This window comes from Mesoplodon mirus, assembly GCF_964341445.2.
Source record: "Mesoplodon mirus genome assembly, chromosome: 5".
NCBI lineage: Eukaryota > Metazoa > Chordata > Mammalia > Artiodactyla > Ziphiidae > Mesoplodon > Mesoplodon mirus.
Window position 1 is genome coordinate 31,712,942 of NC_138980.1, and position 61,847 is coordinate 31,774,788.

The 61,847-nt window shown below is 53.3% G+C and overlaps 3 protein-coding genes across 11 annotated transcripts; 1 reads left to right on the forward strand and 2 right to left on the reverse strand.

Moving 5' to 3' along the window:
• Positions 1-24,256: 24,256 nt before the first annotated feature.
• On the reverse strand, positions 24,257-35,304 carry TSPAN17 (tetraspanin 17). 7 transcript variants are annotated; one of them, XR_014294209.1, is made up of 9 exons: positions 35,091-35,302; positions 30,872-30,922; positions 30,635-30,781; positions 29,683-29,853; positions 27,665-27,790; positions 27,058-27,101; positions 26,471-26,587; positions 26,321-26,382; positions 24,257-25,832 (listed from the first exon to the last, which is right to left on the reverse strand). XR_014294209.1 is itself a non-coding variant. In XM_082622715.1 (9 exons), the coding sequence occupies exons 1-9, from the start codon at positions 35,175-35,177 to the stop codon at positions 25,796-25,798; spliced, it is 846 nt and encodes a 281-aa protein (XP_082478841.1). In that variant the 5' UTR covers positions 35,178-35,302; the 3' UTR covers positions 24,257-25,795. The 7 variants fall into 7 exon arrangements, 6 of the variants coding, with proteins under 6 accessions (XP_082478841.1, XP_082478843.1, XP_082478840.1 ...); XM_082622715.1 differs by having other exon boundaries at positions 27,058-27,105; XM_082622717.1 differs by lacking the exon at positions 35,091-35,302 and adding an exon at positions 32,936-32,983 and having other exon boundaries at positions 27,058-27,105.
• Positions 35,305-37,503: 2,199 nt separating this feature from the next.
• On the reverse strand, positions 37,504-40,437 carry EIF4E1B (eukaryotic translation initiation factor 4E family member 1B; the record flags this gene model as incomplete). The annotated part of the gene is made up of 7 exons (XM_082623214.1): positions 37,504-37,618; positions 37,980-38,119; positions 38,252-38,365; positions 39,098-39,161; positions 39,776-39,871; positions 40,174-40,343; positions 40,420-40,437. 7 exons carry the CDS (start codon positions 40,435-40,437, stop codon positions 37,504-37,506), a joined length of 717 nt encoding a protein of 238 aa, XP_082479340.1.
• Positions 40,438-52,742: 12,305 nt separating this feature from the next.
• SNCB (synuclein beta) lies at positions 52,743-60,433 on the forward strand (the record flags this gene model as incomplete). Of its 3 annotated transcripts, XM_082622726.1 has the most annotated exons (5): positions 52,743-52,863; positions 55,699-55,740; positions 55,951-56,069; positions 59,955-60,044; positions 60,401-60,433. In XM_082622726.1, 5 exons carry the CDS (start codon positions 52,743-52,745, stop codon positions 60,431-60,433), a joined length of 405 nt encoding a protein of 134 aa, XP_082478852.1. The 3 variants fall into 3 exon arrangements, with proteins under 3 accessions (XP_082478852.1, XP_082478854.1, XP_082478853.1); XM_082622728.1 differs by lacking the exon at positions 59,955-60,044; XM_082622727.1 differs by lacking the exon at positions 55,699-55,740.
• Positions 60,434-61,847: the final 1,414 nt, after the last annotated feature.

Genomic DNA, 61,847 nt, shown 5'->3' on the forward strand with positions numbered 1-61,847 from the left:
CCTCAGTTTTCTCAGCTGTGAAATAAGCCTAATAATCATATGAACTGACGATTTCATCCAATAATGTCAGAAAAGGATTAGTCAGGCTTAGGCACTGAGCTAGTGCTCAGATATAAAATATTATTATTATTACTACATGTGGCTGCTCCTTCAGTCCTCACAGCAATCTCTGTGTGTTACTGACCTCGCTCTCCAGATGGAGAAACTTATAGAGGTGCAGTGATTTGGCCCAGGACACAGGTGGAATTTAAAGCTGGTTTGAATCATACCTGTTGTCAAGGTGGAGGTGGTGTCACCAATGGTGGGGCAGGCCCCCAGTGAAAGGATGGCAGCCACAATGGGGGCAGCATTCGGGGAAGGGGGTCTTTAAATGAGGGGAGTGTGGGAGCCCCTCCATCTGAGGTCCTGCCTATGTTCTCTGGAAGCAAGGTGCTGCCTGCAGCGTGGGTTCACTTGTGTGTGCAAAGTGTGTCTCCTCTCAGCACACATGTGTCCTGCTCTGTGCTTTTCTCATGAAAAACATCAGTGATGTGGATGGGGCGTCAGGTTGAGAAATCTGTTTGAGAACCCACTCGTAGGCTGGGGGACAGGACAGGGTCCCCACAGGGCCTGATGGTTGTAGGGATTGGCAGGAGAAGCCCTGAGCTGACCGGGCACGCTGGTCCCATCTGGCGGGTACAGCTGGGGCAGGGCGGGGGGCCAGGTCCAGGCTGCCAGAAGGACAAGAAGGCTGGGGCAGGGAAACAGGGGGACCGAGAGGGACCCATCGTGAGATGGGAGGTGATGGGGCTGCAGATGGTACCTTTTATTCTTTCCATGTTTTTTTCCTCCACTTAAGAAAAAGCTGTGATGAGGCAGCCTATGGAACTGCAAGATTGATTGTGTCGTTCTGGCCTTTGAGGGAAGAAGGGGGAAAAAAATCAAATTATCGGACAGGGTCCTTTTAAGGAGCTGCTGTTTTAATTTATTTTTTTATACTTTGTCAATAGCTGTTGTTTTTTCTTAAACAAGTGCTGCACTTTATAAATGGATTTTTCTTGGACAAAACAAACGCAGTCATTTCATACTTCCTTCTAAAACTTGCTGAAAATGTGGTGAGTGACTATGATGGACACAGGGCCATACCACCACTTGGAAGCGTGACAGGTGGCTTTAGAGAGACACGCAGACCCAGGTGGGGCGGGAAGGGAATTGGACACAGCAGCAGACCTGTGGCACAGAAGACCACCTCCCAGCCACACGGCCAATTTCCCACGCCTGTTGAGGCTCCATGTCCCCCAGCTGGGGAGAACATTTTTAAAAACAGAGATTGCCTCCCACCTTGAAGAGTCTGATTCAGTAGGTCTGGAGTGGTCCCCAGATTGTGTTCTTTTTAAGCTCAGGGGATTGGACAATAAATCTCAACTCCTCAGCTTGGCCTTGCAGCCACCCCTGGGAGACCTCCCTGCCCTCATCCCCACCCCATCCCAAGAGGCCTGGGCTCCTCTGGATGCCCCCAGCCTCTGTCCCCCTGCTTCCTTCGCCTGCAGTTCAGACTTAGCTTTTCAAATGGCATTCAACCTCCTAACCCTGGGCAGGGGTCTCCCACTTGTTCACTCATTCATTCAGCTGCTCATTAAAAATGTGTTTATTCAGCTTCTCTATAGGCCAGCCACTGGACTGGGTATTACAGTGAGTAATATACAGAGATACAGGGAGAATAGAGAGTCCTTGCCCTCCAGAAATGCACAGTACAGAGGAGGGGGAGAGAGGGAGCTGGCGCTGAGCAGGGGTCTCAAACCCAGACGTCCCCTGGAGTGGGGCAGGCCCCTAGGGGAGCAGAGACAGGGCTGTGGTTAAGGCCCATGCAGGCCCTTTCCAAACTCCACTGCAGCCCGACTTGGCCTTGCGGAAAGCAGCTCAGTGTTGACCAGTTTTGCAGGAGAAGCTAAATCCAGGTATGTATATGAAATCTCCTGGTTTTTAAAAGTTGCTTGGTTTTCTTTAAATCCATCCTCCCTGGGAGCCACACAAAACTGGCCTGCTTGCCCGGTGGCTGCCTGGCAGCTGGGTCTCTGCATCTCCAACCCTCTTGGATCCTGACTTGGCAGGGCCTGGGGGGATGGAGTGAGGGTGGCGGAGGTACAATGTCCTCCTTCAAAGGCCACCCTGGGTGGGTGATGCTTGACCAGAGAGTCTGCCCCGGAACCGAGCTCACGCCCCTGGGCTCAGCCCTGGGACGTACCCACCCTGGTCCCTGGCCCTGAGCTGGCCCCCTCCCACCAAGACAGGTCTCTTTTCTCCAACGTAGCATCTCCCAGGAAGCGGTGCTTCACCCCGGTCACTCTGCGGACTTAAATAATAAATTGCAGAAGAGAGAGGGGAATTAAGCAATGCAGTGTGGGAGGTGGAGACTGGAGGCTGAGGCTGAGATGGAAAATCTGAAGAGGAATCAGAAGTGAAAAGGCGTGGATGGGTGGGCTCCAGCCCTCCAGCGGGGGCTGCAGGGGCGCCAGGGATGGGTCTCCTTGCTGCCCTGTCCTCGGGGCTTAGGCCTCGAGCAGAGCTGCATCGCAACCTCCATCTCGTCGAAACCAGGAATCCAATTTGGTCCTGCAGCAACTTAAAGCAAGATGAAGCCCACTGTCAGGCCCCTCACCCCTCAGCACGAGCCTGGCTCACTCAGGCTTGGCACCCAGGACCCCTCAGATGCCTCCCCCCTGGGAGTCCATCCTGACCAGTTGGAGTGAGGGTTCTGCCCAGCCCGGGCCGGGGGTAGGGGTGGGGGAGCCTTGTTCCTGGCACCCTTGCCCTCCCTTCCTCTCTGCATTTCCTTACTCTGAGGACCCCAGGGAGGCCTGGCAGGCCCAAGGCTAACATGCATGCCACAAGCAGCAGGCACAGAGGCGTGTGTGGTGGTTAGAAAGACCCCAGGCTGGGGAGAGCCCTGGAGTGAGATGGGAGGGGTGGGGAAAGCTAGCCTGGGCCTGTGTGGAGTTGGGGGATCCCATGGCAGCGGGACCATGCCTCACTTCTGAGGTGAGGCCTGGGGAACATGGAGGCCCACAGAGACCTCCACCAACCCACTCGGCCCCCAGCCAGCAAGACAAGAAACTCCTTTTGGAGGGGTCGGTACAGACAGGCTTGGAGCAGAACAGAGGGTCCCCATGTGCCCCTGGAGGCAGAATGTTTCTCTTGGAATGAGAAGTTCACCAGGGTGGCCCTGAAACATGATGGGGGGACCTCAGTGGCCAGGAAGGGACATGTGGCAGGGGATGGACCCAGGACCTGGCCGGACTGGGGACCACACGGGCAGCCAGTGTGGAGGAGGGGAGAGCTCTGGGAATGTGGACGCAGCATGGATATGGTGAGCTCAGCCCCCATTCAAGGTCTCCACCCTTCGTGGGCCCTGCTCCCACCTTAGGTTCGACTCCAACCCTAGTGAGAAGCGGGAACTTGCAAGTGACCTAGGAGACCGAGAATTGACCAAGAACACCTTGAAATGACTACATTTATCCTGAGTTTACTGTAGTGGGGTTAAGATAAGATTAAGTTTTACATGAACACACTACTATATTTAAAACAGATAAAACAACAAGAACCTACTGTATAGCACAGGGAACTCTGCTCAATATTCTGTAATAACCTAAATGGGAAAAGAATCTGAAAAAGAATAGATACATGTATATGTATAACTGAATCACTTTGCTGTACACTTGAAACTAACACGATATTGTTAATCAATTATGCTCCAATATAAAATAAAAATGGGGCTTCCCTGGTGGCGCAGTGGTTGAGAGTCCGCCTGCTGATGCAGGGGACACGGGTTCGTGCCCCGGTCTGGGAGAATCCCACATGCCGCGGAGCGGCTGGGCCCGTGAGCCATGGCCGCTGAGCCTGCGCTTCCGGAGCCTGTGCTCCACAACGGGATAGGCCACAACAGTGAGAGGCCCGCGTACGGCAAAAAAAAAATAAAAAAATAAAAAAATAAAATAAAATAAATAAATAAAAATAAAAATAAAAATGGGAAAAAAAAGGTTAAGCTCAGTTTTTAAAAACCTGAGACTATTTTTACACACCTGGGTTTCTAACCTGGAGACTCTGCCCAGTGCTCGGCTCAGAGTTCTCAAGAGGCATTTGGGGTCCGGGCAGGCCCTCTACTGAGTGTCTGCGCTGTGCCGGTTTCCATCCTGGGACGGGGGATGCAGCAGTGAACACAGCTGAGGCGAGGTCCCAGCCCACGGGCACTGATGTTGGAGGAGGAGACGGGCGATACAAAAGTGGAAGTGATGTGATGGTGGTGAGTGCTTGAGAGAACAATAGCACAGAACCCTGTGATGGAGCCTCAGGGCTGCAGTGGAGGACATCCAGGAGGACCTCTCTGAGGAGGGGACACTGGGCTGAGTCTCAAATGAGGAGAAGGAGCTGAAGGCGAAGGTCGATGGAGAAGGCTTTCCAGGGGAAGGGACGGCAGGTGCAAGGGGCCAGAGATGGGATGGCTCACAGGAGCACGGCGGGCGGGGCCAGGGGGCTGCAGCATGGTGTGCGCAGCGATGGGCCCAGGAAGGCACGGGGTAGGGGGTGTCTGCCCTTCATTCTATATGATGGGAAGTCAGGGGCCAGAGGAGGTAAAGCAGGGAAGAGACCTGATCTGATTTACTACTTTTAAAGGTTATCTCGGCGACAGGGGACAATCTGCCGTGCCCCCCACCGCCCCACCGTGACCCCCTCGGACGCCACCTGACTCCACGTCCGTGCCAGCCTCGTGGCCTCATGGGCCACCGCGACCCCTAGCCCACTCCACGGGCCTCTGCCTCCACAAAGGCTCTTATGGCTCAACACCACACAGCAAACAGGAACTTAATTTGCTGGGAACCAAACATTTCCAACAACAAGTCTTGGTTTGTTTTCTCTCTTCTCACTTTCCCTCCAAATAACATTTCCTGTGTCCTTTGCCATTCTGAATCCTTCCTTCCCTCCCATGATTTGCCTTTCCTTGTCTTCTCCCCTTTCTCTCCTGAATGCTTCCCCCTCCCCACGTTAAACATTTGAGCCTTTTCCCCAGGAACCGAATGAATACTTCTTCCACATATGTCGTGTGCTAAACACAGACACGTGTAATATCTATGACAATTGTCACAGGACTCTCACTTGCAAGTTGAGGAAACCCAGACCACATTGGTCTAGAATGGAACGGCTTATGTAGCTGGAAAGTCTGTGGGAAGATCTCACTTCAGTCATAGCTGGACCTAGGGGTGCAAACCATGTTTTTAGGACTTTGTTATGGACTGAACGTTTCTGTTCCCCCCCAAGATTCACATGTTGAAGCTGCAAACCCTAATGTGACTGTATTTGAAGATAGGGCCTTTATGGAGGTAATCAAGGTTAAGTGAGGTCATAAAGATGGGGTCCTGATCCCACAAGATTATTATCCTTATAAGAAGAAGCACAAGAGTGCTGGTTGTCCCTCTCTCTCTCTCTCTACTTTGTCAGCACCTTGATCATGGATTCTCAGCCTCCAGCGCTGTGAGAAATAAATGTCTGTTGTTCAAGCCACAGTCTATGGCATTTTGTTATAGCAGCTGAGCTGACTGAGACGGGCTTCATTTCTTTCATCTTTCAGCTCTGCTTTCCTCTGAGTTGGAGTCATTCTCAGACAAACCTACCTCTTCATGGAGGCCCCCCAGCAGCTCCAAGCTGCATATTCACTGCTCACCACCCCAGGAGAGCTAGCTTCTCTTTGGCAATAGTTCCAACAAAGGTGCCAGAATATAGTCCTGTCGGCCAGGCCCAGATCACATACCCATGCCTGAAACTAGAGGCCAGGGTCAGCCCTGCCGGAACTACTGGGAGATGAGGTTTTCCCAAATGAGGGTCACGCAGGGGAAAGGTGTGGGTCAGGTGGGATTGGCAAGCCACCCTGTTTTGGGTGAAGACCTGGAGGCTCAGAGAGCTTAGGGACTTGTCCGGGACCCTGGAGCTGATTTGTGCTCCCAAGCCTGCTGACCCACCCCCATTCCCCTGCCCCTACCCCTCCATAGCCCGCCCCATGCCTACACAAGGATGCTTCCCTCTGTCCTGGCAGCCCCCTCCAGGCCCGTCCTCTCCTCTGACCAGCAGCTCGCCCAGCTCCCCTGTCTGTCTTCTTCCTTCCTCCTCAGCACCAGCTCCTGTTGTGACCCCAGTCCTGAGTTAAGCCGTGGGTTGTGGGTGTGACTATTCAGGCCACTAACCCAAGTGTGCCCAAACCGCAACCTTACATTCCTATTATCTGTATTCTTCTTTATTGCAAACCCCCATTTCCTGCCCAGCAGAAGAAAATAAGTGTTGGTCAGTTCAGCGACTGGTGTTTATACTCAGTTGATTCAGAGTTCCCCCTCCCCGTGTCCTGGTCCCCGGAGTCCAGTGAATGTGGGTGGTATCACAACGTGGGTAGGGAGGTGGCAGATGGGTCATAGGTTGGTGTCTGCCCTGCTGACACCCCCAAGACATACACGGGGACATCTGGTTCTTGGCTGTCATCTCCCTTCAGTGCTCGCAGCCGATGAGGTGTCTGTGTCCCCATTTGGTCCCTGCTTGTAAGGGCCAAGACAGGGCACAGGGGACCTGGGGGCCTCGCTCAGCCAGGTGCCCCCTGCAATCAGATCCTCAGCTCCGCTGGGGGTATAATCCTCCCTAGCTTCCCTGCTTCAGGGATTCCCTCCCCTCCCTCCTCCAGACCTAGAACAGCCCCGGCAAGGCCCAGCTCACTCATTTCATTCCATACGCTCTCTCTCTTTCCCAGCCAGACAGAATTTTTAACCTCATGTATCTGTGGTGACCAAAAACGCGCTGGGCAGGCATTGTTCCAAATTTACTGTTTACGATGGGACCTGGACCTTTGGGAGCTCAAAAGCTAAGATTTAGCTTCTTTTGATTCTCTCTGCTCCTCCGCATAGCCTGCATCCCTCAGGCCGGGTCTGGTTGCTGTGGGTGGTGGGAGTATGATACGGTAAAGAGGGCATTGCAGGCCTCACTGGCCCTCGCTGGGGAAGTTGTCACAGTGTCACCCACCTCAGGCTGGCTGGGGTGAAGCCACAACCCTGGGAGAAACAAGGCCATCTCTGGTGACACTGTGTGCTGAGAGCCACACATGGGGGTGGGGGCAGCTATAGAGGTGGGTCCCTCCCTGTGGGGCAGGCCTATCAAGGCAACCAGACACCCAGTGGGGAGCTCCTGGCAGAGGCCAGAAAATCTGCCCTGCCTGCCACCTAGAGGCCAAGCGGACCAGGAACTTGAGAGACCAGCCGCAGTTGGTGACCAAGGCCCAGGGGCTGATATCGGAGCTGGAGGAGCCCATCTGTTTGGGCTGGGCCCACGTTTCTTGGCTTCTCTGTGTTTATACCTTTGTTAAGTCCCAGAAGTAAGAAAACTGCGCACAGGGGACCCAGGGAAAAGGTTATTCACATGGGAGCCAGGACATAAAAAGGGGCAGCACTTGCCACTGATCCCTGAGGGGTGGTGGCAGGAATCAGAGGGAGAGACCACCAGGGAGAGAGGGAATCCGAAGAAGCAGTGGTCTAGGTTTAATTAATGGAAACAGGAGCCCCTCGTAAGGGCTCCCAACTCAGAGGAACAGCTGCAGACTCCAGACAGCAGGCTCATCTGCTTACTCACATCAGGGAATATAACCTGGCCCCAGCAGTCTCCTGGACTCTGAACCTTTTGAAAGCACTGATGACCTCAGTCAGGTGTCTTTTGGTTCCAAGTGGCCAAAGCCCCACTGTGACTATCAGTCACTAGAGGAAATATGCTGACTCACAACTGAAAGTCAAGAGATGGCTGAGCTGGCCATTGAGAGCCTCTGTGAAAGTTAATTTTATGTCAGCTTGGCTGGGCCATGGGACCAAGGTATTCAGTCAAACATTATTCTGGGTGTTTCTGGATGAGATTCACTTCTGAATTAGTAGACTGAGTAAAGCAGATTGCACTCCCCGGTGTGGGTGAGTCTTGTCTAATCAGTTGATGGTCTGAAAAAACAAAAAGGCTGTCTCTCCTCTGAGGAAGAGAGAATTCTTCCCGTCTGACTGCTTTTGCATTGGGACACCAGGCTTTTCCTGCCTGCAGACTTGAATTGAAACACCAGCCCCTCCTGGGTCTTGAGCTTGCCCAGCCTTCAGACAAGTGGAACTCCACCTGGGTCTCCAGCTTGGCAACTCACCCTGCAGATCTTGGGACTTGTCAGCCTCCATAATCACATGAGCCATTTCCTTATAATAAATATGCAAATTATATCTATTTATATACATCCTGTTTGTTCTGTTCTCTGGAGAACCTTGACTTATACAGCCTTTCTGGAGCCTTTGAGGGAAGGAGGCTCCAAGGTCAGGTCAGGAAGTGGCTTGAACCTGTCTTACGTTGCCAGGGTCTGCTTGAGGTGAAGCCAACCCAGGAGAGAGCTGGGGAATCTCTGGAGGGTCCTGGAGCCCAGATGTGCACCAAGCTCGTGCCACCAGCTTCTGAAGTTGCCTCAAAAGGCAATTCCTCCCACTAGGATGGCTAGAATCCAAAAGTCAGACAATAACAAGCGTGGGCGAGAAATGTGGAGAAATTGGAACCCTCACCCACTGCTGGCGGGAATGTAAAGTGGTGCAGCCTCTTTGGAAAACTGTCTAGCAGCTCCTATACACAGAATGACCACATGACCCAGCAATTCCACTCCTAGGCATGTACCCAAGAGAAATGAAAACATGTGTCCATGCTGAAACATGTACACAACTGTTTATAGCATTATTCATAATAATCCAAAAAAGGTGGGATGAAACGATTCAATGTCCATCAACTGACTAATGGATAAACCAAATGTGGTCAATCTATACGATGAAATATTATTCAGCCATGAAAAGAATGTTCTGACACATGTCACAGCATGAATGAACCATTATGCTAAGTGAATTAAGCCAGACACAAAAGGCTGCATAGTGTGTGATTCCATTCATACAAAATGTCCAGAACGGGAAGATCTACAGAGATGGAAAGTAGATTACTGGTTGCTTAGGGCTGGGGGGACAAGGGGATGATAGCTAAAAGGCTTCTTTTGGAGATGATGAAAATGTTCTCAGTTGATTGTGATGATAGTTGCATGTATCTGTGAATATACTAAAAACCACAGAATGGTATACTTTAAATGGGTGAAGTATGAGGTATGTGAATTATACCTCAAAAAGCTGCATCTTTTTTTTTTTTTTTAAAGCAACTCTCCCTTGTAATCTTTGCAACTGGACTCCATAGAGAGTTCTGGAACCTGAGTCTTTCTCCCAGGATAGAGAGCCTAGTTCTCACCAGGCTGCTGCCCCCATTCCCCTAACTGCCCCTCCCACATCCCTGAGGGCGGGGCCCCAAATGCTGTCCTATGGACAGGGCCTGAGCAGGGAGCCTCAGCCCACACCCATGGGCCTGAGCTAAGGTCTCCTACATTTCCATGGACCCTCGTGTCTCTGTGCTGCCCACAGGGAGCCAGGGCCCCTGGAGCACCCCTCTATGCCTGTGCTGCCCACCCCCTGCCTTGTGTTTTGGTACTGTCCACAGACTCTAGCTTCGCCTTAGCTGTTCTCCTTGGCCCTGCTGGCCAGCTACCCTGCCAGCCACCCAGTGCCCTCTGATTCCCACCCTTACCCACCCTCCAGCCCTTGCCTGTGGCCCCACCAACATGTCCAGCATCAACCCTGATGGCCTTTTGCGTGCCTGCCTGGAATCCAGCCCCTACCTTGTGGGGTCACGCCTGGAGCTCTGGGGTCAGCCTCCTCCCTTCCACCCTGATGCCCGGTCCATCCAGGTCTTTGCTGCTCCCTGCTCTGCCACCCACTTCTAGCCAAGACATGACCCTCCATGCACTTTCACTCGCTGTCACCTAGGAGGTGGGGGCTGCTGGGGGTAGTTGGCTGGAGCCCCACAGTGGGGACACTTTGGGCAGTGATCCATCCGACGTCCTCCACCTGAAAAAGCATGCCCCTCCCCCACCAGTGAGCTCACTGCTCACCTGCCCTCAAGAAACTGGCCCAGGTGCCAGGAGCCTTGCAGCGTGGTTCGTAATTGTGAAAAGCTGGGAGCCACCCAAGTGTTCGTCAAGGGGTTGCTGGGTGGCTAAAAGACAGGCTAGTCATGGAAGGGAGAACCACCTGGCAGTTCCAGGAAGGATCGAGACCCACAGGGGTCTACTCACACGGAGCTTGAAAACATATTGAGTGCAAAACACAAGAAGCTGCATGATGCAGTACGATACCACTTAAGAAAGGAAAACAAATCCACAAAAGAGTACTACCTCTTTTAAGGTATCTTTGTATATTTGTAAACTCAAGAGGAAAAAAATCCTTAGTAGTTGCCTCTGGGGAAGGGGAGGCAGGGGTGGGGTTGGGACTGGTGGTCACAGTGGATTTTACCTGGAATGTTCTAATTTTTTCAAAAGGAGAATTGATCCTTGTATGACATGTGTAATTTATCATAGCTGAAGACAGACAAAGAATTCCAAGAGCTGGGCCACATGCCCCCTGTGCCAGCCTCGCTCCTGGCTCCCTGCCTGCCCCCATCCCTCAGGCTTTCCTGCAGTCCCACCCTCTAGCTGGACCCGGAGCTGGAGGCTGTTACATCTTCCATTTAAAACTCCTCATCCACGCCCGCACTGGGGAGTTTCTTATTCTCTTTCAGATGTAACTGTCTGTCACCAATAATAGTCTTTTTCGATTTCATTTCCTTGCGTTCCTGCCAGCCACTCCGAGAGCCGCCTTCCCATCCCTGCTGCGCACCCCCCAGACCCAAGTCAGGGGGAAAAAAATACATTTTTGCCTTTACTATGATGTATGAGATCCCATAAAATAGTGAAACAGATATGAAAGGTTGAGAGAAGGTAGATAAATGGCTCCTATTATTCTACCAATCAAATGAAATACCTATCCACGTCCTCATTTGAATGATAATAAAACTCCGAGACGTTGCTGGTTCCCCGTCGTCACCGCTGGCAGTGGCTAGAGCCCTGGAGCCACAGGCCAAGGTAACCTTGGGGTGTCCTCTGCAGCCGGAAGGGAACTGCAGCCCCTGTCTCCTCGCCTCTCCCCCAATCCGAGGCTTCCCATGCTCCCACCCCCATCCTCCTTCCCCTGCCCCGCCCCTCCAGCTCACCCACTGCACAGTTTTGCACCTGTCTGCCCGTCCCCCACACTCCCTCTAAGGCCCACAGGGCAGAGCCAGGCCCCAGAACAAAACACTAGCGTCCCCCAGGAATGCCCTCCCTCTCTGCCACAGTCTTCCAACCACCCTCTCAGCTTTCCCACGCAGAACTCCTCTGAGAGCCCCTGACCTCCTGTCTAGGCTGAGCAGCCATGCCGGACACTCCCTTGGCACTCGCCACACGCCTCAGTGACGATGCCTTGTTCTATCTCTAGTCCAGGGCACATCTGTCTCCACTGCTGGACTCAATCCTGGGAGGCAGGGGCCACGTGGGTCTGGCTTTGTAGCACCTTCTTGACCTAGACACGTGCGTGGAGTTTTATTCATTCCACCTGCATTTACCAAACATGCATGGAGCCCTCCCAGGTTCAGATGGGAAGCCCTGCCCAAAGGCGGCCACTCTGTAGGTGGGGACTGGTGAGGCCACCTCCCCTTCTGAGCCCTGACATACCAAACCCTTATGTGCTGAACAGTTCAGTTCCCCCGGCACTTTCAGTGCCTCTTATGAGTCCTTGCCTGACAACCAGGGGACACTGGTGGTTTTTGCCTTTCCTGTGTCTCCCCCACTTTGCAGGGAGCAGCACCTGAGGACTCAGCCCTTCTCCACCACAGGCAGTCCTGGCGGCTGTCAATCAAGAGACCTTGTACCCTGGTGGGTACTGACACAGGCCCGTGAGGCTAGGCAGACCCCTCCCTGTGATTTTGACTCTTCAGCAGAATTTTTCATTCTGATAGCCGCCCCCTGAAGAGATTTTACTTGAAGGTCTCACTACTTAGATCTGCTGCGCTGCCCTGATTTCTGTCCTTTCCTTCCAAATCCCCTTGCTCAAGGTAGCCAAGGTCAGTTTCTGGTCCAAAGACTGACCAAGGTCTGGACAAAGCCCCAAGCTGACCTTCAAGGCACTGGGACTTGCTCCATCATCTCTCCCAACTGTGACATCTAATTGTCTGTCCCCTCTTAGGGCAGGGGCCTGAGTCATCTCCTCACCCTGTCTCCCCAGCACCAGGGACAGCGCCTGCACATAGGAAGTGGGTTGCTGACAATGAATGAAATAGGGGTAGGGGTGCCCTTTTTAGAGATAAGGACGATGAGCCCCAGAGGGAGAGTGACAAGTCAGGACCCAAGTCTGTGTCTTCTCTCCCCAAGCCTGGGGCCCCTCCTCTGCCATTTGCTCCCAAATACATGACACCCTCTCCTGGGTTTCCTTAAGCCAAGGGAAATCCAGAGGAAGAGTCTCCTGAGAGCCAAGCCTGCACTAAGGCTGCAGGTTCACGTGGGAGGGGAATAGCAATCATAGTGTGCAGGGCTCACTGATTACAAGCAACAGAAAGTTCCTGGGTTGCCCTGGGAAGTTGTCAGGCAGCTGACTGAGTCAACAGCAGCTCAGAGCCTGCTCAGGCCACTTATCAGTCCCTGTGTCAGGCCTCCCTCTGCGCGGGACTCAAAGCCCTGGCACAGAGACGGGCAGGTGATCCTCCTTTGGCCAGGGTAAGGCCTTGATGGACAGTCCCCACTAGGCTGCATGTGATGGGGGAGGAGAATCCCCAAGAGAAAAAACTGGAACTTTTACTTCTAGCAAGAGGAGTGGACTCAGGCAGCTCAAGTACCATAAGCGGATAAGCCAAGCCACCGAGACTCTGAATTTCTGGTTCCTGCCTGGCTTGGCCTCCCAAAGGCTGCTTTGGGCCTGGCCCAGTTGCTCAGATTCCCCACAGGGTAAAGATCACAGACTTGGAGAGCGAGGGCTCCTTGGAGGGGACTGAAACTGCACATTTTGTAGCTGGGGAACCCAAGGCCCATGGAGAGACAGTGACAGAGCCAAGATCCCTCCCACCCCAGCATGGGGCCAACACTGACTAGGGACCCTCAGGTCTCCACCAAGGAAGAGGCAGCCTGGCTGGGGCAGGAGCTGTGAGCTGTGTGACCTGTGGCAGGCCACCAAGCTCTAAGCTCCTATGCCCCTGTGTATAAAATGAGGCTGCTTGTCAGGGTTATTGTAAGGATTAGGCAAATATGACATTTATTTGCTCATGTGAAAATACTTGGAATAGAAATAAAAACATATGTCCATGCAAAGATTTGTACGTGAAAGTTCATAGCAGCTTTATTCATAATTGCCAAAAACTGGACACGATCCAGATGCTCCATCAACTGGTGAATGAATAAAGAAACTGTGTGTCCACATGATGGAATACTACTCAGCAGTAAAAGGGACAAACTATGGATACGCACAACGAAGTGGATGCATCTCAAGAGCATTATGCTGAGTGCCAGAGCCAGACTCAAAAGGCTGCCTCTGTGATCTCATACACAGAGGTTCATTCTTCTATAAAGTCACTGCAAACACTTGACTTTGTGAGTCTGAACCATCGCTCCTGGGAGAATACGCACAGGGTTAGGTTCCTGCAAGCCTCTGGTCATATTTGCGTCAGCCAGTCAATACATAACTTTGTTGTGTGTGTGTTTCTGTTTAAAGACACTTTATTTAATACGTATAGTTGAGTCATTAACATTGAACTCACAGCCAGAGGCACTGTAACTCATGTCTCTATGAAGCTTATCTAACACACATATTTTTTCCATCAGGCACATCACAGCCTTCTCACACTGAGGAACGCTGGACAGCACTTCAGCACTACATTTGGGGCCATTTGAAACAGCAAAACTACCACCAAATACAAACAAACAAAAACAAATGCCAAATTGCAAAAATCACAGCACTAAATAGCCTGCAAAGAGGACGCTTGTTTACAGTGGGAACTGAAGCAAAAATCAGAGCCCTGCTTTCTTCAGTCTCAGCTGGGAATGGCGTTATATGAATTAAATTTTTCACCCCTCTGCGTGTGTCTACAAATGACCACGAAAGCACCTCGAGAGTTGATTTGGGGGTTACAAATAAATTTTAGCAAGTAGGTGAGTTCTCAAGTATGTAATCTGCAAATACTGAGGACTGACTGTATAAGAAAAAAATCTAACCTGCAGTGACAGAAAGTAGGTCAGTTGTTGTCTGGCTGGGGGAAGAGCAGAGACTGGCCAGGGGGACCACGGGGCACCTTCTGGGTGATGAAAATGTTCTGTATTTTAATTGTTACGGGGGTTACACAGGGCAATGCATTTGTAAAACTCATTGAAATATACACTAAAAGTGGGTGCATTTTATTGTTTTTAAGTTTTACTTCAATGAAGTTGAGTTTATAAAAACGACTTACCAAAAATGATATCTGATCATTCTTCCATTCTTCTTGGGATCTTGGGGCCAGCCCCCTTGGAAGGGTCAGCACAGAATAAAGGAAGAGGCAGGGATGCTGACTTGGGCTCCATTTGGAAGCTGTTTGCACCACCCCACCCCAAACCTCACCCCTGTGAGACAGCATGTAGGATGCAGATCTTCAGCTTCTCCCACCCAGACATTCTCATTCCCACTATGTCAATCAGAACTCTTTGGTTGCTGGTGACAGAAACCCAACTCAAATTAGCTTAGACAAAAAAACAGAGCCGGGGGCTTCCCTGGTGGCGCAGTGGTTGAGAGTCTGCCTGCCAATGCAGGGGACACGGGTTCGTGCCCCGATCCCAGAGGATCCCACATGCCGCAGAGCGGCTGGGCCCGCGAGCCATGGCCGCGGAGCCTGTGCGTCCGGAGCCTGTGCTCCGCAACGGGAGAGGCCACAGCAGTGAGAGGCCTGCGTACAGCAAAAAAAAAAAAACAGAGCGGGGGTGGGGGGGACGTAGAAAACAAACTTATGGTTACCAAAGGGGAAAGGGAGGAGAGGGATTAACAGATACACACTAATATATATAAAATAGATAAAAAACAAGGACAGCACAGGGAACTATATTCAATATCTTGTAATAACCTATAGGAAAATAATCTGGAAAAGAATGTATGTATCTATATATACACATATATGTGTATATATGTATATATATATATATATAAAACTGAATCACTTTGCTGTACACCTGAAACATTGTAAATCAACTATACTTCAATAAAAATAAAGACTTATACACAAATTTTCATAGCAGCTTTATTTGAAGTAGCCAAAAACTGGAAACAACAGGTGAATAGTATATCCGCACTATGAAATATTACTTAGCAATAAAATGGAATGAACTATTGATACATGTAACAACATGGATAAATCTCAAAATAATTATGCTGCATGAAAGAAGCCAGACATACTGTATGGTTCTATTTATATGAAGTTCTAGAAAATGTAAACTAATCTATAATGAGGAAAAGTAGATCAGTGATTGCTTGAGGGTGAAGAGAAGGACAGGAGAAAAGGATTCCAAATGATCCTGAGAAAACTTTGGGGATGATGATTTGGGGTATTCATTTATTGATTATGATGATGATTTCATGGGTGTATACATGTTAAAATTGGTCAGATTGCACACTCTAAATATGTACTTTATTGAATGTCAATATTACCTCAATAAAACTGTTTTAAAAATTGACAGAAAAAGTGGGGGTGCTATTTGTTCATGTCATTGGAAAGAGCAGGAAAGCTCTGCCATCAGACTTGACTAGATCTAGGGATCAAGTATGGTCACCAGGCCAAGACTGATCTCCCTCTCTTGACTCTCTCTGTGTCAGCTTCACTCTGGGACCATGGGCAGGAAAGTGGTCACCAGTAGACCCAGAACACCAAGGAGAGGGAGCATCTCTGTTATCAGCAAACACTCAGGAACAGATGTCCTTTGCCCAACCCTCCACAGCCAAGGGGATGGAAGATGCTGACTGGTCAGGCCTGGATTCTGTTCCTACTCCCCTTGAAGAACATGGACTGAGGGTGGGGGAGATTTCTCCCCAAAAGATAACTCAGGTGCTGTTTCCAGACGATGGGGGAAGAGACAGGGACCAGGCAGAGACAGTAGGTACCCAACACCCAATTTGCCTTGAGTCAGAGCTACTTTTTCTGGACATAACTAAGTCTTTTCCTGGCATCCCAAGAGCTCTCTCACTCACTTCTGGTCTCAGGGAAATATCATACTTCTATCTTTCTGGCAGCACCATGATGATGGAACTTTTGAGCACCAGTGAATTTTCTCTGACTCTTGCTATTAGAGGATCAGTTCTGCCCCTGTCTCCTTCAAGAAACTTCTTTGAGGACACACTGAATTTTTCTTCAATTTAACAAACATTTATTAAGTATCTGCTTAATTGGAAGCAAGATGAAGGAGATGGTCCCTGCCCTGTCTCTTCCTTTCTATTCTTTTTTTTTAAGATTTTTGATGTGGACCATTTTTAAAGTCTTCATTGAATTTGTTACACTATTGTTTCTGTTTTATGTTTTGGTTTTTCGGCCCCAAGGCATGTGGGATCTTAGCTCCCCAACCAGGGATTGAACCCATACCCCCTGCATTGGAAGGCGAAGTCTTAACCACTGGACCACCAGGGAAGTCCCTCTTGCTTTCTATTCTTTACACTTATTTATTTTCTTGTGTTATTGCATTGGCTAGGACTCCACTACAATGCCAATACTAGGCATCCTTGTCCAATTCCTGCTACTAATGTTTCATCATTAAGTATAACATTTGTCTTATATGTCTGGTAGATGCCCTTTATCAGGTTAAAGAAACTCTCTTTTATTTCTAGTTGCTAAGAAATTGTGATTTTAAAAATAATCATAAATTGATTTAAAATTTATCAAATGTTTTTCTAGATCATATTTTCTGTAATCCAAAAGCTATACTACACTAAGTTCTAGGAGAGGGGAGGCAGGGGCTAAAGGAGCATTTGAGTAGTTCCTTCAAGGATGTGAGAAACTGACCAGCCTCAATGAGGGGAATGGCATTGTGAGCTGTGGGGACAATCTCAGCAAGGATATGGGGGTGTGAACATGCCTTTAGAGAATGAGTACTAGTCTGAGTGGTTCTTTCATGTGAAACCCCCTCTCCTGGTTTGCAAACACCTGCCCACTGTGGGTCCGGGACACGCCTCAACCCCACAGGAACAGTAACTTGGGCATTCTACAGTGAAGTCGGCACTCACGGCAAAAATCAAGAGAACAGTCAAGATTAACCCATGGAAACTGCTTACATTACCCATAAAAAACATACATGGGTTTTATGTCTAAAACTCTGTAAGAATTCTAGAGTGCTCCTGCTTGCCTGCCAGGCTTACTCCAACCTGCTTCTGGGAGTTTATTAAGCTTTATCCTTTAATATTTACACTCATTAATATATTTGTTAGTTGCTGGGAGGATTACCTGAGTTGTACCTCAAGTCAGCCAGAAGTTAGATGATGCAGGATGTCATTGTGCCGTACACGTAGCAGAGACTGTATACCTTGTCCCAGAATGGCCAGCGAGGCTTCTGTGCCTCCTCTAAGTCAGGCTGAGGCTGGCCCTGACACCACTGAAAGTCTGCCCCTCCCCAGTCTGCAGGCACATGACCAGAGAGTGACAGGGGTCTTCCCAAGCCTGACTTCCCTGGCCATGCTGACCCCAGGGCAGACCTTTCTCTCCACCTTTGCATGTGGCCAACACCACCAGGAAAGGGGACCCATTCACCATGACCCCACACACCTGGCAACTGGGCTTCTGGCCTTGACCATGATCATCCTTACTTTATTGCCACCGATTTCTCAGCTCATCTCCTCCTCGCCGGACTTGCTCCAGTCACACTGGTTCCATCTTCTTTCTCAAACACCCAAAGCTCATTTCTGCCTCAGGACCTTTGCACTGCCTGTTCCCTTTGCCTAGAGTGCTTTTCTTTTTTTTTTTTTTTTTTGCTTAAATGCACCTCACTTTTATTTTTTTTATTTTACTTATATTTTATAAATTTATTTTTATTTATTTTATTTTTGGCTGCGTTGGGTCTTCATTGCTGTGCTCAGGCTTTCTCTAGTTGCGGCGAGTGGGGGCTACTCTTGGTTGAGGTGTGTAGGCTTCTCATTGTGGTGGCTTTTCTTGTCACAGAGCACGGGCTCTAGGCTCTCGGGCTTCAGTAGTTGTGGTTCGCAGGTTCTAGAGCGCAGGCTCAGTAGTTGTGGCACACGGGCTTAGTTGCTCTGCGGCATATGGGATCTTTCCGGACCAGGGCTCAAACCCGTGTCCCCTGCACCGGCAGGCGGATTCTTAACCACTGCACCACCAGGGAAGCCCTGGAGTGCTTTTCTTTGTCACCATTCAGGTTTCAGTTCACATGTTGCCTCCCCAGCCCTCTTCCTAAAGTAGCACTCCATCCTGCATCCCTGTCATGTAACCCTGTTTATTTTCTTCTGAGCAGTTATCACCATTTATTACCATATTATTTTCCTAGTTACTGTCCATCTCCCTGCCCATAAAGAAGATTCTGACTGTTCTGGTCACTTTGCAGCTACCCAGTGCCTGGCACACCGTAACCACTTAATAAATATTTGTTGACTGACTGTACGATAGAATCTATGGCTGGCCAATTCGGTTTTGGAGTGTCTTGGTCCCTCCTCCACACATGACTAACTGGGGACCCTGCCTTACCTTGGGCCTCAGCACTCATAGCTTTCCTGGGATGCCCTCCCAGAACTCCAATCCCACCTCCAAGACTGGCCCCTGCCTCCACCCCAGCAGGCAGCTGAATTCCAGAGCCCCTCTGCCCACCTGTGTGCTCATCCTGCCCCAGGGTCAGGTTGAGGGTCGGATGGCAGCCTGGAGGGGTGGGCAAGGCAGCTGCAGACTTCCCAGCGGACTTGAAGGCCTTGCATCTCCATCTCCTGCCTGCCTCTCCACCATGTGCGGGCCTCCGGGTAAGTGTCTCTCAGCGGCAACTCCCTCCCCAATCATCCCCGTTAGCCGCTGTCCACACTGGGCTGGAGGGAGATCAATTACCAGTGCTGGCCACTGAACCGTGCTAATGAGGATATACGCACACCCGGCTGGTGGTGGGCATGGGTGGGAGGGGCAGGGGAGGCAGAGGGGCGGAGAGGGGGCAAGGGAGGCTACTTACTAAGTGCTTGGTGGGGCAGGTCCCCTCTAGGGTCCCTGGAAGATGCTCCCTTGGGGCAGAGACCCCAGGAACCATGGTTTAGCTCAAGCTGTGTGTGGGAGCAGAAGAAACAGCCTGGCTGGGGATTCGGGACTCAGGGAGTAGGAGTGACACTGATGAGAAGAGGTGCATTCTCAGGTTTGGGCTGTTCGGGTGTCCCTGCTGCCCAGCCCTCTGAGCCTTTGCTTGGACTCTCCCCTCTACCAAGAATGCCCTCCCTGTGTCTACCCCATACCCAAGGGCCAGTTCAGATGTCAGCACCAGCAACGCTCCTGGACCACCTCTACCCTTACCCCCGACAGAAAAACCACTCCAGCCTCTTGGCTCCCAGCCCCTTTGGACCTCACTCTGTATAATTCTGACTCTACCAGATTGTACTGATCTGTTTGAAGACACTCAACCACTCTCATAAGAGCAATGCAAAGGAAAACCATGAGAAGAGATGGTTTTCTTCTATCAGATTGGCAAAGATAGAAAAGGTGGATAAAGGCAGTGCTAGCCCTCGCTGCCAGAGCAGGAGGGGCAGGTGCCACCTTAGTAACCGAGTGTGACCTCTTCAGAGGGTAATTTGACAATAGCTATGTAAATTCAAAATGTACCTGCCCTTTGACCGAGCCATTCACTTCCAAGCATTCATCATCTGAGATACAAGTGCCCAAAGATAAAAGTACCAGAGTGCTCACTGCCTGGAAGTGTCCTCCATGTCCATCAGGAGGGTGGTGAGAGTCACTCAGGCCACATCACACAATGGGCATCCCCAGCCTCCTGCCCGTGGAGTGAGATAAGCAGAGCATCCATCTCCAAGCTATTGCGGGGAGTCAGTCAGTTAATAGAAATAAAGTGCTTAGAGGAGCGTCCAGCACAGAGTAAGTATAAGTTCTTGCTATTATTATGGGTTTGCTGTTGTTGAAAAGCATTGGGTGGATCTGTACATATGGATACGTAATTATCTCCCAGAAATGCTGGTCAGTGAAATATGCAGACAGAGGCCACCAGTGGTGCAGGATGTGGATTGGGTTCTGGCTGGCTTTGTTTCTTGAGGAGATCTGCTTTTGAATGCATAGACCATCTCCAGGGAAGTGGACAGGGCTGACAGCAATGGCTGCCTCCGGGGAGGGGCAGGAGACCAGGAGACAGGGGCGAGAGGAAGATTTGCACAGAGACTTCCACGCAGTTTGCAGTTTTTAACCACATGCCTGCACCATCTATTCAAACAAATAAATCACTCATAAAGACTGGTGATTCACCTGTCTGTGTCTCCCACCAGACCATGAACCCCCTGAAGGCAGACACTGTGTTGGAGCCACTGCAGAATTCCCAGCCTGGCACACAAAGGTACCTGGCAAATGTTGGCTGATGGGTGAGCTGGCTGGAATTCCATGTGGCCCCCCTGCTGGGACTCCCCCCCAAGGCATGATTCCCAGGAGATGCCCACAGATTAGGGATGGGGCATGCTGGAGCAGCCTGGGGAGCATCTGGCCTCAGTGGGAGGCAGACCTGGAAAGCTACTTCCCAGAGGATCATTCCTGGAAGCAGGACCCAGGTGTCCAGGTGCATCCAGGCCTCCAGGAGCCTAAGACAACAGCCTCGATCAAGGGCAGGACCCACTCTCAGGCCACAGCGCAGGCCCCTCTATATGCAGGAGGCTGATGTCCCCATCTATCTGCGTGGCTGCACGAGGGACCAGGGAGGCATTACCGTGGCAACAGCCTTCACAGTGCCAAGGGGTTAATTGTGTGGTTTTCACACTTTTGATGGGCTGAGCTCCAGGCCCCAGATCTGTGGTAATGCAGCCTATCAGGCCAGTGCCTGAGCTGAGGAGCAGAAATGATGCCCCTAGGCACAGGAAGGGACCTGCTGGGGCCACCTCTGCCATCAGCCCCGACTTGGGGCCACCCTCCCTTGTAGCCCTCGTCCTGTGCAGTGAACAGTGGCTGCTCTCCTGGAACCCCAGGAGAGGAGGCCCAGCTGTGTCTCTCACCAGAGCCTTGTGGCGGAAAGAGCCCCAACGTGGGAAGAGCTTGACTGTCCACTATCCATGGACAGTCAAGGAAAGGGATGGAGAGGCAGAACATGGCTTATCCCTGCAGGGAACACCCCCGAAGTGGAAAAATGAAGCAGCTTTACATGCACAAATGCGACTCTGTCTTCAAAACACATCACAGGTGTGTGTGTGGGGAGCGGTGGGGGGAAAGCTTGCCCAGCAAGATGCGGACAGTTTCCCGCCACTTAACACACATACACATGATGCTGAACACAGTCTCTGAGTGCATAATATGAGGAGGAAGTTTTTAAAATGTAAGTGGTCCAGAGGGATCTATAGCTCACAGCTTCAACGTCACTGGGAGAGGAGAGGGGAATAGAATAGGGCAGTAAGGGGACCTTAGAGTCATCCTTTTTTAAAGTAGATTGGGTTCCTATTTTTACCTGTGCCACCAAAATGATTTAAACTTAATATAAAAAGTCATTGCTCGGGCTTTTCTGGTGGCGCAGTGGTTGAGAGTCCGCCTGCCGATGCGGGGGACATGGGTTCGTGCCCCGGTCCGGGAAGATCTCACATGCCGCGGAGCAGCTGGGCCCGTGAGCCACGGCCGCTGAGCCTGTGCGTCCGGAGCCTGTGCTCCGCAACGGGAGAGGTCACAACAGTGAGAGGCCTGCGTATCACAAAAAATAATAATAATAATAAAAATAAAGAAGTCATTGCCCCATCTTGCTGTCTCATCAAGGCTCCCTCTGACCACCCTATTTAGTGCCGAGGCCTGATCTAGCCCCTACACTCCCAAGGCCCCTTGCTCACTCATATTTCCACAGCAGTGAGGCTTGCTGTGCCTGGTCTTCTCCCTTCCTGGGGGGAGGGGGCGGTGGGGGGCGGCTATACCAGCTTGTGTGTGAGGCCAATCTGGCCCACTGCCTGTTTTTACACAGCTCCAGAGCTATATATAAAAGAATGGTTTTATGTTTTTTAATTGTTGAAAATCAAAAGAGGGATAGTATTTTGTGACACATGAAAACTATATGAAATTCAAATTTCAGTGTCCAGATAATGTTATTTGAACATGGCCAAGCCCATTCGTTTGTCTTGTCAAGAGCTGCTTTCTGCTATAAAGGCAGAGTTGAGTGGTTGTATGACCTGAAAGCCTAAAATATTTATTTGGCCCTTTGCAGACAAAGGTTGCCAACCCTGATCTGGACTGTGAGCACCACAAGGATGGGGGGTCTCGTTTTGTTCCCTTATGTATCCCGAGTGCCCACCACAGCGTCTGGCACACAGTTAGGTGCTCAGTAAATCTGGCTGAATGAGCGAATGGATTTGTATGTGTTGGAGCATGTCGCTTCAACCTCCTAGAGAAAGTGACCCCCTTCCCAGCTCTGTCTGGCAGACATCACCGCCTTCAGGGATGGGAAGGTGGGCTCAGGTCTCCCCGAGCACTGCACTGGGAGAGGCATCTGTGGGGCAGGCAGTGTCATTTGCTCTAAGTCCTCGGAGAATAAAGCAGAGGGTGGCAAGGTCTGGATTTGGTACCAACAGGGTGGGCCCCCAGGTCTCTGGAAGGTGGCATGTCTTTGCTTAGCCACGCGGACCTCCCTCCAACGACCCACAGCCCCTCTCTGCCCACAGCTGACTCTGCTGCCTGCGTGGGCTGCGCTTTGGTGCCCTCTGGTGGCCGCCGGGAGTCTCTCTTTCCAAGGCATGCGCCAGCCACCCTCTGGAAGTGAACCCCGGCCCCGGACTCCACAGCCCATCTGACCTCCTCGTCCAGAGATCCAAGGGCTCAACGGTCCGGCTCAATCTGTTCCTTCCAGTTCTTCCCCCGCCCTCCCCCCACGCACAAGGTAGCCTGATATCAGAAGATGCCCTCCTGCCAAGATGATAGGGGAGCTGCTGGCAGCCTCTCCTCTGGTTAGACTAGGTAGGCCCATGGCTCCTGAGGGTCTCCCAGGCTGCAGGACAATGCCCACCCGTCACCTCCAGTGTCCCTGATGGTGGGTGGGAGGGTGATCTTGGTCCCCATGTCCCAGGGATCCTAGTGTGATGGACAGTAGGTAGCTTATAAGCTTCCTTGTGTTTTCTACACATCCAGAGAGGTCCCATCTGGGTAAGGGCTCCTCAGTCCAAGGGAAAGAACTGCTCCAAGTTCTACCTTGGGGACAGGGGATTTGTCTGTCACCAGCATGAAACGCCACGTGCAGTGATCATCATGTGCTCGTCGCCACATACACGTTGTACCACTACCTACCAGGAAACCGTGGGCTCCGGGAGCGAAAGGGCAAGTCTGAGCTGCCTCAGCAACCCCAGCCTCCAGCCAGGGCCTACCTGAGTGGATGGATGGATGGATGCCCCGTAGCAGAACTGAGCTTTGGAGAACTCTGGGTCCACAGCCAAGGTCATGACCACTCCTTCCAGTGATTCCCATGCATCCCATCAGTCCTATTTCCAAATATATCCTGGTTCCACCACTTCCCCCTGTCCATGCCCTCTGTCCCTCACTCACTCCCACCTCTCCAGCACCCCAGCCTCCCTTATGCCAAGCCCACCCAGCTTCAGGGCCTCTAGGGCAGCTGGTACCAAAACCTGAAACACTGTTCCCCTGGAGCTTCCCTGATATGGGACTCCTTCCACCACCCCAGCAAGGGGTCCCTTCTCCCAGGCATTCCAGCCATCACTGTCTAGCCCATCACTCTTATTTTCTTCATAGCTTATAGTACTAACAAAAATGCTGATTTGCCTACTTGTGTCTCCCCCACGAGAATGCAGCACGAGGGCTGGGACTTTGCCCTTCTCTCTCCTCTACATCCCCAGCACCCGTGTGGAAGCTCAACTCATGCTTGGGGAACGATCCCTTGCTGTCCCTTACTGGTTCACACTTCAAGTGTGCAGGTGTCACCCGAATGCGTCAGAAAGGCAGGATGGGTCTGGTGCAGAACTCCGGCGAGAAGGCTCAGATCTGGGTGCCTCCTCCAGCTGTGTGGTGGGCAACTTGCTCCCCTCTCTGAGCCGTTTCTTCATCAGGAAAAGAGTCTCCACCTCACAAGGGGGTTGTGAGGTTTGAGGGGGAAAATGAAAAGTAAAAGCTTGTGAAATTAAAAAATGCAAGACGTGCACAATATCGTGAGCTGCATTTATTGTAGTGCACTGGTACCTGTCAGGGACCCCAGGGCACTGTCCAGCCTGTGTCTGGGAGCTACAATGCTGGGTGCATACCCCACACCCTCCCCTCCTGGCAGCAGCTCCCAGCACCCCTGAATGGCACAGCAGTCAGGACCCCAATGGGTGATTATCCCAGAGGGAACTGTAGTGACACAGGGGCCAAAGCTGGCTCCCTCCTCTTTTGTTGGGCTTGCAGCATTTTTTTTTCATTAGTTGTCAACACCTTAAAAATAGGGATATTTCACATAAAAGCCTGGATTTCTGGCTTCTCCAGATTTCTGACATTAGACCTGCATTCCCACTTTATAGCAATTAGCTACAACTAAATGACAGCCACCAACTTCAGATGGGGACCTGTGCTTTGCCAGTCCCCACCACTCTATTGTACCTCAAGGTCAGCTGCCATTATCAACTTGATGGTCCAAATATTTTTCGTCATAGAGCAATGTCTGTGTAGTCTTCAGGAACAGTAGGAAAGTCAGTTGCACTGCAAAGACCTCACAAGTCAAAGGCCTCCTTCATTCATTTATACAACCGTAAGAGCATCTGAGTAGGAGATCTGTGAACCAGCCCAAATCCCTCCTTTTATCCACAAAGGGCACCCTAGGGATGGGTACGGCATTCACTCCACACACACCCCTTCATGCAGCTAAGAGGCAGACTTCCCAAGTCTGAGCCGGTTGCTCCTTTCGAAGTTCTCAAATTCCTTGAACCCAAAGCACTGGTAAGCTGGGTGGACACACCAGGCACTTGGCTGTACCAGAGTGAGGTTGTGGATGAAGCAGCCAGACCTAGGCAAAGCTTGCTGGTGCGCCCTCTGGTGGCCATGAGGCAGCTCTGCAGGCCTCCATGAAGATTTTCGATTTGATTCCAAGTGAGCCCCTGCGTCAACCACCATGGGTCCCAAAGCAGGCTCCCCTCAACCCCATGTGTGCCAAGTTTTCAACTTCCAACTACTTCCTTCCCCAAACCTTCCTTATCTCCATTCCACCCCTCAGCCACTCTCCTGGGCACCCATCTCAGTCACCAGTGTGGCTGGACTCCTCCTAGGCTGTGTGGCCTCTTCAGGGCAGGGTCCAGCCTCCCCATTCTTCACATCCTGGTGCCTCGCCCCAGGCTTAGCCCACAGCAGCCTCGTGGTGTTTGCAGGGAAAAACCCTACAGCAGTGGGGAGGCCAACCCCTGCCTACGGGGTGAGCAGCACAGGCCAGGTGGGTCCCTCAGAGAACAGGAAGCACATGTCCCAGGAGACGATGTCCCAAGAGCTGCTGTGGCCAGATGGTCAATCCTCACAAGAAGCTGGGGATCTGGACTTTTACGTGAAATACACCAAGTTTTAAAGGTTGGCTCAAATGTATATACTACCCAGGCCAAGAAAACACATTGGTGGATGGCTCCAGGCCAGGGCCCAAGATGGAGAGCTCTGCTGAGAACCTGCAGCTGATAGAATCTTCAAGACGCCGGGCGGAAGCCAGTGGTTTTCAAGGTTTTGTTTATTTGAGTAGTCTGTAGCCATCATCATGTTTGATCCTGAGAGGCAAGCAAGGGAGAGAAAATTCTTGGACCCATTTTAGAGTCTGAGACATTGAGGCTGAAGTGGGCTCCTGGCAGGGTCAAGGTCACAGCTAGTGGAGAGAGCTCTGAGATGCATGAGGCTGTGTCCCACGCAACAGCAGGCCCCAAGCCCACCCCACCTGGGCTGCCCCCTCTTAGCTGTGCCCTTCCTAGGCCCCTGGAGAGCCAACCACCCAACAACAGCTGAGATGGCGGCTCCCTGTGCACACCCACTGGCCACACCCACCCTCCGTGCACACAGCCACAGGACAGGCAGCCCGGGTAGAGCCATTCAGCTCTCTCCATGGGTGCACAGCCCAGAGGCACGCAAGCCCCATGTGGGGTTCAGGTCCAAGCTGAAACACCTCCTGCGGCCTTGCCCATCACGGGCAGAGTTGCAGCGGGGGGGGGGGGGGTCCCTGGGTCAGCCAGGCGAGTGGCCATGGCCAGCGAGGCAGCCTCACCAGTTGGCCTTCACTGCCTTGATGTCACTCACGAGGTTCTGGGCCAGGCAGATACCGAAGATCTGTAAGACGGAGAGCAGGTGAGGGAGAGGCCACTGGCAGGGCAGGTTGTCCAGGGCAGAGTGAGGGCATGCAGGGCCACAGCGGTACCTGGAGGAGGGCGATGCCCACAAAGATCCCAGCCACGACGATCAGGTTGTCCTGCAGCCACTTTTCAAACTGGCCCACGCAGCCTTTGGTGTGGATGAAGCCCTGCTGCTCCAGCTCCTGGGGACAGATGGGCACCAGGCCCGGCTCAGCCCACCCAGCAGCACTGCAGGCCCCATCTCAGTCCAGCTTGCTAAGCTCAGCCCCGCCCAGGACCTTACACCTTAGTGCCTGCCGCCTGGAGCTCCACCGCAGGGCCTTCTCCTCATCGGGGTCTCAGCACAGATGCCTTCTCCTCCGAGAGGCCTTCCCTGACTGCCCTGCCCCAATCCCATCACTTCTCTGATTTTATTTTCTTCCAAGTGCTTAGCTGAAATTGTCACACTACTGCTCATATTTCTTTATCCATGTCTGTTTTCTCCCTCTAGTGAAGTCCACTGCCTTGTGTTTGGCAGTACCAAGCCCCGCGTGCCTCCTAGGACTCAGCATCCCCTCCCCCAAATCCCTGAGGCCTTTTAGAGCCTATAGGGGACCCCCCTTCCGATCCCAGTGCCCCAAGCTGCCCCCAGCCCTGTCCCCTCCCCTCTCACCAGTTTGAGCCGAACATCATAGCCACACTGAGTGTTGAGGACATCTTCCTGAGAAGAAACAGGCCAGTGAGCAACTCAGTGGGGGCATCCATGGGGTCTCAGGGGAAGCAGATGGAACCATGGATTCCGCTGCGTCCACCGCTCCTTAAGCTAGGCTGGCTGGGACCCGTGCACCTCTTTCCCTGATGCCAGGGCGCATGGCCAGAACACCAGCTTGAACTGCTTCATTTTTAGGAACCCTGACTGCTCAAGTTTTATAAGAATGGGAAGAAACCTGGCCCTCGTTGTCCCTGTGCACTGTGACTGGAGGGATGTCACTGAGAGAAGCCTCTGCTCTAAAGAAAGACGTAAAAGGGTCAGAACCCCCAACCCTGCCACCCCAGCACGGTGGCCCAAGAGGAGCAGTCCCTATCCAACAGGCCTCAGCACTGCCCACGGACACAAACTCCCCAGCCCGCAGGGCTACTCCCATGTAAACTGACCTCCCCTGACATCCACATCCACAGCCTCCAGAGCAGGGCGGAGCCGAGCCAGCCCGGGGGTGGGCTCTTCCCAGACTGGGCCTGCGAACTGCGAGGCCCCCCGCTCCTCACCAGGCCCCACTCACCACAGGGTCCCTGACGCAGCAGGAGAAGGGCACCCCGCAGCGCTCCCGGCTCGGGTTCACGTCAGTGCAGTTGAAGTAGATATTGAGGTTCCAGTCGTTGGGCCCTCGGGCTCCGCAGCAAGACCACTAGGGGGTGGGAGAAGAACCCCAGGTGAGCCAGGCCCAGCCCAGGAGCCCCATCCTGTTTGGGGACAGGCCCAGGCTGCAGGAAGACAGGGCTGGGCTGGCCGGGAGGGGGCCTAGAGGCAGCCAGGCAGGCGGGTAGCTCCCCCACAGACAGGCCAGGCCTGGGCCCAGGGCCACCAGAGCAGCTTGAGGCTCCTGCGTGGGTTGGTGGGGGCTGAGGGGAGTAGGAAGGGTCTCCTGAGCTTGTCCCCTAGCCCAAGAGAGGCTGAGCAAAGGAAGGGAGGGGGCAGGGATGGTGGCCCAAGGACTGTGGCTTCCTCCAGGCCACCTTGAGGGGTTGGAGTTTCAACAAACCCTGTGGGGAAAGGCACCACTGAACCCCACATCTGTGACCCGTCTCCCCACACTTGCCCCAGCGATTTTTACAGAAGACCTTCTCTCCTTCTCTCTGCTGGGACAGGAGGGCAATCCTGCCACCCTCACAATGATCCCATTCCACTTCACAGATGCTGCTGTCGGCATCTGTATCACCATTACCCCTACCCAGCACATCGTGGGGCTGCAATGAAGCAGGGAGCTCATGATCTAGTGGGGAGACAGGAGCACACAGCCTTAACTCACTGACATGGCACAGGCTGCTAAAAACCTGGTCCTCAAGGGACCAGCTCAGCGGCAGACACAGGTACGCCCCGTGGGCTGGGCCAGGGGAGTGAGGCACGGCCATGTGGCTCTGCCTGCACGGGTCCCAGCACACGGCCCGGCCTCTGCCTGCCTCCTCTCACTCTGTCAGCACCCGCTGCTCCTGCTGGAGAGCACGTGCCCCTCTCCATCTCCCTGCTCCTTCTCCTCCCCCAAGGCTGCCCCCGAGAGGCCTTCGCCTTCTTCAAGCTTCCCCATCTCAGCCCTTACCACAATTTATAATTCTACACACACACACACACACACACACACACACACACACACACACACACACACACACACACACACACAGTTTGTTTGTTTTGCTCTTTTATCATCTGTCTCTTCCCCCAGACTACCATCCCCACAAACACGGGTCCCAGCTTTTTTCACCTCTGAATCCCCAGCCCCCAGCCCAGAGCCTGGCACACAATAGGTCCATAACAATTCTGTGTTGAATGAACAAATAAATCACATCCTAACCACTTGCCTCTCTGTTTACTTCTGCCCTGGGTTGAGAGCTCCTCAAAGCAGGCACCGGCTCTGGTTCACCTCTGGATCCCAGGGCAGTTCTTGGGGTGGATGGCACCAAAGGAGTATGACTCTGAGTGTGTGTGACTACGCGTGTGAGTGGGTGAGAACATGCAGGCGGGAGGTGTCTAGGATTTTGTGAACTGTTCACTGACTGCTTCTTCACAGGGGTTAGGTTTGCAAGCTTGAGGGCAGAGCTTCCGGGGGGCGGGTCTCAAACTCAAATATGTTCAGAGGCCAAACAAATAATATAAATGAGGGAAGAGGGCCAACAGATATAATAAAATAGAGCGGCGGGGACAGGGCAAACAGTCCCTCTACCAGCAAAGGGGGCAGTGGCAATGTAGCGCCAGCCCATACTGTGGGCCCAGTTTAGTAGAAGAAGAAATCTATATTTTTATGCCACGTTTCCTCCTTTAAGTGTTCTGTAAGCCTGGCCTAGGAGCTGCCAGTTTGGATCCTCTGGCCTCTGTTCCCCAATGCTGTGCCCATGCAGGGCTAGGCACATGGAGATCACGAGGGGCTGGTTTCCTCTCAGACAGGGGCCCTCCTGGCTCGCTTCCTTGGGGCCTGCCTGGCCTGGTGGGTGAGGGAACGGACCCAGCACACAGGGAACTTGCTCCCTCATTCATCTGCCCGGCAGGTGCCTCCTGCATGTGGTCAGAGCTGGATGCTGGACTTACGTATTCCTGAGCAAAGTCAATGAGGTTCTGGAGGTCAATGTCATCCCGATAGGCCTTGACATTGTTGTTGATGAAGAGGTTGAGCTGGTCTCGAATCCAGTCCTTGAAGACGAAGGCCAGGATCCCTGTTGCCAACTCCAGGAAGAAGATGAGGCCAAGGAACACGGAGAACTGGGGTTGGAGGCACACAGACAGTGGGGGTCAGAGATACAGGGTCTGGGTTTGCCACAGGGTAGGGATCCAACCTCCTGCGCCCCGACCCAAGACAGCCCAGAGTCCCCACCTTCTATCATGTTAGTATTGTTTTATGATGAAAAAAGATAGTGCGGTTCTTAACTACCCTGTTGTCTTTGAGAAACCACTCTCCACCCACACATTCAGTTTCTGTGGCCCCGAAGGAGCCACCTCCACTTTCCCCATTCCCATTCCCACATAGAGGACTGGGCATGCCCACCAATCAGAGCACTACCTCCCCTGGGACCACAGGGATTGGTCCAGAGGCGGCCAATCAGGACTAAGGATATGCAATTGAAGTACTTGGGCAGAATGGTTGGGAAGGGAGAGCCTCACTCAGGCTCCAGCAGGAGTTCCTGGGAGGGCAGCTTGAAGCCAGTACCCACCCATTCCTGGACATCTTTCCACCCCCAGGGGATTGGAGCCAACCCAGAGGGACAGAGCTGAGAAACAGAGCGACTAGGACAAGTGACACTGTGGTGGCTCCTGGATCCAAATGTGCTGGCAGCTAACACACCCCTGGGCTTTCTTAGTGGCCCTTTTAGCTTAGGCCACTAGGTTTCGGTCCCTTACAACAGAAAGGATACTATAAATGTGGAGAATACAAATCTAGTGATCACTGTTACAATAACATAATAATAAAGCTACCATTATTAAGCATGAACTATGCAAGAAGTGGGTGGGAGGAGGTTAGGGTCCCCAGTGGGAGGGCACTCACAAACTTGAGCAGGAAGGTGTTCTCCCGGAGGGCCCCGATGCAGCCGGCAAAGCCCAGCACCGACATGACGCCTCCTACCACTACAAACAGCCACACGGGGTCAAGTCCTCCCAGATCTGTCAGCGCCGAGATGTTGGAGAGAACACCCTGTGAAGGACGAGCGGAGGCAAATGGCGGGGGCTGGGCCTCCCACCATCTTGACCCAAAGCAGCCCCACACCCTACCCCACCGCCTTACCTTCTCACCCCAGGCCCAGAGACCAATGGCCAGGAACAGGGCTCCCAGCACCTGCAGGAGCAGCAGCAAAGAGCTGAGGGCTGAGGCACCAGCATCCTTTCCCACCCCCAGCAGAGCCCCCTCCCCGCTACTGCTCAGGGTCTTCAGGAAGCCAGGGGGAAAGAGAGAAAGAGGGGAAAGGGCTGTAAATGGGATCCAGTGTCCTTTCTTTTTTTTTTTTTTTAACATCTTTATTGGAGTATAATTGCTTTACAGTGGTGTGTTAGTTTCTGCTTTATAACAAAGTGAATCAGTTATACATATACATATGTCCCCATATCTCTTCCCTCTTGCGTCTCCCTCCCTCCCACCCTCCCTATCCCACCCCTCTAGGTGGTCACAAAGCACCGAGCTGATCTCCCTGTGCTATGCGGCTGCTTCCCACTAGCTATCTATTTTACATTTGGTAGTGTATATATGTCCATGCCACTCTCTCACTTTGTCCCAGCTTACCCTTCCCCCTCCCCATATCCTCGAGTCCATTCTCTAGTAGGTCTGCATCTTTATTCCCATCTTGACCCTAGGTTCTTCTGACCATTTTTTTTTTCTCTTTTTTCTTCTTCTTCTTTTTTTTTTAGATTCCATATATATGTGTTAGCATGCAGTATTTGTTTTTCTCTTTCTGACTTACTTCACTCTGTATGACAGTCTCTAGGTCCATCCACCTCACTACAAATAACTCACTTTTGTTCCTTTTTATGGCTGAGTAATATCCCATTGTATAAATGTGCCATATCTTCTTTATCCATTCATCTGTTGATGGACACTTAGGTTGCTTCCATGTCCTGACTATTGCAAATAGAGCTGCAGTGAACATTTTGGTACATGACTCTTTTTGAATTATGGTTTTCTCAGGGTATACGCCCAGTAGTGGAATTGCTGGGTCATATGGTAGTTCTATTTGTAGTTTTTCAAGGAACCTCCATACTGTTCTCCATAGTGGCTGTGTCAATTTACATTCAGGGTCCTTTCAATCTTCCCAAGAATGCATCTCAGTGTTTCTTCCCACAGGACACAGCTTGGAAGACTGAACCGTCCCCAGCCCTAAGACGGACAAGGGCAGGCCCCTTCTTGGAACTCAGACTTGGAGGAGAGGACGGCCAAGACAGTCCCACCCAGCGGCAGCAGCTGCTTCCTGAGCCTCTGTTCTCACCCCAGGCCTATGTTAGGGTTCCAGGCTCCTGGCATCCTCTCTGCCCCTCCCAAGTCTGGTCCTCCTGCTGCCCTGCAACTCTGTGACTGCCACCACACGCCCGTCCCACCCTTTCAAGCTCTATCTGGCAGAGTACATGTTTGTAGTTCACAGCCAAAGACCCCTAAATGACAGGGAATCCCAATTCAGCCCCAGATCAGCAGAGGGGCACCAGCCTAGGCCTTCTAAACACCACCCACAATCCCACCTCATTTCCGTACTGGGAAGAACCCTGGATATCGAGGGCAGCTGCCTGAACCTGGGCAGGACATCTCGTCTCAGAGGGAGAGTGTCCCTCTGGCCCAAGCTCAAGGCCGTGACCCCACCTCTTCAGACCTCCCTCTCCCACCTACAGCCTCCTTCCCCTCAGCACAGAGCCTCAGTCAGCTCCACCCCTGACCTGCCACCTTTAGCACCTTCCCCTCTCCAATCCCAGGCTCCTCCCACTGCTGTACTCTTTTTCTAGAAATATTTTTCCTTCCCTCCTCCACACTGGATCTGGGATGTGAAACCAAACATCACTTCTCCTGCCTCATCCCACTTGACCCGCCCATGGCCTTTAGGCGAATGATCACTACTTTCTCTTTCCCAAACCTCTCCATGGTTAACGCAATGGCAATGCCGTTCCTCCTCCTGCCCTTTCTCAGCCTCCCTCCTACAATGCTCGGCTTCACCTGCGCCATGCACATGGGTACCCGCCTCCCCCACCAGGTTCCAACCTCAGCCTTCTACCCTTCTTCTTCTCACACTCATCTTTCACCCCATCATGACACTGGCAACTCCTGATCTCCACCCAAACCTCTCCCCGGCTCTAAAGCCCTTAGTCCACCTGCCTGCTGCAAACGCCTCCATGTCCCAGGATCCATTCCATGCAACAGAAATACATCAGGGAATAGGACACATGAGCTCTCAGCCCTCAGGAAGTTTACACTCCAGTGGGGGAAATCCACAGTGAGCAAACAAGGTAATTTCAGATACCAACAGAGCCTTTAAAGAAAATCAAACAGGGTGATGAAATGGGGAGTTACTAGGGTAGTGGGGGCATGTTTCAGTTAGGGAGCATGGTGACATTTTAGCTGAGGTTTGAATGATGAAAAGGTGCATTGAAGAGAAGAGAATTCCAGGCGGAAGTACTGGCAAAGGCCCAGAGGTAAGATCATGTTTGGCGGTGCAAGGGACAAACTGAAGGCAGCAAGGCCAGACACCACAGGGTGCTGTGGGCCACGGGGAGGAGTCTGGACTGTATTCTAGTGAGAAAAAACTGGAAGGTTCTGAGCAGGGTAACATAAGGGTCTGTTTTCCATTAAAATAAAAAAATCTCTGGGCCTGTTTCACAGGTACCTCCTTCAGGCCACCTTGACCCAAAACCAAACCCCCAAGTGGCCCAGTCCTGTCAGTTCAGCCTCATAACTTCCCCTGGAGCCTTCCTCACCTTTCCCACCTGCCACCACCCCAACTTTGCCCCAGCCCTCCTCCCTGGTCTCCCTACCTCCAAACCCTGCCCCTCACTCACCCTCCCCGTGTCAGCCAGGCAGATCCGCCTCCAAAACAGAAGCTAGAACATACCCATCACCCAGCACTGAAGCCTTCAGTGCTACCCTCTGCCCTCAACATAAAACTCAAACTCTGTGCCCCGGCCCTGGGGCCTTTCACACTCGGGCTCCCCACTCTGGGGGACCCTGGAACAAGCCTGGGTCTCTCATGCCTCTCGCCCCTTGACATCTGGGGGCTCCCTCTGCTTAATGCTCTTCCTCATCTCCACCTACTGGCCACTGAGCTGTCACCTTGGCTCTGCACTTACTGGCTGTGTGACTCTGGGTTAAAAGATTTAACCTCTCTGTGCCTGTTCCTTCACCTGTAAAATGTAGGTAATAAAGTAGCTGCAAGAATACAGTAAGTTATAATTCATTTAATCTGCGTAACAGTCCTGAGAGGCAGGCTTCATTATCACCTGCTCCCTGCCAGGGAAGCTGAGGCCCGGAGAGAAGTGACTTGCCCACTGACTCACAGCTAGGCCTGCTTCACCCAGACTTTCCTGACTAGTGCTCTCTGCACATGGCTCACACCCTCGAGGCTGGGTACTGCTGGGGCCAAAGGACACCCACATTGCATGAGCAGCATGTGGATAGAGGGCAGTGCCACTGAGTCCTGCTAAACAAAACTGAATGGGCCTGGCATTCTGACCCAAGACATCAGAAGCAGAGACTGCAGAGGCAGCAAGTAGCCTTGGAGATATGGGATGGGGAAGAAGGGAAAGATGACTTGGCAGGGCCCAAGGCTACAGATGCCAGCCTGGGAGGGGCACCAGCAGCTCCCTTCTCCAGGCAGGGGCAGCCCCGCCCTGGAGCCTGGGTTTGGTCAGATGTGGATGTTGAATTCTGTTCCCCAGGGCCAGCTCTCCTGGCCTCTCATCAAGAAATATCCTCTGTCCCCGGCCTAGAACTAGGGCGATTGGCCCTCTCTGCCCGCAAGCTTCTTTGGGGTGGGGGTGGGGCTTCGACCTTTGACCTCCCCCTCCCCCTTTGTAGGAGCTTAAGGCAAGGCAGCAGGCCCAGGCACTGGACAGGTAAAGGGTTAGGAGACTGGATCCCGTCCTTCAAGGAGGCTCTCCTCACTACGGGTAAAACCAGGGGTGGGGCTCCGCGTATCCCCGACACCCTCGGATAGCAAGGGGGCTGGGAGGGAGAGGGGGCGCCCGCACTAAGCGTGCCCGTGGGGTCTTCACGGAAACACCTCCCATTTCTCCGCCGGGCCTCGGGAAGACCCCGGAAGACTACCCCCCCCCCACTACCGCAGTGGCTGGGACCCGTCCCCTGCAAGCCGGGCCTCTTCGTACTTCCCTCGGGTAGTCCTGAGGGTGGGCGTGGAGGAAGCAGTGGGGGGACGGTCCCAAGCCCTTGTGGCAGAGAGTGTCTCCCCCTAGTAGGGGACTGAGCCTCCTTCTCCCGCCATCCCCAGCACAGGGCCCAGAACCCACCCCGCTCTCACCCAGAAGACGATGTTGAAGCCAAACAGGAAGTATTTCCCGCAGCAGCCGACCTCGGGTTCCTGGAAGTGCTGGTGCTTGCCGGGCATGGTGAGCGGCCGCCCACCGGCCCGGGAACCGGAGCCGGGGGCTGGGCCCAGCCCTCCGCGGGCCGCCCGGGGCTGGAGCCGCCCGGGGCCTAGCCCGGCGGCTGCGGCTTCATGGCCGCGGCCACCCAGAGCGCCCGCCGGGCCCCGCCCGCCCCCCAGGGTCCGCCCCGCAGGGACCGCCCTCGGCTCCCGGACCGCCCCCTGCTTGGTCCCCCTCAGAGTCCCACCTCTAGGCCTGACTCCGCCCCCTCCATAGGCTCCTCCCCCAGCCTTACTCACTCCCCTTTGGAGCCCAGTCTCTGGGCTTGGCTCCGCCCCCTCCCGACTGTCCCCTCCGGACCCCACCCCCATACAGGCCCCACCCCAAGCCCCTCTCCACAGCCCGACTCAGCCCTCTCGGAGGCCAGCCTCTAGGCCAGACTCCTCCCTATGCTCTGGCCGCTGCAGCGTCCTTCAGACCAACCTGAGATTCTGAGGGCGCCGCAAGTCGCAGACACGAAAGACCCCTAGTTCCCCCCACACAGCAAAGCTCAGGACCAGCGCCACCCCAATCCCCGGCCTTGCCGTCTATTCCCATCCCTAGAGAGGAGTAACTACTGAGCTGGTGAGTGAGAGGAGGGTGGTTATACGGATGGTGTTTTTAGCACACGTGCAAGACGTTTTATTACAGTGGAGTCCAATCAGAAGCGCTTTTGGGGTGCTGGGATGAATTGGGAGATTGGGATAGACATATATACACTTGATACTATGTATAAAATAGATAACTAATGAGAACCTACTGTATAGCTCAGGGAACTCTACTCAGTGCTCTGTGGTGACCTAAATGGGAAGGAAATCCAAAAAAGAGGGATATTTGTATACGTATAGCTGATTCACTTTGCTGTACAGTAGAAACTAACACAACATTGTAAAGCAACTATACTCCAATAAAAATAAATTTTTTAAAAAAGCGCTTCTCACTGGACGGAAATTCTTTTTTTTTTAATTTATTTATTTTATGGCTGCGTTGGGTCTTCGTTGCTGCGCGCGGGCCTTCTCTAGTTGCCGTGTGTGGGCTTCTCATCGGGCTGGCTTTTCTTGTTGTGGAGCGGGCTTCAGTAGTTGTGGCTCACCAGCTCTAGAGTGCAGGCTCAGTAGTTGTGGCTCGCGGGCTTAGCTGCTCTGCGGCATGTGGGATCTTCCTAGACCAGGGCTCGAACCCATGTCCCCTGCATTGGCAGGAGGATTCTTAACCACTGCACCACCAGGGAAGCCCTGGAAATTCAGTTCTACCTTTACTGGTTCAAACTCAGACCGGATGACACCTGGGTCTTGTGAAGGCCACTCCTGCTGCTCCGTGCCCCTTCAGTTTTGCCAGGGGCATATACTGCATCCCCTGGCTCAAGCCCCTTTGGCGGTTAAAGCCCCCCGCCCACCGTCTAACCCCTCTCTCCCCTACCAGCTTCCACCCTGATCAGGCTCCTTGGTACCTGGGGGTTCTCACATGAGCCCTCTCAAGGTAGGACTAGAGCAGATCAAGGTTTGGGGGGCCTGAATTTTACTCAATTTTAGAGTCCTCTTTAAAAACAATTCTGGTTTTGTTTAAAAGTATTTATTTAGATAGGAAACGGAAAGGGGCTTAAGCTTCATCACCTTCCAGTTAATCATCGTCTAGCAGAACCATAGTAAGGCCTGACCACCTCTCCTGGGCCAGGGCCTCATCAGTCGCCCCCCCCTCCCCCACCCCTGCCACTCTAGGGACCCACGCACAGCTGGCTGAGGGGAGGTGTGGGATACAGGGTAGGCTCCAAGGCTACAAATCTGATGAGAGGCAATCCATAAAAGTTTTTAAAGCAGAGTGATCGTGCAAGAGAGCCCCCCACTCCTGTCCCTGAGCTCCAGCCCTGGGTCAGCGGCCTTGAGCCCCCTCCCCCAAAATGGAAGAGTCTGGCCCTCAGGCCACCTAGCCTCTTTCCCCGAGGTGGGGAGCACGGAGTAAGTCCTGGATCCTAGGATTCTCTCCTGTTATCTTTCCACCTGCAGTTGAGCCCTCCACCCACCAATAACTCACCTCACCCCACTCTACCCAAGCCAACCCCCAGGGTGAAACAAGCCCAGGGTTTCCTCCACCTTTCCATTGCCCTGGTCCCTCACATTGGGTCCCCCATCAGAGCTGCCCCTAGGCCTGGGCCCCAATTCACATTAAAGAGTGTTCGTATTCACTCCAGAATAGGTGAGAACCATGCCATCTGACCCCAGCCCAGCCCCTTTTACACACACACACACACACACACAGAGCAGTGAGAGGCTCAGGGGCAGCCAAATGGGCAGTGGTGCCAGGGTCCCCTCACACCACAAATTTGTTCTTGGCTAGGGAGTTGCTCTTGGCGGCCATGTCAGCATGGGCCTGGTACCCAATGATGGTCTTTGTGGAGAGTCCCAGGCGCTCTTTGTAGACACGCCTGGGAGGTAAGTGGGAGAAGAAAGGAGACAGGCAGTCAGCAGCAGGTCCTGGAGATAACGTGGGACCCTGGGTCCTTTGCTCAGAGCTCCTACCCTGGTTCCAACCACAGTAACTCCTGTTGTATTTGTCTTACCCCTGTGGAAACCCAAAATGTGCCTAGTGCAAAGGAAAAGAGGTCTGTTAAGAAACAGTTTGAAATTGAGATGCCACACCCTTTACACAAGTGGGGAAGAAAGAAGGGAGAGACAGCATGCGGAGTTCCAGAGGTCTCCCTTGCGGGCCAAACCACGCCCCTTCCACCTTCCCCTTCTCTCCTAGAAGAGACCCAGCCCCCACCCTGCGCCAGAGATACCCCTCACCCAATGCGCAGCACGCCCTCCTGGTTCTCTGTCTCCCTCGTCCACACGGCAATCTTGTCCCCCTTGGTGCGGATGTTGATGACGGCCCCACACACCTCCCGGCTGTGCTCCTCAAAGCTCTCCCCGATCAGACACAGCAGCTGGAGCCAAAAACGGAGGAGGATGAGCCTTCCTGGCGGGCACAGAGTCTGCCCCCACCACCCTGAGACCACCGCCACACACCAGCCCAGCCCCTTCCCTTGGGAAGCCTCCCCGCCCAGACCCCCACTCACCGTCTCCAGCCATAGGTGGTCCAGCTCACTGTGGCGCTGCTGCTTGGCGAGGCTGACCAGCCAGCGGCCACCCCGCCTATTCCTGCTGTCTTCCCACATGGGCTCAATGCCATCCTGGGAGGCAGGCTGGCAGATCAACCACCTCCCTTTGTTCAGAGGAAAGTGAGGGCCTGGCCACCTCCCCAGGTCCTGCTCTAGCCCCTCAGTAGGCCTCCACAGGCCAGGACCTCTCTGCCTTCATCCCTCCTGTACAAGCAGGTTCTACCAGCCATTCAGCCCCCCAGACCCTCCTGTGAGTTCCCACGGGCCCCTAAGCCTCAACATCTGTCACCTCACATAGCCTTGCGTGGGTGTGTGTTTATCTCCTCTACTGAACCAAGTTCCTTGATATGAGAGTTCAAATGGAGGTGATTAAGAAAGCATCTGGGGCAACCCCAGTGTGGCCAAAGGCAGACATCCCAGGCTCAGCTGGACACAAGTCACCTAGGGAAATCTTTAAATGCTGATGTCAGGGCCCCACTGCACAGCACCTCCAGGGACAGGCCTGGACATTGATGAGTGTCCTGGGGCAATTCTGATGCACGTCCCTAGTTAAGGAGCCAGGCCAGAAACCTAGACTCCTTCCTTGTTCCCCCTTGTTCCCCCTCCCGTGTCCTTCAAGGTACAGCTCAAGTCTGACACTGTCCATGCTTCTGCAGAGCGGTCCTCCCATCTAAAATTATACTTGGCTCTGAGGGAGGCTGTCCTCGGCACCCCACCCCTAAACCCCCTGTGAGGGAGGAAGCTGGGAAGAATCAGCCCCGCTGTGCCCCGGGGAGGGGGTGGTGGCGGGGAAGCAGGGCTTACCTTGAACAGGGCGTAGTCACATCCGGAAGAGAGCTTACTGGCCAGCTGGATGTTACTGTACGTCCTGGAGAGAGGCCCCCACCCCACGCTGAAAGTCCAGGCTTTTTAGAGCCTGGTTACAACTGGCCTCAGACCCCCTCAATCTCTTATCAGACCCCACTGCTTTCCACCCGCCTTCCAGCCTCCACGCTTTTGCTCATACTGGCGCCCCCTGCCAGGAATTCCATCCCCACTTGCCCAGACCTTCAAATCCCACCTTCTCACCCACCCCTAGGGTTTGTGAAGCACCTTTCAGATCCCCTCACTGGATCACCACAGACACTGAGACAGCCTAAAACTCACTTTGTGGCTGAGACAAGCTCACAGAGGGGAAGGAACTTGCCCAGGGTCACAAAGCATGGAGCAGCAGAGTCAGGGTCAACTCCTTGTTTCTCCCACTTCCCAGGCTCTCTCCCTGGGTCCCAAGGAGGCTTCAGGGGGCGATGTGCCCCAGCCCAATACCCCCGCCACCTCCCTGCAGAACCCACCAAGCCCCAGTCCTCAGCAGATGCTGCAAGGCCCCAGGGAAGACTGGGAAAGCTGTGTAGGAAGCAGCTCCCTAGAGGGGTGGGGTCTGGGAAGGATCCCCAGCTCAGAACACCCTGGCCCCAGCCTCCTCCATGAGGGACAGACACTCACGCCCAGAAGTCCTCCACGGTGTCAAACTTGGTGACCAGATGCAGGTTGTCCTGCCAGGCCCTGCTGCGGTCATTCTTGAAGAACCACAGAGCCCACCTAGAGGAGGGTGGGCCAGGAGGAAGCAGAGTGCACCCACCTGCCCGCCCTCAGCAGCAGCTAGGTTGGCAGGGAAGCCCTGTTCCTCCAAGGGCAAACAGGGAGATAGGATTTGGGGCACAGGCCGCCCAAGGTGACTGGAGCCAGTTATCCTGAAGGGCCAGGGGATGAGTGAGGGCCTTTAACCCAGAATCTCAGCTGGGTTAAGGCTGGAAGGGCCACCAGAGCCCAAGTCTTAGGCCAGCTCTGGCCTTTCCCAGATGAGGAAGTGAGTCCAAGGCCAAGAGTAGGGCCTGCCCTACCTGTTCAGCAGCGGGTGCAGCTCCAGCTTGCTCTCCACGGGGCCCTCGGCCCGGGCCTTCCTCAGAGCCTCCTCTCCCACCCACACCTCCAATGCTGCCTCCTCTTCCTCTTTCTGTTTCTCCTCCTTCTCTTTCTTCCACTTTTGTATTCCACCCTCAGCCTCTTTGGCCTGACCAAAGAAAGAAGTCAAGGTGCGCGGTGAGCCCCGGCCTTCGCTGCCCAAGGGGGCGGGCGCGTGGACTTACAGAGCGTGCAGTAGCCATGCTACAGCCTGGACTCCACGGGCCCCCAGCATCCGAGGGGGCCCCCAGCTGCCGGCCTTTAACCCACCATCGCCCCGCCCCGCTCACCCAGGACAGGGGACTGGGAGGAGCCAGCGTAGGGGTGGGGGAGTGGGGTGTTCAGAGGGGGAAGGGCTTACACTATTACTTCTATCAGCAAGCATTTAGTGAGCACCTGCATGCAGCCCGGGGGCTGGGAACACAGCTGTGACCAGGCAGACCTAGCCTCCGCCCACATGGCGCTGGCCATTTGGGGGCTGAGACACGATGGTAAGGGTCAGTATTAGGGGTCTGCCCTTAGTGAAACCGCATCCCGCCAAGGGTGGACGCTGAATTTAAAGTGGACCGTCCCAGACATGGCAGAAGCTGCGACTCTGACATGGGGGAGGGGGGCAGGGCGGGGCCAGGTCAGAGACCTTATACCCACACTGTGGTGTCTCCTTTTTGGCTCTGCTGTCATTCACCCCCTCGATTTCACCATCATTGTCATCTGACACAGGCATTTATCTGGTCTCTGGAAGCACCTAAGGGTTTTCTTTCTAATGTGATTATTTAGAAACAAGGAGGATATTAAAAATCCACATTTTTGGTTGCTCTTGAAATTTTAGAGAAGTCTGGCAACACTGGGGCCTCCTTCTCCCAATCTGCTACAGCTGACGCTGCCTTTGGGAAGAGCAAATGAGGTTCCACACAGGCCCGCCGGCCCACTGCACTCCTGCTTCCTACCGCCTGGGCCATCTGAGTGTTCTCCACCTGGGCATGGATGGCGAGGGCCAGTGCACCTGTCATACAGCCTGGGTTCAAGTCCTCTGTGCCCTGACCTCAGCCAAGTACCTGAACCTCACTGAGTCTCAGTTTCCCTGTCTATAAAATGGGAATGTTAATGATACACAGCGCAGAAGCTTAGGTATTAAATGATATAAAACACGTAAAGCCCACAGAACAAGGCCTGGCTCAGTGGTCAATAGCAGTCAGCTGAGGGCTACCCCAGGGTGGAGGAGGGACTGGGGAGGTGAGGGAGGGAGGGAAAGCTCTGGCTGGGGAGGCCCTTTCCCTGCCTTCTGAACAGCAGCCTTTTCTGCAGGGGCTGAACCCTCCCCAAGCTTCTTAAGGTTTCTCACCCTCCCCTTGTCCACTTTGAGGGTCCCAGCTCTGTAAGGGACGAGTCCCTTCCCCTCCCCCACAGCCAGAGAAGCCCATGACCACCTGGAGGCCGACAGTTAATATCTGTTCAACCCGCATCCCTAAGCTCCAGGGCGTGCCAGGCCTAGGCCTGGGAGGCAGTGAGGAGCAGAAGATGAGTGTCCCCTGTGCTCTGGTCTCTCAGGGGAGCCAGGCATCAGGTAATCTCACAAAGACCTGTGTCAGCATAACTGCAGACCTCTGAAGGAGAGGAATTCACAGATGGGAGAAGACAAAATCCATGACCTGCGCTGAGGGCTTTAGAGCAGCACTTCTCAAGAGCGTGGATCAGAATCACCTGCAGGGCTTGTTAAACACGGACCACTGGGCCCTGCCTCCCAATTTCTGATGCCTTAGCACAGGGCTTGGGCCTGAAAATTGGTATTTCTAACAAGTTCCCTGATGATGCTGGTCAGAGACCCCATTTCAAGAACCACCCACTCAGAGGCAGTTCACAGAAGAGGTGATGTTTGAGCAAGCATTAACTAGGTAGGCGGAGGAGGGTATCTCAGGGAGTGGAAGCAGCATGTGCAGAGGCTCTGGGGCAAAGGGCCCGTGAGGTACTGGAGGAAGAGGAGAAAGACCACCACTGTGGCTGACGCCTAAAGGGGGCAAGGATGGTGAGTCTTGATCTTAGGAGAGTGGAGAGCCATTGGGTGCTTCAGAGGGGCTGGGGAAGTAATCAAATGGGCTTTCTAGCATGTTCTCTGGCTGCTATGTAGGAAACAGACCCTGTGCAATTAAGAGTGAGTGGGAGGAGATCTACTTGGATGCTGACGTAACTGTCCAGGTCACAAATGGGGTGGCAGGGAAGATGAAGAGAACATGTATTTAGAAGGAAGACTCAGTAGTGCTTGGTGGTGGATAGGCTCTGGAGAGGTGGGCATGAAGTCCCAGCTACCTGTTGCTGCATAACAAACCACCCCAAACAGAGTGGCCTAAAACTACAATAATCATTTATTTTGCTCACAGATCTGCAATTTGGGTAGCACTCGATAGGGATGGCCCATCACTACTCCAAAGCCCTATCGGTTGGAGTGGCTTACAGGCTGGGGCTGGGGCTATCTACTCACTCACAGTGGGGCGGTCTTTGCTGGCTGACAGATGGAACCTCAACTGGGATGTCAGCTGGGACAGTTCTATGTAGCCTCTCCATGTGACCACTTGGCTTCCTCACGGCATGGTGGCTGGGTTCTCATAACCAATGTCCCAAGAGATGAGAGGCAGAAGCTGCCAGTTTCTTAAGGCCTCAGCCTGAAACCTGGCACAGCTTTACGTCCAGCGTACTCTTTTTGAGTCCCAGGACCCACATTCAACAACAGGGACATAATCCCACCTCTCAATGGGAGGAATGTTGAAGAATTTTGGACAGAAGAAGCATTGGAGGTGGGCCAGGCTTGGGGAGAGATCACGAATCCAGATTTGATGGAGAAAAAGGGAGAAAGGACCCTCTCCAAGTGCCGGACATGGTTTTAGCTGCCTTAGAGTCTTGGCCCAGAGCCTGGCATGGGATGATCCTAGCAGCCACAGCCCCCCTTCCCACCATCTTCCACGTCTTCCAGCATGGGGCAGCCCCTGGAGTCTGGGGTTGGGTGACTATGAAGAGACCCCAGGAGGAAACCCCCCGGGCCCTATGGGGTTCTGGTCCCTACCCCAGGCCCTCCCAAGTCTGTCTGTGGAGGACATTTTCACAGTGGGGTTGAACAAGCAGGGGCTCTTGAATCCCAATCCTGCCATTCTGTTCCTAAAATATCTCGAATCTGCCCATTACTCTCCCTCCCTCACCTCAGCAAACATCGCCATCTCTGGCCTGGGCCACTGCCTTTTCTCTCCTAACACTCTCCTTGCTTCCACTCCTACCTCCCTACAAAACATCCTCCACGTGGCTCAGAGGGATTGTTTAAACAATCAGTGTGATCACTTAACTCCTCTCTTTAAACCTCTCCAGGATACCCAGGATGTGATCCGAAGTCTAGGTTCTGGGCTGCAAGTTCCTGCATGATCCAGGCTTACAGTGCCGATCCTCCAAGAGGCCAGTCTCGTTCCTGCCTCAGGGACTTTGCACTTGACATTTCTCCCCAACTCTTTATATGACTGACTTCTCCCTGTCCTTCAGGGCTTGACTCATGCCATCTTCTCAAAGAGACCTTCCCTGACCACTCTATCTAAAGTAGACCACTCTCCCCCATGTACTTTTTTTTTTTTTTTTTTGGCTACATTGAGTCTTCATTGCTGCGTGCAGGCTTTCTCTAGTTGTGGCAAGCGGGGGCTACTCTTTGTTGTGGCGCACAGGCTTCTCAGTGTGGTGGCTTCTCTTGTTGCGGAGCACGGGTTCTAGGTGTGGGAGCTTCAGTAGTTGCGGCACATGGGCTCAGTAGTTGCGCACGGGCTTTAGGGCACACGGGCTTCAGTAGTTGTGACTCGCGGGCTGTAGAGCGCAGGCTTAGTAGTTGTGGCGCATGGGCTTAGTTGCTCCATGGCATGTGGGATCTTCTGGACCAGGGATCGAACCTGTGTCCGCTGCACTGGCAGGTGGATTCTGAACCACTGTGCCATCAGGGAAGTCCCCCATATACTCTTTTTTTTTTTTTTTTTTTTGCGGTACGCAGGCCTCTCACCGTTGTGGCGTCTCCCGTTGCAGAGCACAGGCTCCAGACGCGCAGGCCCAGCGGCCGTGGCTCACGGGCCCAGCCGCTCTGCGGCATGTGGGATCCTCACGGACCGGGGCACGAACCCATATCCCCCGCATCAGCAGGTGGACTCCCAACCACTGTGCCACCAGGGAAGCCCCCCCATATACTCTTTAACTCAGCATCCGTTTTATTTCCTTCTTAGCACTTAGCACCACTCATTCATTCATTCATTCAAAAAGTACTGACCTAGCAGTTACTTTGTGCCAGGCACTGATTTAGGCAATGGGGGGTAAAGATGTGGACAAAGTTGATGGTTCCTCCTCTTTGCTTTGGAAGGCCCCAGGACTAAGTGTTGACAGAGTGTTGATCTGTCAACACTTGCTGTTCCACGGTCTCACCCAGTCTCGGGCATTGAATGTCACAAATACGGTACACCTGTGGCCCCAATCTGAAATCCCAAAGAGCACATCCAGCTGCCTGCTCACAGCTCCACCTGGGTATCTAATGTGCATCTGGCTCAGGCTTATTGCATCCAAAGCTGAATTCCTGACTTTCCCCTGTCCCCAGACCTGCTCCTCCCACAATCTTCTCCATCCTTCCACCTGCTCAGCCAAAAATTCTGGACTGGTCCTGACTCCTCTCTTGTAGCCCATCTTCAGCTCTACCTTCAAAATATCCAGGATCCAGCCGCTTCTCTCCATCTCCATTGCCACCACCCTAGCCCAAGCGGAATGTCATCTTCCCCGGACTATGGTGATGGCATCCAAACCGGTCCCAGCTTCCACCCTGGCCCAAGAACAATCTACTCCCTACACAGCAATCTCTAAAAAGGAAAGTTAGATCACATCACTCCTGAGCTCACACTACAAGGGTCTGTAAGGTCCCACCAGCTCTCAGCCTTCCCTCCCCACTACTCTCCACCCCTCACTCACTCCACCACACTGGCCACCTTGCAGGTCTTCAAATGTGCCAGGCCCACGCCTGCCTTAGGACTTTACACTGGCCGCTCCCTCAATTCCTACCTCAAGCCAGGCCTTCCCTGCCCACTGCATTTAACTGGTCAAACCCTCAGCCTCACCACAGCGCCCCCATGCTCTTTCTCTTCTTCGCTTTCCCTCCAAGCACTTTTCACCTCCTGACGCACCCTATATTTTACTTATTTATTTTACTCATCATCTGCTTTCTGGTACTAGAATATAAGGTCCCCAGGGCCTCTTTTACTCACAACTCTGTTCTCCAGTTCCTGGAGCAGGGCCTGGCTCAGAGCAAGGACCCAGAAGTCAGAGTCACGTGGGAGAATTGACCATTAGATTTAGCGAGGTGAATGTCACTGATTTTGACAAAAGGGACACAATCTAAGGCATTTTATTTGGTCACTAGTTCATTTGTTAATTGTCTGCTGCCTCCTTCTAGAATAGTAAGTTCTAGAAGAGCAAGGACTTCATGCATCTTGTTTTCTGCTGAATCTCCAGTACCTAGAACAGTACCTGGAACACAGTCGGCACTCAGGAAAAACCGACTGAAAAGAATAGAGGCCGGGCTTCCCTCGTGGCGCAGTGGTTGAGAGGCCGCCTGATGCAGGGGACACGGGTTCGTGCCCCGGTCCGGGAAGATCCCACATGCCTTGGAGCGGCTGGGCCCGTGAGCCATGGCCGCTGAGCCTGTGCGTCCGGAGCCTGTGCTCCGCAACGGGAGAGGTCACAACAGTGAGAGGCCCACGTACCACAAAAAAAAAAAAAAAAAAAAAAAGAATAGAGGCCAATGACCAGTTACATGACTTTCCCTCTCTGGGTGTCAGCTCTTTCATCAGTTAAGTGGGAATGAAAGTGCCTGCTTTAAGGGATTGATTTTAGGGCTTAATGATGTAGTGCCTGGCACACAGGTGTTCAATCAATATCACCCACCCACCACCCTCTGTTCTTAGCACCCCAATCCCGCCTGCCTGTCTTCCTCCCCATCCCGAGGCCCGGACAGCAGTAACGTTGGTAAATGTTCAATCACACTGTCAGGCACCATACTCAGAGTTGTGAAGACACTTCTGGATTTTTGCAGAACCCAGGCAAAGCTAAGATCCCTGGGATTCTCTTAAGAGAGCACCTGCTGCTCCAGCTGGGATTTTCTCCCAACCCCTTCTCCACACTCTCCCAGCCTTTCCTCTCCAGAAGCTTCAATAGCTGTGCTCCTTGGTACACTCTTAAGAAGGGGAGAGAAAAGAGAGGAGTGGAGCGGCCCATTTTCCAGTGGGGAGAGAGAACAGAAACAAAGAGAGGGCCCCGAGAACTCACAGGTTTAGGGCCTGGTCAGAGAGAGACCCAGGGGACTGTGCTCTGCCATCCTATGCCCTAAAGGGGGGCTGGCCATGTGACATGGGGTAAAGCATCCATTGTGCTAGAAAGTAGTGGCCCAGTAACCATGCCCCCTTCTTCTGGAGACAGCACATATGCAGAGAGAAACAAAGATGTAGCAAATGTTAACAACTGGGAAATCTAGGTGAGGATATTTGGGTATTCATTGGGCTAATATTGCAACTTTTCTGAAGGTTTTGTTCATTGTATTATGTTTGCAACTTTTCTCTATGTTTGAAGGTTTAAAACATAATAAGTTGGGGGCAAAGCTTTGGGAGGGGGGACAGAGCTGCTGGTGGTTCACCAGTAACCATTCTCCCCTTCTCATACTTTGATTCTAGGAAGTCATAAGCCCAGCAAGATGACCAGAGTTTTCCAGCCTCCCTGCAGCTAGGTGTAGCCAATGAGAAGTAGGCAGAAATTGTTGGCTTCTGGGAAAACTCCTTAAGAGACAGAAAACTGGCAGGTACTCTTTTTACCCTACTTCCCTTCCTCCTGCTTTCTACATAGACATGATGGCTGGAACTGCAGCAGCCACCTTGGGCGCTGAAGGGGCCTTAAAGGTGGAATCCAAGTACTAAGAATGGTAGAACAGGAAGGTAGGATTCTGGGTCCCTGATGACTGTGAAGTCATCACACCAACTATGGACTGCCTACTGCAGTAGCACGACTTCTTTAAGTGAAAGAATAAACACCTGCTTTGCCTAAGCTTCTGATTAGCAGCCAAATGAACTTCTCACCTGATTCAGATTTCAACCTGTTTTCTGTTCCCTCTACACTCTGGACTTTTCCACCTGCTGGATCATCTGCTGGGAAAGCTCACCACCACTTGTAAGGTCTTTCTCATCTTTCGAAACCCAGCTTGAATGTCACTTTCTCCTGGAGGCTTTCCCTAGGTACCTCTTCCCTCGTGGACTCCCAGCACCTCCTATTGCTGCTGTTAAACTCCCCCACAGCCTGCTTGCTGACCATCCGAGGATTCTTTACTTCTCATTGCTTTGGCTTCCCTGTAACATTTTGTCCTCTAATCCCTTGGTTTCCCTGTCACCGCTCTCTCCAGTTTCTCCTCCTCTCTGTGCTGCTCCTTCTCAGCCTTTCCCTGGGCTCTTCTGCCCCTGGCAACTCAGGAAGTTTGCAGTAAATCAGGATTCTGTTCTGGCCCCTCCATTCTTTTCACTCTCCCTGTTCCCCTGGGCAATTGCATCCTCCAGCCACCACCTCTATGCAAATGACTACAAATCCAATGGTGTACTGGGCTGGCTTGGACCAGCTCCTGAGAACAAAGTTTCAGGAATTTTGTGAGCCAGGTGTTAAGGCCATTATTAAAAATTAAGTTATATAAATTTATGATTATATAAATATGTTCAAAACAAAGATAATAAACACTCAAAACGTAACTTCCTAGTTATTTTACTATTATCTATGCTTTTAAGATTATTTTTTATCTATTTTATCTGAATGGTGGAAATGCCCAGAGACATCACAGTGACAGCTTGAAATCAACCACAGCAGGAGAATTTACACCACAGGTATGGGCAAACTCTACAAATCAAGGTGCTTCTCTGCTTGGAAAGCCATGTATTAAAGATTTCCCACTATACCATGGCCCAAATCAATACCTGAAGCCAGCCTGGAGTGACTTCCTGAGCTCCGGGCTCAGATATCCAACTCTCAGCTGGACTCCTCGTCCAGCTAGTCTATCAGGCACTGCACATTCAGTGTGCCCCAGCCAAACTCACCATCACCCCCCAAAGCTGCCCCTCTCCCTCAATGCCTATTTTATTTTGCAGCAACATCACTCACCCCATTGTCCAAGCCAGAGACCTGGCAATCTTCCTGGACCCGTCTCACTCCCTCTTCCCCAACAGCTAATAAGTTATGTCCTCAGTGATGCTCATGTCTCCCCTCCAGTCCTGTTCCAGCCTCACCGAGGCTTCCCTGGTTCAGGCTTCATCATTCCTCCAGTGGATTCTGCCCCAGCCTCCTCACTGCTCTTGCTGACTCTAGCAGTGTCCCCCTCCAACCCACATCCATTTGGGCCCCATAAAATGCAAGTCTCATTTAGGTCTCTTTTGTACTTAAAATCCTTCAGTGACTTCCCAATTCCTCAAATAGGGAGTACAGACACCCTTCGTGTGGTCTTCTTTCTCTCTTTCTCCTCTCTCCTCCCTACTGCTTGGTCCTTCCTCATCTGACATTCAGGGGATCTCAGTCAAGAGTCACAAACATCACTTCTGGCTTATTTAAACAGATAAGGAGTTTATTATCCAATAGTGGGCAGCTCAGAAACTCTCCTGGAAAGCCAGAGTCCCCTCGGAGACCATGCAGCCTGGAATGATGGCCAAATCACATTGTCAAGCAGTCCCAGGAAGACTCCCCAGATGCTACAGCTGAGTACAGATGGTACAGCTTGCCCTGTTGGTGCTTGATGCTCCCAGAAGCAGTGCTGCCCCTGGTCCCTGGCAGGAACTGCCACCACTGTCACCACCACCTGTCTTCGCCAGAGCAGACTCTCCTCCTTCCCTGCTTCTTCCTGGCACTAGGTTCAGGTTCCAAGTCTGGGGCTGAGGTCACATGTCCTGGCAGCAAGGAAAGCTGGGAAAGCATCGTCAGCTCCTGGAGTGGGGAGACGGGTTCTGCCTCATAAGGTGCGGGATCCCCCAGACATAGGAAGGAAGCAGTTTCAATGATGAGAGGCCATACTGTTCCCCATGCTAGCTTTTAAAATTATGCAAGTAAAATACTATTCAACGTAAAGTAATCAAACAGCACAAGAAGGAAGGTGATGAAATGGACAAGCTTCTCTATCTGAGTTCTCTCAATCCCATTTGCCAGGGGCAGCTACTGTTAACAGTGTTTTGGAAGTCCTTGCAGGTGTGTTCTTTGTATATCCAGATGTCTATATTTATATCTAAGGTGTCTATATATAACTGTGCGAGTGTATGTATTTTCCTTGTATCAAAATTGACTAGCTCCACAAGAAAAGGGAACCCTCCTACACTGTCAGTGGGAATGTAAACTGGTGCAGCCACTATGGAAAACAGTATGGAGCTTCCTCAAAAAACTAAAAATAGAGTTGCCATATGATCCTACAATCCCATTCCTAGGCATATAGTGAGAGAAAACTATAATTCGAAAAGATACATGCACCCCAATGTTCATAGCAGCACTGTTTACAATAGCCAAGACATGGAAACAACCTAAATGTCCATTGACAGATGAATGGACAAAGAAGACGTAGTACATGTATACAGTGGAATATTACTCAGCCACAAAAAAGAATGAAATAGTGCTGTTTGCAGCAACATGGATGGACCAGGAGATTATCATACGAAGTAAAGTCAGAAAGAGAAAGACAAATACCATATGATATCACTTACGTGTGGAATCTAAAATATAACACAAATGAACTTATCTATGAAAAAGAAACAGACTCACAGACATAGAGAACAGACTTGTGGTTGCCAAGGGGGCAGGGGGTGAGGGAGGGATGGATTGGGAGTTTGGGATTAGCAGATGCAAACTATTATATATAGAATGGATAAACAACAAGGTCCTCCTGTATAGCACAGGGAACTATATTCAATATCCTGGGATAAACCATAATGAAAAAGAATATGAAGAAGAATGTATATATATATATAACTGAATCACTTTGCTGTGCAACGGAAATTAACACATTGTAAATCAACTATGCTTCAATGAAATAATTTTTTTTAAACCTTGCCTAGCTCCACACATTACAGTTTGGCACCTTGCTTCTCTCACCTCACACCATGTCTTGTCACACTCCCATGTCAGTACACATGGGTCTAGCCCATCCTTTCTAATGGCAGTACAGAGTCACACTGAGTGGATGAATCACAATTAACTAGCCAGTCCTCTACAGAGGGACATTTAGATTATTTTCAGTTTTTTGCTACAATAAACCAGGCTGAAGTGGACATCCTTGCACAAATGTCTTTGTGTGCTTGTATTAGTAGAGGTCCAAGGGATGAATTCCTGGAAGAGGAACCGTTGGCTCCAAAGGAGCATGCATTTATGTCTTTGGTAAATGTTTACAAATCACCTTCCAAAAAGCATGTGACAATTTGCAGCTCTACCAGCAATCTGGGAACATTTTTTTTTTCCGGGCCCTGTGTAGTCTGGTTCCTGATTGCCCTCTCACACACCCTGCATTTCCACCACAGTGCCTTTGCCCATGCTATGTCCACAGCCTAATATTCCCTTCCTCCCTTGTCTGCCAGATGAAATCCCACAAGGCCCAACTCTGATGTCACCTCCTCTGTACAGCCTTCCCTGACTCCCTTGAGCTGTCAGAGTCCCCTTCCTCTGGGATCCCACAGCTTTTTGGGCATACCAACTAAGGACCTATGTGTGCCTGGAACTCTATGGCCATTTTGACAATCCAGACCATAACCACACATAAAAGGATCATGTCCACCTCCTTCTCCCTCCTTCCTTGTTCTTCAGTCTTTTACCTGTTCCCAAGCACAGTCCTGCCTCAGGGCCTTTGCACTTGCAGCTCCCTCTCTATGGATCTTGCTCTCAAGCATCTTGGCCTTGGAGCCTCTCTGGGGTCTCTGCTCCCATTCACCTTCTCACAAAGACCTCCCCTGACCCGTTGGTCTCAAGTGCCCCTCCTCTAGTAACTCTGGTTCATCTCCATTTCATCATCTTCATGACACTTCTCAGAAGCTGAAATAACCTTGTTTGGTTTAAGTGTTGACGTTTATTTTCTGTCCTGTGACCCGTCTCTGCACACACAGAAACTCACCACTGTAAACTTCGAAGAGCAAGGAACCTTGTTTTCCTTTTCCGCTGTCTCCAGCCTCAAACCTGCCTGGCACCTAAGCGCTCAATAATCGTTCACTGAATGAACCATCCGTATTTTACAGAAGAGGAAACTGACATTCAGAAAGGAGAGCTGAGTAGCCCAAGGTCCCACAGTTAATAAAACCACAGCTGAGATCCAAACAGGTCTGAACTCTAAAACCTACTGCACGTCCCTACTCTCAGCACACCGCATTTTCTTCCTCACCAGACTAGACTCTTGGGGGCAGGACTTGAGTCTGACAACGCTCCGGGTTCCCCAGCGGCGTGTCCCGGGCCCGCCCCGTGAGGCTAGCGGGCTCCGCGGAGATGTCACCCTCCCCGCCCCCTGTCAGTCAGGCCGAGGGGTGGCGCGGCCGCCAGTGGGGGCGCTGAGCTCAGAGCTGCCGCAGCGCCCCAGCCAAAGCAGAAGCGCGCGAGCGAGCAGGGCGCTAGGAGCGAGCGGTGGTTGGCGACGCACCCAAGGCCAGGGCACTACTGCGCCCCGGCTCAGGGCTCGCGCCCCGCCTGCTGCAGACCAAGCGGAGCGCCTGGACACGGCCCGATCCCCCAACGGCCCCGAGCCCACCCCAGCCCATCCTAGCCGAGGCCCTGCATCCGCCTGCCGCTGCTGCAGCCGCAGCCACAGCCGCAGCTCCATCCCCAGCCCGGAACCCGCATCCAGGTGAGGCGGCCGCGCTCCGGGCGCCCGGGTTGAGGAAAGGGCTGGGAATGGAGAGGGAACTGGATGGGATGGGGAAGGGGCTGGAGAACGGAAAGAGGACGCCGGTGGGTGCGTGTCAGTGTGCGCCCCGGGATATGTGTCTCTGTTGCTCGGTGTTTGCAACTGCCTGGGTGGCCGTGTGGACCTGCGTCCGCGGCCGTGTACCCCGTGTGTGTCAGAGTGTCCGTGCGCGTTGGAACGCCTGCATGTCCTGTGTGTGCACGTGAACGTGTCCATGGAGTATGTTTGTGTGCATGGCCGTGTGACTCTGTCGTGTGTGTACAGACAGGCCCCGGGGCTTCGCGCCTTGCCCAGCGCTCCGGTTCCGCGGGGCTGCAGGTTGCAGGGCCCCGGATAACCGAGGCGGTGGCCTCTCTTGCTTCCCCGGTTTCAAGGACGCTAGGACTCGCTGCGGCCCTGTGGCCTAGCGCTGGGGAGGGGGTAAGGCGGGAGCGGGTTCCGGGCCCGGAAGGGCGCCTTCGGTCTCAGGAGGGAGGGGAGGGGCCACCAGCGTCCCTCCGGAAGGGCTGGGGTGAGAATGAGGGGTCAGCACATCCGTGCCCATGTGTTCGCCCTCCTCAGGCCGCCAGGATGGACGTGTTCATGAAGGGCCTGTCCATGGCCAAGGAGGGCGTCGTGGCCGCCGCGGAGAAAACCAAGCAGGGGGTCACCGAGGCCGCGGAGAAGACCAAGGAGGGTGTCCTCTACGTTGGTGGGCGAGGGGCGGGGCTTCCGGGGTGCAGGGGTTTGGGTGTCCTCCGAGGGAGTGGAGCCGAGGTCCTTAGAAGGAGGGAGTGGGGGGTCTGGGAGGGAGAATATGAGTCAGCAGATGGGGCCGGGTCAGCAGTGGTCACTGAAGGCATAGCCAGCGATGGAACCTGGGCCAGTGATGAGACCGACTGGAGGGGGAATGGGGGAAAGGTTGGTGAGGGTGGGGTTCAGCTGAAAGTCCAGGGACCAATGTGGGGATCAAAGGAGACAGCCTTCTTTTCCTTATTCATCCCATTATTAATAGTTACCTGGTGCTGAGCCCTTACTCTCTGCCAAGTACCCTGTGAAATACATCCATAACATCTATCACCTCATTTAATGCTCCCTGCCCATCCACAGATCAGGGAAACTGGGGCTTCCCAGAGGTTTAACTATCTTGGTCAAGATCACAGCTTGATAAAACCCGAAGCTGGAGTTTGAGCCAAGCTTTATGGACTCCAAAATGCCCCCTCCCCTTGCTGTGCTCCCCCCTGTATTGCTGGGGCTCCCTCCCAGCCCTCCTCTCCAGCTACTTCCACCTCTGAATCGCTCTCTGGGTCTCCCTCCTCCCAGCGGTTCCACCACTGGCATCTTTCCTCTGGGTGCACCCTCCTTGCAGCTGCCAGCTGTCATCAGGAGAAAGGCCAAGTGGTTAAAATGTCTCACCCTAAGTGGGAAAAAAGAGGGAGCCTGCAGGATCATTTGCATAAAGGGAGGCAAGAAACTGATTGAATTCTGTCTGCTGATTCAGGGCTTTAACTTTTGTGCGGTCCGTAGAATTATCTCCTATTCAGGCTGTAGAGGGCTGGTTAACTTGCCCAGGGCTTTGGCAGACTTGGAGTTGTGATAATTCGAAAAATACTTATTGACCACCTACTATGTGCTGGTAGGTGCTGGCTCTCCTGATAGTGATGCCAAGTATTCCAGTAGTGGGATATGACATCCAGTGGCTGTGGTGGGGGGGGGGCCACTTTGGTAGGGTAAACAAAGAGGGTAGCATCTGAGCTGAGCCCGAAGAATAAGGAGGTTGGAAAGGGGGTGCAGAAAAGCAGGTGCAAAGGCTCTGGAATGGGCTGAAGGACACTGGATTCGAGAGCAGAGGGCAGAAAGCAGTGGTAGGAAATGAGATCAGAAAGGTGGGCAAGAGCCAGTTCATGAGTGGCCCCTGCAGGCCTGGGAAAAGCATGATTATAATTGCCATGACAGACTGTAAGCCAGGGACCGACAGGATCTGACTTCAGTATGGAAAGGTCCCTCAGGCCTCTGGGGACAGAACAAATTGCAGGGAGGCCCACTGGGAGGTAACATAGTCACCAGATGAGGGTGGTTGGGGCTAGGGCGGAGGTGATGGAGACTGGGAGAAGGCTTGAGCCCACACCTGCTGGACCCCAGCTCTGGCCTCCCTCTTCCCTCCTCCCTTCTCCCTCAGCCCTTTCACTCCTCTGGACCCCTGGCACCCCTGACACTGTGTCCTTGCTAACAGACTCGGCCCCTCCCTTTCCCCTTAGATGGGCACCTCCTGCTCCTCCCTCTGACCAGGAACTCCTGATGGCTCCCAGTTCTTACTCATCATAGCCTCAGCTCCCTGTAGTCTAGCATTCAACATGCTTTGTGGCCCCGCCTCAGTTTCCATTGCTTCGAACACACAGACCCTGTCGATGTGCTCCGCGCAGGCCCTGAAAACACACCTCTCTATGCCTTGCCCACATGGTTCCCTGTGCCTGGAACCCCCTCCTCAGTCTCCTTTCTGCATATCCACCTGCTCCCCATTTGTCAAGACCCAGGCAGTGCCCCCTCCCCCATCATGCACCCCCTGGAGCTGGAAGTCCTCTCCCCACTGCTTGAGGTCCAGGGCACCAACTCTGCTCTTCTCTTTCCCCCATCTGACAGTGAGCCATTGGCCTGGAACCTGAATCAGAGCAGGTGCCAACAGGCATTTGTGGGAGGAATAAATGGATGTGCATGCACAACCCCCCACCCCTGCCAGTCTCTGGGTCTAGCTGGACTTAGCCCTGAGAATCCTGTCTTCTTGCACCCTCCTCCTGCCGGCCTCAGCTGGCCCAGACACCCGTTTCTGGCTCTGTCAGTTGTTTTCTGGGTTGCCAAATCCTCAGGATGGGAGACAGCCCACTCCCCTGAGAACATCCACCCCCCACCACCTCAGGTTAGGGTCTCTTGCCATTCCCAGTCGCTACCCTCCTGGAAAGACCCAGCCAATGCCATGGGTGTCAGTCACCGTCTTCACGTCACCCTTATACACCCATTCTGCATCTGAGACTCTCCCAACTTCGGCCAGAAGGAGGGATTTGCACTCTAGTTAGAAGAGAGTCTTTAGAAGAAATGGAGCGGGGAATGTTGGGATGTGAGTGTCCTCGGGTAAGCTGTGGGCAGTTATGCATCAGGGGCACCAGGGACACCTTTCCAAATACAGAGCCTTTTTGCCCCGCCCCCAGTTCCACCCCCCTTCCACCCCCATCTGCTCCCATCCTGGGCAGAGGATTAAATGAACCGGAGCAGGTAGAGTGCTTTCCCAGTGCTGGCACTCAGGCAACATCCACCAGAGGTGTGGGTATCCTATCAGGTGGGGGTGGTAGGGGACAGAGAGTGGGGAGAACTGGAAGTCCTGAGGATGTGGGCATGGGGGGCACTTGTGGGATTTGGGAGCCCAAGGAGGCAGTGAAGGGCCAGGATGCCCAATGCTGACGGGGTCCCTCTGCCCACCCTGTAACTGCTGTGCTTGCTGGAGTCTGTTCCCTTGGCTCAGAACCCTTACGTGTGCTCCTTTTTGTCCCCATAGGAAGCAAGACCCGAGAGGGGGTTGTACAAGGAGTGGCCTCAGGTACCAGCCCAGCCCTGCTCAGCCCTGTGTCCTCACCCTGGCCTGGGATCTGGTTGGCACACAGAGACTGGGGGGGAGGGGTGGTGGAAGAGGGCACCCCCAAGGCTTCCTGGGGGTGTGCTCCATGGGAAGGCAGGCCCTGGGACACTATGGAGGAGGGTGGCATCTATGCCTGCTTCACCCTGGCCCCCAACCCTCTCCCTGACGCAGTGGCTGAGAAAACCAAGGAGCAGGCATCTCATCTGGGAGGAGCCGTGTTCTCTGGGGCTGGGAATATCGCAGCAGCCACAGGCCTGGTGAAGAAGGAGGAATTTCCCACCGATCTGAAGGTGAGCTATCCTTCCAACACACACACAACACACACACACACACACACAGACACGTGCCAGGCACACCCATAAACCTGCCACCAGGCTCCCTGTTCCCCCAGCCAGCCTGGGGCACAAGCCACCTTGCCTCACTTTCTGCAGAGCCCTGCTAGACGCAGCTCAGAATGAGTCTGCATGAAGCTGTGTATGGGCATGGCACTCCCCGTGACTGTGACCCAGATCTGGCTGGATACGTGTATCCTGATTCTGAGAGTCATCTGGACCACTTTTGGCCTCATCCACATATGTCACTGATTGTTCACTCATGTCTTTTCAGTCAACAAGTATTCATGCCAGAGAGGGATTGTTCTAGGGGTTACAACAGAATAGGTTCCTACATTCATGGAGCTGACACTGTAGTGGGAGAAGATACAGTAAAAAGCTAACCAGTAAGCAAGATGGTTTCAGACAGGCGTATGTGTTATGAAGAAAAGACAAGGGTGAGGGGATAGACAGTCAAGGGGTGAGGGGGCTACTTTAGTTGGGAAGGCTTCTCCGAGGAGGTGACCTTAGAGCTGACACCCAAGGGATGAGGCAAGCCATGTGGAAAGTATATTTCAGGCAGTAGGAAGAGCACGTGCAAAGGCCCTGAGGCAGGCATGAGTAGAAGTGGGCCATGGGGAGGGGTGAACTGTGTGTCTCACATTTGTGCAGACATGGTTACCCCAGGCAAGAGGTGGCGGCTACCCACGTGTGCATGAAGTCAGATACCTCATTAGGACACGCTGTAGGGTGAGAGCTGTGAGCTCTGGAGCCCCACAGAGCTGGATCTGAATCCCAATTCCACTACTTCCTGTGTGACCCTGTGCAGGTCCCATCATGTCTCTGAGCCTGATTCTTTGCCTCTAAGGTGGGAGATGAGCACAAGAGGACTTTCAGGTAGATTACAGATAATGTAGCTCAGAGGTTCTCAAAAACTTAAGTGTGTATTGGATCACGAGGAGGCCAGGTTAAAATACAGACTGTTGGTCACATCCCTAGAATTTCTGATTCAGTAGGCCTGTGGGGCTTGAGAATTTGCACGTTTAACAAGTACCTGGGTGATATTGATGCTGCAGGTCCAGGGATCACACTTTGAGAACTACTGATGTAAAAAGCCTGGATGGCATAGTGAGTGCCCAGTAAGAGATGATGGCCCCATGATCACATGGTCAGCCTGTGTGTGCCCCCAAGGTCTTGTGTCACCATAGGTGTGCTAGGACAGTGCACTCTGTGGGTCTATATGATATCTGTAGAGACACGCCTCCCATGGGGTGCTCTGTGTTGCCCACGTGTAAGTGCAAACTCTGCCTCTGTTGGGGTGGGGCTTTCTTCAGCGTGATCAGGAAATCAGTGTGCATTCAGCATGAGGGTATCCATGCTGAGGAGACCCCACAGCACCCTCCACTCCAGACATTTTGCACAGTTGGTTCCTTCCCCTGTCTGAAAGCTGGGACCTGACTCAGAAGTTCTGGTTCAAGTCCTGTCTCTGCGTTTTATCAGCTGTGTGACTTCCCATTTCTTGTCCTTATGTTTCCAGTGATTGCTCCCATTCACTGATCTCTTGTGTGGGTAGGCACTGTTCTAGATATTGTACATGGAGTCACTCATTGAATCTTCACAACATCCCTGGAAAGAAGGCATCACAATTAGCCCATTTTACAGATGAAGGAACTGAGGCTCAGAGAGGTAAAATGACTTGCCCAAGATCACAAATCCTGACTTCCCCCCTGAGAAGGTGGTTGGGAGGATAAGCTCAGGTTCATGTCACTGTAGTCCCTTGGTGCCAACATGGGGCCAGGCCCAGCGCTGAGAGCTGGGTTGCAGAGAAGGCAGGTCTGGGCCTGAGCTCTCAGCTCAAGGCTTGGTGGGGGCCTTGCACAGAACCATTTCTCTCAGGCTGCCTTCCTCTTACCAGCACTTGTTGACACTTCAAGCCTCCTCTCTCAAGGAAGCTCAAGATCATAGACTTACAATCCAAAGCCAGGCCTTTGGGGCCACTGGGCCTATGGAGAACCCATGCAAGCCAGGGGTGCAAGGTTCTGTCTCTACCTCTCAGTCTGCTCACATACGTTATCATGGAAGCCTCCCCATATGCATGCAAAGCAGAGACACCATCCCATTTCCTACCCGAGGCAGCTGAGATCAGAGGTAAAATGACTTACCTAATGCCAAAGAGGTAGTGAATGGCCAGGCTAGGATGGTTTTTAAGTGAACTTTTTTATTGAAGTACAGAATTCATGCAGAAAGCATGCAGCTCCATGAAATTTCCACAGATTCAACTCTCCCCAAGTAACTAGCACCCAGATCAAGACACAGAACATCAGCCCCTTAGAAGCCTCCCTTACACCTCCTCCCAGTCCCTACTCCCGGGGCCAAGACTAGGGTGAGAGAAGTGAGGCATCTGGGGCACAAAATTTAAGGGAGGATGCTTATTCCAGGGTCTCCTTTGCACCCCAGGCGCCTGACTCTCCTCACCTTTGTCCTGGCCCTGTCTTGCCCTGCACAGCTAATTGCTTCCTGACTTCTATCACCACAAATAAGTTGGGTGTTTTTCAGCTTCACATAAATGTTATCCTAGAGCACATGCTCTTCTTGACCTGGCTTCTTTCATTCATCAGTAAGCGTGAGAGTCAACCATGCTGTGGTGTGCACTGTGGTTCCCCATCCTTGAGGTGAAGTAACCACTGTGTGATAGGACGACAGAGCACACATCCATTCGACTGTTGTTGGACATTTGAGATGTTTCCCAATAATGTGCAGAGCTGGGATTCTTAATAGTCTGTTTCTTTCCTGGGTTCTGGTCATAGCTGGGTGACTTTGGGCAAACTAACATTTCCTCACCTCCTGGGCCTTGATGGACCCACCTGTAACTGGGGAAAGTGAGCCAGGCCAGGAGTGTAAACTCATGTGCCCACAGGGCCCATGACAGGTAATGTGAAGGAGCTGAAGCTGCCTGGATGGAGCCGGAGCAACTAGAGTGTAGAGGTGCCAGCCCTCCAGGGTCCCGTGATTCTCACCTCTGTCCAGTAGGGAGGGACAGTGGTTACATGTGGAAGTGGGAGAGGTGGTGTGCCCCTTGCCTACAGGTTCCCACACACATGGCCTTGTGCAGCCGTGCCTGGACCTCAGGTTACTGTGAATGCCCACGTGTGCAGCCAGCTCAGTCCCATGTTTGTGCACATACATGTGCTCACCCACGGGGGACTGGCCATGTGTCTGGCAGCCCCCTATTTGCGTGCCTGCTGGTCTGCACCGGTCTGGACAGCAGATGCAGTGGGGAGGGGAGAGTCTTAGCTCACACATCCAAGCAACACCATGAGCTGTCGCTTCCAGCTTATCTTAAAATAGCAACAGCTGAAGAAACCAGGCCACACAGGGCCCTGGGGGAGGGATGGGTGGAAAGTGGCAGGGGAATGGCTCAGAGCCCCTGCTCAGCCCTGTCCCTGAGCCTCCATCTCCCTCCAGCCCAGAGGAGCCTCCAGGGTTATCTCTGGGGACCTGATACGCACACCCTCACAGAGCTGACACAAAGAGGGTAGGGATAAATGGGTGACTGAGTGTGCCATCTATCTCCCCATCCCACCCAGTCCATATGATGGAAGCACAGGAGGCTGCCACGTGCTGGGGAGAGGGGTATGGAGAGCCCTCTCCCCCATGCCACCCCCAGCTTCAACCCATAATTGGAGGAATTTCACTCCTCCATCCCACTTCCAAGGCACTCCAAATGAACAATTTAATTAAAAATTCTGGTTGCATTGCCAACAAAGCCTAACCTTCCCCCAAGCAGCCAAAAGCTTCCCAAGGTACGAATTCGAGGGGCATCTCCAGCTGGCCTCACGGGCACTGTCTCTTCTCTGCCTGCAGCCAGAGGAAGTGGCCCAGGAAGCTGCAGAGGAGCCGCTGATTGAGCCTCTGATGGAGCCGGAAGGGGAGAGTTATGAGGAACCGCCCCAGGTGAGGGCTGTCAAGGCTGGGTGGGGCTTTGGGCATCCCCAGCTTGGGTGGGAGGTTCCTGGCAGGATAAGGTTAGGCCTGGGAGCTTCAAGCCCCCCCCCCCACCTTTCTAGAACCCAGACACCAGAGGTGGCAGCAGGGAGGGAGGACAGATGGGGCCTAGCACTGGGCGCCAGGTACCCCTGCCCAGAACATCCCAGATGTCCCCAACTTCCAGGTTTCTCTTCTGCCCAGCGAGAGGGACATGCACTATTCCTCCTTGAGGGGGAGGGGTCTCTGGGCCGGGCCTGGCCACTTGGTCTCCAACCCCTTCCTCTTTTGCTCTTCTCCACTCCACCCCCATCCCTCTGATGCAGGAGGAGTATCGGGAGTATGAGCCAGAGGCGTAAGGGCCCAGGACGGCCCCCCACCAGCAGCACAATCCCTTCCCTGTCCCGTGCCCCGCCCCCCAGAGCCAGGGTTGTCCTACCCCTTCCCCTTAAAACACGAGATCTTCCTTCGCTCCGAGGCGCCCCCTCGGAGCCTGTGTTAGAGTCTATCTGTCTGTCCCACCTGCCCGCGTCCAACCCTGGGGCGTGGACAGGGCCGGGGCTGCGGCCACGGCTGGTAGCCTCGCCCCACCTATGTCGCCCCCTCCCCACCCCATCCCATCCCATCCAGTGTCTGCGCGGATGTAGCATGTTCGTTGTGTTTTTAAACGAGTCGGAAAGCAACGGCTCCCCTCCATCCCCGACAGAGGCTCTCTGAGGGGTCCCGGGAAGCCCCAGAACGCCCCCACCCCGCATTCCCACATCGACCCCAAGAACCTTTTTTTTTTTTTAACCAAAACCAGGAGCCAGGCTGTGCCATGCCCCTCCCCCAGCCGGCCCGGTCCGAGCGCGGGCGTCGTGTGTCGTGATTGTGGCATGGAGAGTCCCCCACCCCCGTGTGAGTGTGTCCCGGGCGGGCGGGCCCGGCCGCCCCCCGGGTGTCCATGAATAAAGCCAATCTGTCTGTAGCAGGCGCCGCACTGGGCAGGGCTGGGCTGGGCTGGGCGCCGGATGGGGACGACCGACAGGCTGCCACGTCCCAGCCTGCCCCACGCCCCTCTTGGGGCCCGGCACACTCAGCCCAGGTACAAGACTGACCACATCTGGCCTCAGCTCCTACCCGCCCCGCACCCCCGGGGGACGACCTGGATGGAGGGGTGCCTCCCAGGTTGGGCCACGCTGCGGGCTGGGAGGCGGGAAGGCGGCCTCGGGCGCCACCTACTGGACCGTAAAGCGCCTACTGGGCGTGCTGGGCGGAGGGAAGTCCACTGCAGCCAAGGCGCAGGGCCGACCGGCTCAAGGCGCATGCAGCGCAGGCGCCTCGCTGATCACGCACGCGCGGACCAGCGTGCACGCACGCTGGCCGACACGTGCAGACCAGCGCGCGCACTCAGAGTTGCACACGCGCCGCGATGAAGCTCTGGGAAAACAGCAGCGCGGTCACTGGAAGAAGCTGCTTCGCTCAAACCTCTCCCCGCGAGAACGTTGACACGCACATACCCCTGCGCACACCTGCTCACCGCAGAAAAACTCATCCCAGGGGAGGGGAAATGGGCAGTTGCCACGGAAAAAAGCAGAGTTCGGGCAATCAGTGCTCCACCCTTCCCGGAAAGGAGTCCGAAAGTTTGCTACCTCGTCTGAGGTGAGCAAGGGTCTGCAGAAATCTGGGAAGCCGACCTGGCGCCTTGAGCGGATGAGTATTTGCACTAGAGGGCCCCCAACACCGCCGCGGTGCAGGGAAGTAGCGGGGCGGAGATGCCGCCTTGCTGCGCAG

Bases quoted from the DNA above. Each gene is read 5' to 3' on its own strand.
- TSPAN17 (XM_082622714.1), bottom strand. From the start codon at position 35,177: ATGCCCGGCAAGCACCAGCACTTCCAGGAACCCGAGGTCGGCTGCTGC. The intron at 30,923-35,090 runs GTGAGAGCGGGG...CTGCTCCTGCAG, and splicing joins GCTTCAACATCGTCTTCTGG to GTGCTGGGAGCCCTGTTCCT. The intron at 27,791-29,682 runs GTAAGTCCAGCA...CCCACCCCCTAG, and splicing joins TTGACTTTGCTCAGGAATAC to TGGTCTTGCTGCGGAGCCCG.